The sequence below is a fragment of the Ceratotherium simum genome, chromosome 14, assembly GCF_057802395.1.
Source record: "Ceratotherium simum simum isolate JZ-2026a chromosome 14, ASM5780239v1, whole genome shotgun sequence".
Taxonomy (NCBI): domain Eukaryota; kingdom Metazoa; phylum Chordata; class Mammalia; order Perissodactyla; family Rhinocerotidae; genus Ceratotherium; species Ceratotherium simum.
This window is the reverse complement of record NC_141913.1, coordinates 4,652,329-4,724,417: the sequence shown is the minus strand read 5'-3', so window position 1 is coordinate 4,724,417 and position 72,089 is coordinate 4,652,329. Positions and strand designations below refer to the sequence as shown.

The window sequence follows — 72,089 nt, the reverse complement described above, 5'->3', positions numbered from 1 at the left end:
GATAATGTGGTGGATTAAAAATGGCAGGCAAGGGGCCAGCCTGGTGGTATAGTGGTTAAGTTCCCACACTCCACTTCAGCAGCCCAGGGTTCTCAGGTTTGTATCCCAGGTGCAGACCTACACACTGCTCATCAAGCCATGCTGTGGCAGCATCCCACGTACAACATAAAGGAAGGTTGGCAGAGGTATTAGCTTCCTCAAGCAAAAAGAGGAAGATTGGCGACAGATGTTAGCTCAGAGCCAATCTTCCTCATCAAAAAAAAAAAAAAAGCCAGTCAAATCTCAGACACCCCTCCCATTGAGGTGGAGTCTATGTTCCTCCCTTGAACCTAAGTGGGTTCTGTGACTGCTTTGACCAATAGAACGTGGAGCAAGTGATGTTCCAGGCCCAGCCTTAGGGCAAGGCAGCTCCCACTTCCTGTCACTCTTGGAGCCCTGAACAGTCTGACTCCCCTGAGGCCACTATGAAGGGAGGCAGCCTAAGCTTACCAGGAGAGGGTCTGTGTGTGGAGGGAGAGACGCCCAGGCAGCCCCCAGCCATGAGAGCCATCCCAGCCGAGGTCCCACACATCGTGAAGCAGAGATGAGCTCCCCTCACAGTGCCGCATCCAAATTCCTGTCCACACTATCACGAGATACAAGAATAACAAATTGTTGCTTTAAGCCACTGAGCTCTGGGAGTTTGTTAAGCAGCAATAGATAAGGACACTAAGTGCCTGTCTTGTGGAGCTGTCATCAATTTTAGCCCAGAACTGACACAGAGAGAACACTCAGTAAATAGCAGCCAGCATCATTATTGTCATATGTATTTTCTCTATATAGGACAGATTTTTAGAAATGTGGGCAGAGAATCCTCTCTGAGCTCACAGAGGACAGGAAATCCCTTGCAGCTAAATCTCATAGGAGTCCACGGGCTTTGGGATTGCAAATCCTCCCGGGCCTAAGCCAGTCAGGTGCAAGGGGAGCCACTAAGTCCAGCCATTGCTGGCACTTCCCTTAAGCACGTGCTCTCTCAGCAAGCAAGACGTGCTGGCCCTGCATTCCAGGGACATCACAGTGCCTACAGCGCAGCTCCATGCTTGTCTTTTATATTTCTCCTCTAAATCTCCCTGACTACCTAAACTCAGCTGGCAACTAAACACAACTGGGTATACAGAAGGCACCGCGGCCTAAGAGATCTGCAAATGCAGCTGTCGAAGCCCCAGCTCCACAGAGGAGTTGAGAGCTCGCCAGCCAGCCTGAGCGCCTCTCAAGATCTCACAGTGTCCTTACGTCCCATGTCCCCCAAGTGTCCTTATCTTTCGGTCACAGGTATTTAGGGGACACTTCCAATGATGATGCTAGACCTCCTGTGACCATTGAGTCACTGGTAATATTAGGAACTAAAATACTCTTAATGTAGTTAACTTGTGGAACTCGGAATCCCAGGTAACAGTGTGTGCTGATTCCTCAGTCTCTCCCCTAGGCCGGTTACTCACCACCCCTATAGCCATTGGCACCTTCTCTTGTCTGAACTACTGGTCGACCTGTTCTAACTCACTAGTCATCTGGCCACACTCTGCCCTCTGTAGAATCCATCATCCACTTTGCATCACAGCCTTTTTAAAGCACAAACATCACCATTGATCACACTGCTCCCTGTGTCAACAGCTTCAGTAGTTCCCACTGACAGAAGAAAATGTAGCAACTCCAGAGGGTTGGGTACCCAACCTTGCTGGCCCAGGCCCTGTGTCTGCCCCACCTGCTCTGACAGATGGCTCGGGGTGATGCTTTGCCCATCTCCAGAGAGCAGAGGAAGTTGGGAGGAGTGGGGGGGATGAAGGAGAGGATGACGCAGCCCAAAGGTGATGGAAGCACATGAACAGCTTGGAGGTGAGGTGAGGAACTTTTGCTGATGGCCTTCTTCCTATTTCTCACAATCCACCTGTGGATCCTAACCTGAGACTCTTAAGATCAATTACAGCCACCAGAACTGGGACAAATAACTTTGGATGATATGCTTTCCCCATTGGTTCTTTGGAACTGCTTGGAGAAAAGGAGGAATAGCTAAAAGCAAAAAGTAAAAAAGCAAAAACTGGAAGGGGAGACTTCCAGCCCAGACTCTCATTTTCAGCAGCAAAGCTGGGACCTGGCACTTCAGCTCTTGTGCCGATGCATCCAACCGCCACCGTTCCCCAGGAGCTCAGCTCTGTCCCGGGCTCGCGTGTAGCCGCCGACCTCCTGGATCCCCACTGAGAAACCAGGCTTCTATTTCCCTGCTCTGCTCCATGTCATTCTCTTGTTTTCCATGGTTCAGCTTTCCCCTGTCACTTGAGCTCCTGTTTTCAGTTCCTCCTTCAACTCACAGCACACATCTCCAGTATTCCCATGGGCCTGACCACGGCTTCTTCTGTTGAGCCGGCACACAGGCCCCAGCGCACTTCTGTCCTCGCTGCTGGCCTCATTACTTTCAAAGGACACTTCCCGTGCAGCTTCTTGTTGCCCCTGGTTGGCTTGCTGCCACCCACCAAGTATTGTTCTGGGGACAGAAAGACAAGAGACCTGGCAGTTCCCATCCAGTAGGCTATACATGTAACCCTGAGAGCCTACACAGGCAGGTGGGACGACTGTGAGGATGGAGTGTGCTTGTGGACGGTTCTAGGGGGAGTTTCTATGTTAGCAAGAATTTACTCTAACTCTCACCACTTCCAGGGATTAGTGCTGATCCTACAGAAGAACAGAGAAAAGTCCCACTCTCACGGCGCAGTGTAAAGATACAGCAGCACTCTACCTGAACAAATGCTCTCCTCGAAGCACACCTAAAGCTTCACTCTTTAGAGCTGTGGCATTTACCATTGTAGAACTTTAATTTTATGATTTTTGACTTTTAAGTCTAGTTGTTCCAGACTGCACCTACAATTTAGGTGAACATTGACCAGTGGGGGACTTCTAGTTTAAACTACAGAGTATGTCTTTGATATTCAAAATAGACTTTCAAATCAACCCTCTTACTGAGTTATAATCTTCTACATCTTATACTCATTAAAAATACAAATTTATAAAAATGAAAAAACTTAGCAACTTTCACCTTTCCTTTACCAATTTATCAAGACTGTTCAGTTGTGTTAGAAGCTCTGACTGTAAGTGTGGCCTCCACCATAGACGACTCCATGTCAGGTTTGGCTGAGTTGATGCTCTCGGCTCCCAGAGACCAGCTTGGGCTGCCCTGCTCTTCAGGGATTGAACAGAGAAGACATAGATCTTCGCAATTGTTGTGGGGACCATCTGTGTGTAATTTTCCCAGACAAGATTCTTTTCTCTGCCTCCTGAGTAAAGGATTCCGAATCTTTCTGTTTCTTTGGCAAGCATTGGATGTTTTTGCATAGAGGAGCACTTACAATTTGCTCCCGACAATAGTTTTAGATAGAGAATTAGATTAACATTCATCTTAGGAAACAAGTCTGTATGTTTCATACAGAACTAAATATTCTGAAGTGAATCAAAAGATAGTTTTTTGACGCTAGAGTTCTGCTGACTTTATTGCCAGAGCTATGATGAAATCTGTTTACTCTAGGTTCCAATTTTGTAATGTTCTGTAACTCTGAGTTCAGTCTGGGGCAGTTTTTAATGAAGCCACGCTTAACGATTGGTGGGCAAACCAGACAGCACATTCAGTGTTTACTTACCCAGAACATGTTTGCACAGTTCTGAGGTCCACGATGTGAACACAGCACGGGCAAGTCAGGCACTGTCCCTTCCCCCGAGTAGCTCACTCTGTAGCAACAGTGACAGATATTAAATAACATTCTTTAAAATTACAAATATGGAGATTGCTGTCAAGAGGATGAAACCTGCCAGGGGATAGGGTGTGGGGTGGCTTAGGGAGGGAGGGGCATGGCTGTAATCTCAAACAGCTCAGGAAAAAGTTCAGGGGATGAGATTCTAAGGAAGAGGACGTGCCGGTTGATAAGTGAGCTCCTGAGACTGGGACCCTGGTGCCCATGGGCTCCACCTACACTGTGGGTGTGGATGTGGACTGATGAGCCACCAGGCCCTCAATACTTACCCACTGAATAAATGAGGCTTCAATGGCATGTTACAGATTACATCTCAAATCCTGAAAAGTTGGCAGAAAAGGTGGAATAATAATAATAAAAAAATTAGGGAGAAAGAAATATTCAGGTAGCTCTGGTATTTTTCACATTTGAAGGTTGTTCTTTAGAATGATTGGCTTTTGAATGACCAGTGATTCGTATGTGGCTATTGTAATTATACAAAGATGAACTGAGGAAACAATTTCATTGAGAGAGGAGGATGAAGGAGGGGAGATGACTGGAAATAGAAAAACAGTCTAAATTTGTGTTGACTCTTGGATTGTAAGCAATTCCAGGGAAGGGTTGAATGCTTCTTAACACTACAGTAAAAAAAAAATAGCGATCATCTTGTAGTGGCATACTATTGTCTAGTGAAGAAATCTGCTCCAGCTCCTGCTGGATTCCTGCTGGAGCAGAAGGTGAAGAGGATGTGTAGGACTCTCTTTTGAACTCAATTAGGGGTCACTGCCTTCTCCTCCTGTTTGGAAGCCAAGACAATCCTGTGACCCAGCCGAGAAGGAACCTCCCATTAAAGCACAGGACACTAGTTTGTAAGACAAAGGAAAAGCTTTGTGATGCAAAACACAGACACACACACAGACACAAGACACACACACACACACCCCTCTCTTAGAGAAAGCAGGGATTTGCCAAAGAAGTTGGCCTGGATTGAGGACTTAAAAAAAACCCTCTGCAAGAAAATAAGGGAGAATTGAAGAAAAAGGGAAAAGTTAAGAGAGAGCATGCGTCTGAGGAACTCAGCTCTGGAAGGCCTGTCACTAACAGGGGAGTACAAGGGAATGATTTGTGACTGAGTGAAATAAAAATTCTATCATTAGTGTTTCTGATATTATGCCACAGCTCTGAGATCCAGCTGCCTCTTCATAAGGAAATACCATCGAGGTCTGACATGATTGATCAGGGGTAGACTGTCTAGGTGGGAGGGATCTTGGAAAAAAAAAATGATTCTTCACTGCCAACCATTTTGTGAGAGAGCTGGGCTGAAGGAGGGTGATGCTGACATGGATTAACTTCAATGGGAAGAGAAGGAGGTCCACGAGGCTGGCCACATCAAGATCCTCCAGTGGCGGGGACAGTGAGATGAACACTCTGATTGCCACCCCACTCCCACTCTCCTCCACAATAGTTTATCCAAGAACATCCTTGGATATATAAAAAAAGCATGGACCCTTCCACATAGAGGTTATACAGTAAATGGTTTTGCTACAAAGCAGCAGAGCAATCAAGGATTTTAGGTTTGGATAGGGTTAACAAAACCATCATGTCAAATATTTTGCAGAATGTACTCTGCATGCAGACTGCATGTTTGGGCATTTATTGACACCTGATAATAGGATACTATAATTATGGGAACACTCAGGGGACAGATAATTAAGACCCTTTGATGAGAATGCAACCTCTCTATGCCTCCTCATAAGGAAATACCATGTAACTAGGAGGACAATCTGCCTCTCATTAGCACATAATAACATCTCACTTTTATGGGAAGTTCCTTCAGTTGATTTTCTTAATTAGATTTAACTGAAGGATGAAAGTCAAATTTTGCTACACAAAGCCCTGGAAAGGAAGACCACTGTGTTTTACATGGTAATTGAACACGAAGGCCACATACATCAAAGGCACACACGAATAAGAGAATTATGTTTTCTAAACAAACATAATTATGTTTCTAAACATAAAATTATGTTTTCCCTGGACTAGTGAAGGCTAATTTCAGATGGACCCAGGGTTTTAAATTTAAGTGAAAACTTCCATACTGGGACTAAATGTGGGGCAGACCTGGGCGTTCTTACTGCTTCTTCTAAAAGATACACAAAACAGCATCCAGCCCAGTAGGTAGTGCGCAAAGATGATGTAGCTTCCACATTCCTGAATGGAAATGAGTGTGTTAGACTGAGAAATAAATAGGTGGATTCTTCTTCACTGAATAAGTTTCGCAAAGGAAAATCTCTCTGCTTTCAGAAATAGTTCTTCTTTTTCCTGAGCGATTAATTTGTTCAAGTCACATGAAATTTTAAGTCATGTTACTACTTTGGCTTCTAGAAAGCCTAACATTAAACATGTCTCCCCCTAGCGAGGAGCTAAGCCTTGCTGGCATCTCCTGAGAATCCCCAGGTCAGGTCTGGATTGTTCTTATTTTTGTAGCAGCTCTACATTCTGTTTGCTCAGATGCACTCAGCTATTTTTATATTCTGTTTGGTCTTGTTGAATTGTAGGTATTTCTGTTAGCTGCCTTGAATCATTTTTGGAATCAAGTGGGATAAAAATAAGTAAATAAAGAAAGATTGAGTACAAATTAAAGAACTCAAACAATTTAACCATACCAAATTAATGCAGTAAGATTTAAACTAATGCAGGAAGATTGAAGCCAAGATCACAGATCAACCATTCAAAAGCACAAACAATAAAGCACTAAGATAAGCAAAATACCAGTTTACAGCCATTCCTCTGCTCTAAGTACAACCACCTGCTATCAGACCAAGGTGATGGTCCCTATTTTATCTTCCCCTAAAAAGACATCAAAAGACATCTTAAAGTTTTTTGGTCTTCAAGGAAATGAAGCCCAGTGGCCCCGCCCAGTGATTCTCAAACACGCCCTAATGTCTTGCCCCGCAGGCTGATCTGCTTCTCCCATTGCAGTCAAGTGTCCTCAGCGAGCTTTGATAGGCACTGAACCCGTCAAAGGTAAACGATTTTAATAAGTGTCCTCATGCAGTATCTGTTATTTTCTGGGTTCTATATGATGCATGCCTTAGATGCCAGACGTGAGGGAGGCAAAGTTAATGCTGCATTGGATAGCTTCTAGATAGACACAACAAATACATACGTAAATTATTTCTTTATGAAAAACTTTTAATCTTCTCAAGTTCTTACAGCAATGGTTCGTTGAGTTGTTACGTGTCTATACCAGGAAACATAAAGGAGACAACGTTAGCTTGTAAAACTTTAAGGATAAGAATGCCAAAAATGAATGTAACTCTTATTTCTAAAACTAGACCAGAATTGGTCTAGAATAAGGGAAGTAGTGGTACTAATATTATCTTCATTGGTCCATCTATATCTATGCTATTTTATTCAGCATTTTAAGAGAAATGTTAATTTGTCAAACGGAAGCTGACTGAAAGAGAAGGACTGGAGCAGTGATTTGAAGCAGTGTTTCCAAGTCACGTTAGGAAAGTGTGAAGAGATTACCAAAGAACAGAACTGGGAAGAGTAGTTATTAGGAAGCCTATCAAGTAAAGGAAGAGTCTAATTTATTCTGACAGAACTAGGGACATGGTGGAAGCAGATCCATTTCAGCCCAATATTAGAAAGAATTGCAAGTGCGCAGAAATAGAATGACATGCCTTGGAGATTTGAGCAATGTCTCTGGAAGTGTTCAGGCTGACACTGGACGTCCCCGTCAGTTACAGCATTGAGGGGATCACTGCATTGGGAATGGGGTAGGACTAGATAGATTCAAAAGTTCGTTGAGTGTAAAATCATCTACTTGTTGCAACATATTTGCTATTCCTAAATGGTGGAAGGGCAGAGCCTAATAATCGGTTTACTTAATCTTGGTCATACAAAAATAGTGAATAATTATCAAAATAAAATTTGAACTTTAGAATAATCGATTTAAGTCACACCATCTAGGATTAGCTAACCTGCATGCACCACTGCGTCGGAGCATGACTATGTAATTAATATGAAGGAAGATGCTGGGACTACACAGACCTTACAAGAACAGATTGAATAACTGTTTTTATACTTATTTGTTAATTGATGTTTGTATGCGTGGCAGAATTTTGCATGAGAGCTACGTTCATTTTACCACAGTGCCTAGTAATAAGATTGTAGAATCACAGGTTGTGGGCAAGATTGTGGAGTAACAGGCCACTCAGATGTGCCAGAAATAATCTGGCAGCTATAAAGAGCCAAGTCCCCATTCCCCACAGTTATTCTTGAGTCTTTTCTGAGAAATAGAACTGTGACAAAACATTATTAGTCCCCAGCTTGTTGTTTGTAAACAACATCATTTTAAAGAACCAGATCCTAAAATTTACTAGAAGCAAGGAAGGCTTGAGTTTTTAAGGCATGGTTAATAAATGGATTGATTTCATTTTGAAGCAATCAAGGATTTTTAAAAAAATATATGGAGTGGACCCTACTTCAGCGCCTGTAAAGAAAATTTGATTCAGAAGTTTAGCAAGGTCTTGGGCCTTCAGCACAGTGATCTTTTCTGGGATCAGCATAAAGTGTGCTATTAAATACAAAACATGAATAAACAGTTCTAGAGAAGTTTAGGTTAAAACATTATTATATGACTGGAGATGGTAGAGAACTCCAAAACTACCTCCCTCCACTAAAGCATTGAGTAAGCTAGCAAAACCTGTCAGAATTAATGTTTTTGGATCTCTGGAATCTAATTTAAAAACCTATAGCAAGAATAAAGAAGCTGCTGAAATTCAGTAAGAGATGATGGTGGCATTTGACCTACCTGCCCGTGATCCCCCCACTCCTCAGCACAGCAGCAGCCCTGACTGTGGGGACCTGTGTCCAGGGTGCGGCTTGCTGGAGCCAGCAGGACCAGTGTGGACCCTGTTCTGGGAGAACTGTGTTTGTGGGCATTGACCTGTCTGATGGCTCCCTGAGGGATTGGCCCAGAGGGCTAATCTTTGTTTTCTCACCTTGGAGCTTTCTCAGGGCTGGATGGCCTTCTGGGCAGCATTTGTCAATTGTATTTAAAGGCAAATATACTAGCAGCAGCCACCAAGAGGTAAGCAGCAAACAGACCAAAAAGCCTGGGAAGGAAAAGGCTGGGGAAGGAGATACATGGGGGAGCGAGGGCTTTACAAAGCTCACGTGTGGGCCGGCCCCGTGGCTTAGCGGTTAAGTGCTCGTGCTCCGCTACTGGCGGCCCAGGTTTGGACCCCGGGCGCGCACCAATGCACCACTTCTCCGGCCATGCTGAGGCCATATCCCACATACAGCAACTAGAAGGATGTGCAACTATGACGTACAACTATCTACTGGGGGTCTTTGGGGGGGAAAAAAAAAAGGAGTAGGATTGGCAATGGATGTTAGCTCAGAGCTGGTCTTCCTCAGCAAAAAGTGGAGGATTAGCATGGATGTTAGCTCAGGGCTGATCTTCCTCACAAAAAAAAAAAAAAAAGCTCCCGTGTATACCAGGGAATCTAAAAGGCCATGCTCATGTCCAGGGCTAGATATATGTTCACAAGAGACCTGAGAAGACCAAGCTTTCACCTCTAGCTGACCTTTAGGCTCTGCACAGTCAGGAAGTGAAGGTTAAGACAGAATTGTACAGAGTCTGGTTAAACACAGAAAGAGTGTACCAACAAAAGCCAATTTGCAAACCCAGGAAAGAATTCTTTTCTTCAGCTCTAGGCATGTAAGGAAATCTCTGTCTAATGACAAAGCTAATGGAACAGAGACATTGGTGAGCATGTGTGACAAAGAATACAGTCTTTACAAAAATTAATTAGAAAAGTCACTAAGCAAGCAACTCCAACCTACAACTAGTAGTGGCAAAAAACCCTGGCAGGGGAATGAATCTGTTTTCCAGAGTTGTCACATTATAGAATTCAAAATACCCAATTTCGCACCAAAAATTATGAGGCTTGTAAATAAACAAGAAAATAGGGTCCATTCATAAGAAAAAAAAGAAATTAATAGAAAGTGTCGCTCAGAAAATCCAGACATTGGACTTACTAGACAAAGACTTTGAATCAACTGTCTTAAATATGCTCAAAGAACTAAAGGAGACAATGGACAAAGAACTGAAGGGGATCAGGAGAATTATGTCCCACCAAACAGAGACTATAAATAAAGAAGTAGAAATTATAGAAAGGAACAAAAAAAATCTTCTGGAGCTTAAAAATATAATAACTAAAACGAAAAATTCACTAGAGAGTTCAACAGCAGATGTGAAGAGGCAGAAGAAAGAATTAACAAATTTGAATATGTCAGTTGAAATTATCCAGTCTAAGGAGGAGACAGAAAAAGGAATGAATAAAAATGAACAGAGCTGAAGAGACATGTGAGACACCATAGGGCACACCAACATATGCACAATGGGAATCCTAGAAGGAGAGAAGAAAGACAAAGAGGCAGAAAGAATATTTGAAAAATAATGGCCCCCAATTCCCCAACTAGGATGAAAGACATCAATCTATACATCCAACAAGTTCAATGAACTCCAAGTAGAATAAACTCAGAGATCCAATACTGAGACACATTATAATCAAACTGTTGAAAGCCAGAGACAAAGAAACAATCTTGAAAGCAGCGAGAAAAGAGACTCATCACGTTCAAGGGATCCTCACTAAAATTAACAGCTTATTTCTCGGAAACCACGAAGGCCAAAACGCAGTTGGATGACATATTTAAAGTGCTGACAGAAAAAATTAGGGTTTTCCTGATAGGTAGTTCGAGCCAGAGTCCTTATGGATGAGTCTGGGGTGAGGGGTGTCTGGCACCTGGGGTATCCAGGTGTTTCTCATTCAGGACTCTCTGCCAGCCCCATACAACTCCCAAGATCCCGAGAGTTGAGGCTTCCTCTGGGAAGAGTGGTCGCAACTGCAGCTCCTTGGACCTGATTGGATCACTCTCTGAGCCGCCCCTGATGCTCAGTGAATCCCAGCCCATCCTCTCCCTGCCCCTCCATTAGGACCCACACTTAATCCCCTCACACACCCACAGTCACATAGCCCACACTCCAACTAGGCTCTGTTTGCCTTCCTGGAAAACCGCACACTCTACCCACCCACACCCCCCCAATTTTTAATTTGGCAAAATACTAAGATTTATTAATTCTGGATGTTATAGAACTGAGCATTTTTATTTTTATACTTTTCTGCATTTCAAATATTTCTACATATTTGAAATATTTCATGATTTAAAAAAGGCCAATAATTTAAAAAGAATAAGTGAGTAGACATATAGATGGTAGATAGATGGAAATGACAGACAGACAGACAGATAAATGGATAGTGACATGGGTATAGACTAAATCCTAGTCCTTCATTCAGCCTTTTACTAGTCCTAAGCACTAGGCACTCCTATAAATCTCATATAATAATAGTAATAACAATTCACAAGTGTACAAATGTTATAATTCATAAAGTGCTTTCTAAATCTAAATGTTATTAGACCTAGACAGCCATCCCCTAAGGTATGAAGAACAATGATTATCATGACTTACACGTTTTTTGGATGAGGAAAGTGTGGTTCAGTGAGTTTCAATGATTTGCAGAGGGTTCCACAGATAATATGTTGTGAAACCAGGGTTCAAATCTAACTGATCCCCTTGCCACGCCACTCTACAAGAAGGAGGACATGGGCCGGCTCCGTGGCTTAGTGGTTAAGTGCGCGAGCTCCGTTCCACTACTGGCGGCCTGGGTTCGGATCCCGGGCACGCACCAACGCACCACTTCTCCAGCCATGCTGAGGCCGCATCCCACACACAGCAACTAGAAGGATGTGCAGCTATGACATGCAACTATCTACTGGGGCTTTGGGGGGGAAGAAAAGGAGGAGGACTGGCAATAGATGTTAGCTCAGAGCTGGTCTTCCTCAGCAAAAAGAGGAGGAGTAGCATGGATGTTAGCTCAGGGCTGATCTTCCTCACAAAAAAAAAAAAAAGAAGGAGGACAAACGGTGCGGAAGACGTGACTGCCCCTCTTGCTGCCACCCAACAGATTAGGGAAGACCGGCGAGAAGAGAAGTGGGTGCACACACTTAATCTCAGAGGTATGGCTGCTTCATGCAACCACAAATTCTATATCTGGTAAAACTATCCTTCAAAATGAAGGAGAAATCAAGACATTCCCAGATAAACAAAGCTGAGGGAGTTCATCACCAGTATACTTCCCCACAAGAAATGCTAACACAAGTCCTTTGGGCTGAAACGAAAGGACACTGACAGTAACTGGAAGCCATATGAAGCAATAACGATGTTATAAACTAACCAGAACTAACAGAAATCTATAGAACGCTCCCCCCAACAACAGCAGAATACACATTCTTCTCAAGTGCACATGGAATATTCTCCAGGATAGACCATATATTAGGCCACAAACAACTGTCAATAAATTTTAAAATATTGAAATCATACAAAATATCTTTTCTGATCACAAAGGAATAAAACTAGGAATCAATAACAGAAGGAAAACTGTAAAATGCACAAATATATAAAAATTAAATAAAACACTCTTAAACAACCAATGGATCAAAGAAGAAACTGCAAGAGAAAATAAGAAAATACTTTGAAATGAATGAAAAAAAACATGGCATACCAACACTTATGGGATGCAGTAAAAGCAGTGCTCAGAGGGAAACTTATGACTGTGAATAGCTACATTAAAAAAGAAAGATCTCAAATTAATAACTTAACTGTACACCTCTAGGAACTAGAAAAAGAAGAGCAAACTAAATCAAAGGTTATCAGAAGGAAGGAAATAATAAAGATTAGTACAGAGATCAATAAAATAGAGAATAGAAAAGCAAATAGAGTGAAAGAGTTCTTTGAAAAGATCAACAAAATTGACAAACTGACAAAGAACAAAAGAGAGAAGACTCAAATTACTAAAATCAGAAATGAAAGTACCAACCTTACAGAAATAAAAAGGATTATAAGACAACATTATGAAAATTGTACATCACAAATTAGATAACCTGGATGAAATGAACAAATTCCTAGAAACAGCATACTACCAAAACTGTCTGAGGAAGAAACAGAAAATCTCCATGACCTGTAATAGGTAAAGAGAATGAATCAGTGATCAAATACCTGTGAACAAAGAAAAGCCCAGGACCAGATGCTTCCCTGGTGAATTCTACCACATATTTAAAGAAGAATTAAAACAAAGCCTTCTCCAACTCCTCAAAAAATGGAAGAGGAAGGAACACTTCTTGATTCATTCTATGAGGCCAGCATTATCTTGATACCAAAGCCAAAGCCATTACAAGAAAAGAAAACTACAGACCAACTTCCTTTATGAACATAGAAGCAAAAATCCTCAACATAATACTAGCAAACTGAACCCAGCAATGTATTAAACACATATCCACCATGACCAAGTGGAATTTATCCCAGAAATGCAAGGGTGGTTTAACATAAGAAAATCAACCAATGCAATATACTATGTTAATAGAACAAAGAAGGAAAAAAACCCCCATATGATCATCTCAAGTGGTGGAGAAAAAGCATTTGACAAAATCCAATACTCTTTCATCATAAAAACACTCAGCAAACTAGGAATAGAAGGGAACTTTCTCAAAATGATAAAGCCATTTATGAAAATCCATACTCAATGGTGAAAGACTGAAAGCTTTCCCCCTAATATCAGGAACATAACAAGGATGCCTACTTTTGCCACTTATACTCAAAATTTTACTGGGTGTTCTATCCAGAATAATTAAGCAAGAAAAATAAATTAAAAACATCTAAATTATAAAGAAAAAATGAAACTACCTTTATTTAAAGATGACATGATATTATATATGGAAAATCCTAAAGAATCCTCATAAAAACTATTAGAGTAACAAATGAATTCAGCAAATTGCAGGACGCAAGATCAACACACAAAAATTGATTGTATTTCTATACACTAGCAATGAAAAATCTGAAAAAAAGAAATTAATAAACAATTCCATTTACAACAGCATCAAAAAGAATAAAATAGTTCAGAACAAACTTAACCAAGAGAGTATATGACTTGTAAACTGAAAACTAAAAAACATTGTTGAAAGAAGTTAAGGAAGATCTAAATAAATGGAAAGACATCCTGTGTTCATGGATTGGAACACTTAATATTGTTAAGTTGGCAATACTCTCCCAAACAATTTACAGATTCAATGCAATTCCTATCAAAATTCCTATAGTCTTATTTGCAGAAATGGAAAAGCCAATCCTGAAGTTCATATGGAATTGCAGGGGACCCTAAATAACCCAAACAATATTAAAAAAAAAAAGGGCAAAGTTGCAGGACTTATACTTCCCAACTTCAAAACTTACTACAAAGCTACAGTAATCAAAGTAATGTGGTATTGGCATAAGGATATACCCTAACTAAAAGTATACATGAAATCATATACATACAGATCATGGAATATAATTGAGACTTCATAAATAAACTTATACATCTATTGTCACTTGATTTCAACAAGGGAGCCAAGACCATTCAATGGAGAAAGAATAGTCTCTTCAATAAATCCTACTGGGACAACTGGATATCCACACATAAAAGAAGGAAACTGGACCTTTATCGCATATCACATACGAAAATTAACTGAAAATGGTTCACAGACCTAAATGTAAGAGCTAAAGCTGTAAAACTCTTAGAAGAAAAGAGAGGAGTAAATTTTCATGACCTTGGATTTGGCCATGGTTTCTTACATATAATATGAAAAGTGCAAGCAAGAAAAGAAAAAACAGATAAACTGGACTTCATCAATTTATCAAAATTAAAACTTTTGTGCATCGAAGGACACAATCAGGAAAAGAAAAAGAAAACCCACAGAATCAGAGAAAACATTTGCAAATCATATATCTGATAAGGGTCTAGGATCCAGAATATATAAAGAACTCTTATAACTCAACAAGTAAGGGAAAACAACCCAATTCAAAATGGGCAAAGGAATTGAATAGACATTTCTTCAAAGAAGACATGCAAATGGCTACTAAGCGCATGAAAAGATACTCAACATTAATAGTCATTAGTGAAAAGCAAATCAAAACTACAATGAGATACCAATTCACAACCACTAGGATGGCTGTAATAAAAAAAAAATGGAAAATAAGTGTTGGCAAGGATGTAGAGAAACTGAAACCCTCATACACTGCTGGTGGGAATGTAAAATGGTGCAGCTGTTTCTCAATAAGTTAAACATAGAATTACCCTATGACCTAGCAACTCCACTAGTAGGTATATACCCAAAAGAATCGAAAACAGGTGTTCAAACAAAAACTTGTACGTGAATGTTCATAGCAGCACTACTTGCAATACACACAAGATGGAAACAACCCAAATATCCATCAACTGATGAATGAATAAACTGATGAATGAATAAACTGACGAATACTATTCAGCCATAAAAAGTAATGAAGTACTGATACATGCTACAACATGGGAGACCCTAGAAAACATGCTAAGTGAAGAAGCCAAACAGAAAAAACAACACATTATATGATTCCATTCTAATGAGATATCCAGTATAGGTAAATCAATAGAGATGACAAGCAGATTAGTGAGTGCCTGGGGTCGGGGGAAGGGGCAATGGGAATGACTGCTTAAAGGGTACCAGTCTGCTTTTGGGGTGATGCAAATGTTCTGGAACTAGAAGGTGCTGATGGTTGCATAACATTGTGAATGTACTAAATGCCACTGAACTATACAATTTAAAGTGGTTAAAATGGTGAATTTTATGTTATGTAACTTTAAACAAAATAAAAATCATTACTATTCAAATGGTTATTTATAGACATTGTCTTCACCCACACCTCACTGTGTGTCAAATTTTTCTGGAAGTGAATAGCTATCAAAATGCACAAATAACATTTTGCCTTAAATGATCATTATTTCTGTTACCTTATCAATATTCAATTGTAAACCCTTGGAAGCTGGAGTCAGTGTACTAATCTCTGTGTATTTCTCCCACTGCCACTTTCAATGTCCTACATGTAACAGTTCTTAAGTAAAATGCCTTATGGGGAGGAGAGAGGAGTCGAAGCCCCAGGATTCGCAGTGACATGCAGCATGACTACCTCTAATAACTTTCATTTCTTGAGCACCTACCCTGAGCCAGGCATACTTGTCATTTCTAATCTTCACAACAATTCTGCAACGTCGGTACACCAGCATGCTGAGGGAACGATAGCTGGTCAGCTAACACCGAGAGAGAGTTCAAGTGAGAATATCATAAACGATGATCCAAATGTACCTTGAATATTTCGTTTTAATCAAAAATATATAAACATCCATTTACTCATCAATCTTTTCATAAGGAACTGGGGACTTTCTTTGCCCATTGGTCCACCGATTTCTTGCATACATCTCTTATAACGCATGGCCCACAGTTTCCAGTTTTGGTTTCCTTAACAAGAAGGGAAAACTTAGAAACACTGAAATTACTAGAGCTCAGACTCCTTCTGTATTTTTATGTCACCACCCCAACCAGTAACTTACGGTTGTCTTACTTATACCTTACTCAGCAGCAACATTTTCGTCACTGTTCATATTGTCATTCTAACACGTTCAACCTGGATTTCAGGGAAACAATTCTCTTTTTAAATGTTTTAATAGTTATTTTAATAATTTTTCTCTTTTCTTTTTAAAAATCAGCTTTGAAGCTATTTATATAATTACAACAAAAAGAACAGCAAGCATAAATAAGTTTGGAATTAAAACAACTATTACTGGGCATACAACTGAGCTGGTGGCAGCAGAAATGCTGGGTGTACTAGAGAGTAAACTAAAGCCACGCCTCTCAAACTTTAATGAGTACCTGAGGCACCCAGAGAGAGGTCTTAGTGAAATGAAGATTCTGATTCAGCAGGTCTGGAATGGGGCCTGGGATTGTGCATTTCTAACAAACTCCCAAGTGATGCAATGCTGCTGGTCCGTGGTCCACATCTGAGGAGCCAGGCACTAAAGCAGGCCATGGGCCTCAGCCAGGATATTCTCTTGAGGGAATGGGACAATCCGTTAGTTCGGGCCATGGAAATGCAGGTCTATTATGAAAGCTTCTATTCTACCGGGTCATGAGTGTCATTATGTAAGTGAGGACACTGAGCACAGAGAAGCTAAATGACTTACCTAAAGGGGGCAGGTGGGCAGTGGGTGAGCAGGAATTCATACGCACGTCTGTTTGGATCCAAAGCCCATACTGTTTCCACTGCATGTCTAGGAAAGCTAGAGCAGAGAGCATAGAAAGGCGCCTGTGCCAGGGCTGTATAAAGTGATGGCAATTCTGCCCCACCTGCTCAGAGGAAACAGCAAAAGGAAAAAGCAGTTTCCAGGGCAAGATCTGTGACTTTCAAGCCTTCTTACAAATTAGAAGGGTCAGCTAGAGGTAAATTCCTTAAATTTATGTATTGTCATAAGAACTTTGGGCTTCCAGAGTTCCTATTAGTTTTTAATTGTTTTTATCACCACCATTTTCTCTAACATCCTGGTGCTCTTCAAGTAAATTGAAACTGAAGTTATTGGCTCTCTGTTGTCTGGAAAAATGATCAGAAACAAGGCACGAGTGAACAACTGGGCACAGGGCAGTGATGTTAATGTCCACATCGTTCTCTGGGAGAAAGGCTGCTTCAGAAATAGAAAGCATTGTTGTTTTTCAATCAGGCTGCTCATTTGAATTCATATTCACTGCTTCATTATGCTGAAAATTGCACATGACCTCTTTGGATCTTTGGTTCAATAATCACTTTAATGTTTTATTTATTGATGCAAAAAAGGACTTGCCTTTCAAGTTTGTTATCTCTCATTTCAACAGAATTTTTCAAAGTATTAAGAAACTAGCTCCACGATACTGTCTACCCAGTTTGAACTTGGCACAAGATTCTGAAGTGTTCTTGGTGCTCCTGGGTGTTTCCTGCCATTCAGTTTCAAGCTAATAAGGAAATGCAGAGGTTGACTAGAGTTAGCTATGAATACTGTAGATAGACATTTGTGCTGGAACACACTCAAAGAAGGTTCTTTAGAGAATGCATTTTATCCTACCAGGGACTTTATTTTCTCGGCTATTGAAATGATTTGTGTTTGGAAACCAGAGCTATTTCTCATCTTTGACCAAGTCTCTTGTGAAGCCTGAACTCCCATGTTTATGTAATCCATCTGTGACATCATTCAGTTGTTTCCATGGCAAAAAAGTAATAGTCAAGGAAGAGACAATATAAAGTGTAATTTTTTTTTTTTTTGAGAAATGTCTATTCAAGTTCTTTGCCCATTTTTAAAGTCAAGTCATTTGCTTTTTTTTGCTATTGAGTTGTAGGAGTTTCTCATATATTTTGGATATTAACCCTTTACCAGATACATGGTTTGCAATATTTTCTCCCATTCCATATGTTGCTTTTTCACTCTGTTGATGATTCCCTTTGCTGTGCAGAAGCTTTTTAGTTTGATGCAGTCCCACTTGTTTATTTTTGCTTTTGTTGCCTACGCTTTTAGAATCATATCCAAGAAACCACCGCCAGGACCAATGTCATGAAGTTTTCCCCTATGTTTTCTTCTTAGGAGTTTACAGTTTCACGTCTTATGTTTAAGCCTTTAATTCATTTTGACTTGACTTTTGCGTATGGTGTAAGGGTCCAGTTTCATTCTTTTGTATGTGGATATTCAGTTTTCCCAGCACCATTTGTTGATACCATCATTGTGTATTCCTGGCACCTTTATCAAAGATCAGTTGAATGTATAAGTGAGGGTTTATTTCTGGGCTATCTATTCTGTTCTATTGGTCTATGTGTCTGTCTTTATGCCAGTATCATACTGTTTTGATTACTGCAGCTTTGCAATATATTTTGAAATCAGGAAATGTGATGGCCCAACTTTGATCTTCTTTCTCAAGATTGCTTTGGCTATTCAGGGTCTTTTGTGGTTCCATATAAATTTTAGGATTGTTTTTTCTATTTCTGCAAGAAATGCCGTTGAGATTTTGATAGGAATTGCATTGAATCGGTAGATCTCTCTGAGTAGTATGGACATTTTAACAATATTAATTCTTCCAATCCATGAACACAGGATGTCTTTCCATTTATTTGTGTCTTCCTTAATTTCTTTCATCAATGTTTTGTAGTTTTCAGTGTACGAGTCTTTCACCTGCTTAGTTAAGTTTATTCCTAGTATGAAAGACAACCTATGGAATTGGAGAAAATATTAGCAAAGCATATAACTGATAAGGGGTTAATATTCAAAATATATAAGGAACTCCTACAACCCAACAGCAAAAACCCCACAGACAACCCAATTAAAAAAATGGGCAAAGATAAAAAGAATTATATATCACAATTAAGTGAGATTTATTCCAGGTATGCAAGTTTGGTTCAGCATTCAAAAATCAATTAATGTAATCCATCACATCAATAAGCTAAAAAAGAAAAATTATATGGTTATATTAATAGATGCCAAAAAAAATCTGACAAAATCCAACATCCATTCATTATAAAATATCTCAGTAAACTAGGAATAGAGGACTTGATAAAGTCCTTAACTTGATAAAGACTATCTACAAAAAACCTACAGCTAACGTCATACTTAAAGGTGAGAAACTTGAAGCTTTCCCCTAAAATCAAGCATAGGGCAAGGATATCCCCTCTCACCATTCCTTTTAAGCATCATACTGGAAGTTCTAGCTAGTGCAACAAGGCAAAAAAGGAAATAAAAGATATATGGATTGGGAAGGAAGAAATAAAACTAGCTTTGTTCACAGATAACATGATCATCAATGTAGAAAATCTGAAAGAATCAACAAAAAAACACCTGGAACTAATATGCAATTATAGCAAAGTTGCAGAATACAAGGTTAAGATACAAAAGTCAGTCGCTTTCCTATATACCAGCAATGAACAAGTGGAATTTGAAATTAAAAACACAATACCATTTACATTAGCACCCTAAAAAATTAAATACTTAGCTATAAATCTAACAAAATGTGTACAAGATCTATATGAGGAAAACTACAAATCTCTGATGAATGAAATAAAAAAATAACTAAATAAATGGAAAGACATTCCATATTCATGGATAGGAAGACTCAATATTGTCAAAATGTCAGTTCTTCCTAATTTGATCTATAGATTCAGTGCAATCCCAATCAAAACCCAAGCAGGTTATTTTGTAGATATTGACAAACTGATTCTAAAATTTATATGGAGAGGCAAAAGACCCAGAATAGCCAACATAATATCGAAGAAGAACAAAGTTGGAGGACTGACACTACCCAACTTCAAGATATACTTCAAAGCTACAGTAATGAAAACAGTTTGGTATTGGTGAAAGAATAGACAAATAGATCAATGGAACAGAATAGAGAGCCCAGAAGTAAACTCACATAAATATATTCAACTGATCTTTGACAAAGGACCAAAGGCAATACAATGGAGCAACAAATGGTGCTGGAACAACTGGACATCCACATGCAAAAAAAATGAATCTAGACAGACCTTTCATCCTTCACAAAAATTAACTCAAAATGGGTCCTAGAACTAAATGTAAAATGAAAAACTACAAAACTCCTTAAAGATAGCATAGGAAAAAACCTAGATGACCTTGGGTACGGTGATGACTTTTTAGACACAATACCAAATGCACAAAAGAAATAATTGATGCATGAAAGAAATAATTGATAAGCTGTACTTCTAAAATAAAAACTTCTGCTCTGTGAAAGAACATCAAGAGAAGACAAACCACAGACTGGGAGAAAATATTTGTAAGAGACAACTCTGATAAAGGACTGTTATCCAAAATATACAACGAACTCTTAAAACTCAACAATAATAAACAACCTGATTTAAAAAAATGCACCAAAGTCCTTACCTAACACCTCACCAAACAAGATATACAGATAGCAAACAAGCATATGAAAAGAGCTCCACATCATATGTCATCAGGGAAGTGCAAATTAAAACAGCAGTGAGATATGACGACACACTTATTAGAATGGCCAATATCTGGAACAAGGACAACACCAAATGCTGATGAGGATGTGGAGCAAAAGGAACTCTCATTGCTGATGAGAATGCACGATGGTACAGCCACTTTGCAAGACAGTTTGGCGGTTTCTCATAAAACTGAACATACTCTTACCATATGATCCAGCACTCAGTCCTTGGTATATACGCAAAGGAGTTGAAAAATATGTCTACACAAAAACTTGCATATGGATGTTTATAACAGTTTTATTCATAATCGCCAAAACTTGGAAGCAACCAAGATGTCTTTCAGTAGGTAAGTGGATAAATAAACCATGGTACATCCAGACAATGGAATATTATTAATCACTAAAAAGAAGTGCTCTATCAAGCCATGAAAAGATATGGATGACTCTTAAATGCATATTAGTAAGTGAAAGAAGCCAATCTCAAAAGGCTACAACTGTATAATTCCAACTATATGACATTCTGGAAAAGGCAAAGCTATGGAGACAGTAAAAAGATCAGTGGTTGCCAGGGGGTGGCGCAGGTGGGGAGAATGAATAGGAGGAGCACAGAGGATTTCTAGGGCAGTGAAAATACTCTGTATGAAGTCATAATGATGGATATATATCATTATATATTTGTTCAAACCCACAGAATGTACAAGACCAAGAGGGAACTGTAATGTAAATAAGGACTTTGGATGATAATGATGTGTCAATGTAGGTTCATTGATTGTAACAAATGTACCGCTCTGGTGGGGGATGTTGGTAATGGGGGAGGCAGTGCATGTATGGGTGCAGGAGGCATATGGGAAATTTCTGTATGGGAAATCCCTTAATTTTGCTGTGAACTGTAAACTACTCCAAAAAAATAAAGTCTTAATATAAAAGATAGGCAAAGGACTTAGACATTTCTCCAAAGAAGACATACAAATATCCAACAGGTATACCAAAATCCTTAGAGAAATGCAAATCAAGACCACAATGAGATATCATCTTACACCTGCTAGGATGGCCATTATCAACAAAACAAATGATAACAAGTGTTGGAGTGGATGTGGAGAAATTGGAACCCTTGTACACTGTTGGTGAGAATGTAAAATGGTGCAGCCAATATGGAAAATAATATGGTGGTTCCTCAAAAAATTAAAAGTAGAACTACCATCTGATCCAGCAATACCACTTCTGGGTATTTATCCAAAGGAAAATAAAATCACTATCTCGAAAAGATATCTGCATCCCCATGTTCATTGCAGCATTGTTCACAATAGCCAATATGTAGAAACAACATAAATGTCCACTGACAGATGAATGGATAAACAAAATGTGGTATAGCTATATAATGGAATACTATTCAACATTAAAAAAGAAGGAAATCCTATAAAATATGACAACATGGATAAATAAGGACAGTATCCTAAGTGAAATAAGCCAGTCATAGAAGGACAAATGCTGTATGATTTCACTTATATGAGGTATCTAAAATAGCCAAACACATAGAAGCAGAGAGCAGAATGGTGGTTGCCAGGGTCTGTGGGGGGAGGAAAATGGGGATTGCTATTCAATATGTGTATCGTTTTGGTTATGCAAGATGAATAAGTTCTAGAGAGCTTCTGTACAACATCCTGCCTATAGTTAACAATACTGTATTGTACACTTAATAATTTGTTAAAAGGGTAGATCTCATCTTAAATGTTACTACAATAAAAAAATGTTATACATGCTTATGTATACATATAATTCCATTGTATGTATACACCACATTTTGCTTTTCCATTCATCTATTGATGAACATTTGGGTGGCTTCAATGTTTTGGCTACTGTGAAAGATGCTGCTATGAACATGGATGTGCAAATATCTCTTCGAGACCCTGCTTTCAATTCTTTTGAGTACATACGTGGAAAAAAATGTAATACGTATATTTTAACACACTGCATGTCTTGGCATTGAACTTTTCATGTTGAAAATAAGAGTATCAATCAGTTCAAAGTCACAGTGACTACACAAGCCATCTATAGGAAGATTAACAGAGAATAGAGACAAATAGAAAATAGTTTGAAGTAAAAATCTAAAATTCGATTTGGGTTAAACGATCAGGTATATCTCTCCCCTGAATGGAAAGCGAAGTTTGTGTAATACAGAGAACATTTTTCATTTAACACATCCTCATGGAATCTGAGCAGTTCAGCTTCTTGTTCACGCCTCTCCTCTTCTCTTTTGTCTATTCCTCCTGTCCAGCAACTAACCTGCCTCCTTGGCAATGGAGTCTGTCATGTGTGAGGGGCAACCACGTGTGTGGGCATGTGCCAAAAGATCGGGTCCACTAAAGAAGGACTTTACTGCTTACAGAAGGAAGCACCGCCCCAGAAAGGCTGCCACCAAATTTGATCAGATGTCCTAGAAGCACTAAGGCATCATCTGAAAAAATGATTCAAACTCATACTTATGTGTTCCCTCTACTAAGATCAGATGTGCTACAAAGAGAGAAAAACAAACTCAAAAGCTGATCATCAAAAGGGGAAAAAGAAGATTATTTACAAAAGTACGTATCAAAAATTTGGGAAAAGCAAGAAGGGCTAGTGCAGTACTGCAGGGCTAAGAACAGTGGGGAGTCATTATACATACCCCTAGGCCCGAAGGGGCATGGGAGGTAGTGGTCACTGTACCCCCGAGAGGGCAGCTGTTTGGAGAGGGCTGTCTGGTAGGCGCTGTGGCTCTGGCAGCCAACCTACAGTGACTCAGCAGGTAGAGAGCCAGGGGAATAAAGACCCCTACCCCTCTCCTCCCGCTTCGGCCAGGATCGCCCGCCTGTACTCCCGTTAGGTGAATTCAGTCAGAGGGCAGAAGGCAGGGGAGTCCGTTGCTGCAGTCTGTTGGGGAAGCAGGCGAGGACAGTGAGTGGACCTGGAGAGACCAATGGGAGGCATCCCGCACACTTACCATGGAGTGCTTCTCCTGCATTTTCCTCTTAGCCTCTTCTGCTGAGTGTAGCCTCATCTTCTGAGCACTTCATCCTGAAGATGTAGACAAGCCTGTAGATCCGAAATGACCAAGCTGTCGCCTAGCTGATACCACCACCCTACAGATGGGTGCAATGATGAACATTTGACTTGGGTGCAAAAACTGGGAGAAATTATGGAGAGTTGAAGTTAGTGATTAACTGGGCAGTGGGTTATTTAATACACAGGCAGGTGTGATAAGCCAGGGCCAAGACAAAAGTGGCATACTAGAATGACAATTCACTGAAGTACACTGGTAGCCCGAAGAGCACAGACACCAATGCACACACTTCCACCCAGAGGAGTCCTCACACTGCACAACATTCTTCTAAGGAGTTTCACTGAGTGCAGCAAATCTCTCTCCAGCTTGACCCGACATGCTCACATATCTGCCACTTGAACTGGAATATTGAGTGTGTGCTCGCATGTGTGCAGGAGCCCAGGATGAAGGCACCTTCACTCATTGGTCTGGAGACCTTGGACCAGGAAAGACCTGGAAGGAATCAATCTTAGGCTGGCTGAGGGACTGAGGGTCACTCAAGCCCAAAGATGTCTGGAAGTTGAAATTGCCCACTCACTGCAAAGAAGGCACCCATAATTCTGCCCAGATGATTCCCGAAGCCTTCTGGGAGGAAAGAAGCTCCCTCAGCGCTCCTAAGCCTGATGGAGGGAGCAGGGATGGGGGAGTCCCATTCTCAAAGTTAAAAGCAGAGACTGATGCCTCACTAGTTTCTACTTTATCTTTCCTTAAGTCAGGGACTAGACATATGCTTTGTAAGCTTGGCTGTGTCTCCACATATTCTGGAAGGGTGAATGATAAAGGCCTTAAAGAAAAAGACGTTTGTTTGTAGAGATCTAGGACAAGCACATGGCAAACTATAACTAGGTTTTTCAGTAAGAATTCAAAACTGTAAAGTACCATGCTAGCTTGTTATGAAAATTAAACAAGATAATGTATGTAAACAACCAATTACGATGCTACATATTTAGTGTGCCTTCAAGAAGTGGCTGCCGTGGCTGCTGTGGTTGAGAAAGTCAGGTAGAAATTCTGGGGCATAAAAAGGAGAACAGATCAATAAAAGCTCTTTGGTTCCCTAATCCTTAACCTCAGGGAGCGTCACTCTTATCATCCGTAACATGGTATTAATAACACCTCTTGGTTTTCACTACAGTTGGTTGACGTTTCCAGAGATTTAATGCTGTATTCACTAGCCTTATTTTAATAAACATTTAACAACTGGTCAAATTTCTTGGGCAATGTAATCTGGAAAATGTGGCGGGGAAGAAGTGATTTGTACATTGACAAAATATACATGTAATTGAAAAACAAAAAGATCTTCACCTTGATAAAGTGCTGAAAAAGCATTGAAAATTGATAAGGGTCTACACTGGAATTAGATACTGATTGCTTCTCCTTCCATGTCAATGGCAGAGAATTCTATAAAGAGTGTTACTCCTTTTTAACAGACCGCAAGGACTTGTATTGCTGTGCCCTCCATTTGACATGAGGAAGAGAATTCAGTTAGATAAAGCTTAATATGTGCAAAAGACTTGGAAGGCAAAGCAGCTCTGAGTGCTGCTCAGATGCCTTTTCTTTCCCAGGTAGAGCAAGGCAGCAGTAGTGGAGGAGAGTCTCCTCTCGTCACACTTCTCTTGCACAGAACTGTTGCCTGCCTCAGTTGACCCTCCGAGCTGCCTGCTTCTGATATAGTGCAATATAACCTCTTCTGCTTTGAGACCCACTGGAGACTGTAGGCTCTTTTCAGGGACTTTTCTTCAGTGCTGCGCTTGGGAGCTATGCGTTAAGGATGCTATGAAGCTAATTAACTATTTTCTTTCACATAAGCGGTGTTGGCACCTAGATGTAATACAGCTTCACTTCTCAAATAAGTTGGAGGATAAAACCACAACATGCACCACATATCAATTTTTAAATCTATCTAATCAAACTGATCCCAGGGCAGGTGTATTACCCTTGGCCCAGCCTGTGAGAACCTGGACTACCTTATGTAGGGGACAGGAAGACATTCTGTAAATGGGCCCTCTTAATAACCGGTGGCCCTTGCTTGTTTACTATAACCTTGATTTCCTGAAGGGCACAGCCTCTCAATTGTTTTATGTTATGTTGCCTCATCAGCTGCAAAAAGGACTGGGCCTCAAATACCTAAACTTTTTGAAAAATACAATTCCCAACCTTCTTTGAGGATCCTCCGCAGCCTTTAATATCAATTGAGAGGAAGTGACTTCATGAGAAATAAAAAGTGCTAGTTGCTCCTCCAGATCAGGAGGACGAAGATGGAGCCAGTGTGGTAGTCGGCGGAGCTCGGGAGCCCGAGGCTGCAAAGTGCAGCTCTCTGCGCTCACAAACTCTCACGCCTCTGAATTCTAATGTAATGGCTATATGAGATTGATTAAATGAAGGGGGGATGGAATTGCTCCGATGGTGTCCCAGAGGGCATAGGGGCCTCGGAGGTGGTTGTACAACAGATGTCAGAAACTAAGAGACCAAAATGAATCCATGAAAACCACAGCCTTGTTCTTAGAACGGGAGGCCACCGGTCAGATCCTGAGACCTGCTTTCCAGTGCGACGGTGCATGTAAAGGAGACGTGTGTTTGCCAGTCTCACCCCCTTGGTGGCATACGTCGTGGTGTCAGTTAGGTTTTCCCTGCCAACTTCATACCATCTTGCCCGGTGGAGAAGTTGGAAGGCATAACTTCCCCAATATTTTTTCTCATGATACTGTTACTTCTGCCTCTTGAAACACCCGGGACACACGGTGTTGTGATAAATAGGGACTCCACGTACTTTCAGAAGTTGTTTACCCTGCCAGCCAGAAACCCTCTTGGGTCATCACAGGGACTTGAAAAATTCAATTAGTATTTCAGGACACATGATTCTCTTACTGGTAAGAAAAGAATGCTTACGCATTTTCCCATGAATCCAGAAATCTACGGGAAACCTTTATCCGAGCTACCTGTTTGTTCTTGATGCAGATGCATCCTTGAGAAAGATGCTGGACTCATGAAAGCTCAGAGGTCTCAAAAAGGCCAGAGAAGTCTATGTGGGTTAGAGAAGTTCTCTGCATCCAGATGGGCCCACTCTCCCTCTATCCCTACCCACCATCCTTTCTCCTAAATAACCCACCTCAGGATGGTCAGCATTTTCCTTTGAGGACAGTGTTCTGAAATGCTTACTTAGATGCCATCTGTTGTTTCTATGTTCCACTGCCAGGTACCTAGTATGTCTTATAGGGATGGGGTGTACCATTTTAGAATAAAACATTGCAATGTTTGTGTGGACTATGAACATCACCTTTGTTTCCAAGATATATTTAAAGAGTTGATGGAATAGAGAATAGCTCTTCAATACATTATTGTTAAAGCTTTCCTTTCAAACAGGAATTACAAGTCCTACATTCTCGTTGTTTCCATAAGGTATGTGAGGCCCTATCAAGGACGTCCTGGACTGCCAGCCTCTCTAACGGGGTATTTCCTGTAGGGCACTGCTGAGAATGACACTAGTGGGCTGCCACAACACTGAACACCGCGATGGGCTGTTTAGGATGGACATGAGCCAGAAGTCACAGATGCTCCACGAGACAGGACCAGATTGTCATGTCTGAACAAAGTCCCTTTGCTCTGCACCAGGTAGACTTGGGACTCCAGGAAGCTCCTTTTTGAGTCCAGGGTCAACTTGGATTTTATAAAGTTTGAAGCCGAGATCACACTCAAATTTTATCATTGCCCCAAAGAATAACTTTCTGACCCTGCCCATTATCAGCCTGCTACCCAGGAAGAGAAGTCTAGATCCAGCAGGCCAATGAAGTCTGGAAGAGCCATACTTTCTTTACTCGCCCCTTTCCCCAAACCTAGTATTTACAAGTGGAACTACCTGATACTAGCTTAGGGGTAGACTTGCCAGCACCCACTTAAAGATATTCTAGACTCTCTTATTTCTGACTCTCAAAATCATTCAGATTCAATTTTCTTCTTAAAGATAGATCACTATGTTTCTTCAAGGGGATGGGAAATCACTTAGAATGAAGATCTTCAGGAGACACACGGAGGGGCTTAGAGACCCTTATTTGTGTTAATTTGACATAAACAAGATAAAATGTGATATAAGTGGGTGATATAGCAAGAAACAGGCATAAATACAGTTGTCAATAATTTGTGAATAAATTATAATGATCATTCTCTGTAATGATTTATAGAGTATCAGAAAGTAATACGACCACATGCATTTCAGGTCATCCCTAAGAAATATACACATATAATACATTGTATACATGCTAATACCTATATATTTGGGTATATGTATATGTGTGTACATATATACTTATGTAGTGTACTTTTTAAAAGCATGAATAGCTAAGTCTAGGTGAGTCGTTATGAATTAAGTGGCTATAAATCTACCACTTTTATAGTAAATCACTGAGGTATTCTTAGCAGTGAACATAGTTTTTCACATAATTTTATTATATCCTTTAAAGATAGAATTAGTATTAATTAAATAGATCCACAGGTAAAATGTATTTTGTGGGAATATTTTTGACATCTTTGTTTATTAAACTTGGCAGACATCAAGTTAGTATTTTCATGTGAATAAACCCCCTCAGTATGCACCACAACTTAAAATATAGTCTCAAGATAACACACTTGCGTACTTCAGGCCATCCTCACCACTCACCACCACATCAAAAGCCACGGCATTTCATGAAGTTAATTCTTAAACACAAGGATGACTCTCAACCTTGATCATGGTTTCTGTGCTCATTATTAGTCACACCCAAGCTTCCAGTTACTCACCATCTCCCTCCAGCAGTCTCTACTGGCAATAACACTGGGTGTTCAGATAGCATCATTCGGAATAACCCAAAGTAACGGGAAGCCATGACTCATGTACCCTCCTGATGTCTGTATGAAAGAAGCCCAAAGACTCTGTAAGGTGACCCTGAGGCTCTCTGCAGTGACAGAGCCAAGAAAACAGCAGGACAGAGATGGAGTGAAGGCGGCATGTCCAATGATAAGGGGACTTTACACATGTGTTTGGGTCTAATGGGGCCCCCAGCTTGCATATCCCCCTTGCTCTCTCTTTGAATAGCTAGGCCCTTAAATATCAAGCATGGTCTCTAAATATCCATCTTTGAAGGAGCAGAGATGCCAGAGTGAAGTTCTGCCTGCTCAGCCCTAACCTGATACAGCGTGAGTCCCATGAAGAGGACACTGGAATGAACCGGCACCTTGTCATTCATGTGGCATTTAAGGCCCTGTCACCATCCTGGGCACCGCTGCTCCTGTCTGTCTGCTAACAGGACTGCCTTTGGTATTTGCTCGGCTGCCCTTGTCTACTGAGCAGGTAAGAAAGCAGCATGCATTCCGCAGCCACCCAGGAACCAGCATATAACCAACATCTCTTTCCCAACAAGTTAGAACAACGGTAGTTTAAATTACTTTGAAACTTTAATTACAGATACTTTTCTACTCAGTATTTGAAAGTTTGGAGTCTCTCCTTTTTTGCATAAAGGCTGTCAAGGTGGTTAAGCTAGAGCTTGTGTCTTTTCCTATGTACATATCTACAAGCAAGTCTCTTCTTTATTAATAAAAGGTGTCTTGATCGCAGTCCCAAAGCAACGCTGCACTGGACTCCGGGTTGTAAAACTTGGAGAGTAAAGCAGTTTCACAGGAGGACAGGAAGCAACCCCAGGAAAGCGGCAGGAAAAGCTGGAGCTTGGTATTTCTTTCTTCTAAGTTCAACTCTGAAATACAATAATAAAGAGGAAGAAAAGAAAAGGACCTAGCTGTCACCCTGCTCCCTCCACCAAGCACACTAGCCCGAAACTTTCTGCCATCTTAAAGCGCAATTACTACTGTGAAGACACTCAGGCCAGGGATCCGACGCGATGGAGTTCAAAGCAGAAACTTCAAACAGCCCTGCTCAGGACTCGGGCTGGGAGGCCTGGGCGAGGCAGAGGAGAAAAGGAAGACAGCTCTCAGGCACTCAGGTGCATCAGAAGAAGTGTCCTTTCTTTTGGTAAAGATAATCTGTAAACTGTAAAGAATCCTGGTTTGGAAAAATATAACTTTTTAAAAATTTCTATCTGAGGACATTCCAGTGCGGCAGAGTCAAAAGGCAGGCGAGGGCAGCAAGGAGCAGGGGACAAGTGCTCCTCCCTGGCGCCTGGCTCCCATAGGGGTGAACCCTGTGGTCTTCAGAGAAGTCCTCGGGCCTGGGCGCAGAGGAGGCACACTGGACTAAGGGCATCTGGTAGGATGTGGCTCTCTTCTCAGGCCTGTCGGGACTGGACCCGTCACTGGGCCTCTGGCCGTTGAAGAGCAGGTAGCGGCCGCGGGCGTCCTGCTCCATTTTGAAGATCTCGTATTCCGTGTGAGGTAGTTTGATCCCCAGCGCCACGCAGCCATTGGTGTGCGTCACATCCTGCTGCACGCCCACCTGCCAGGAGCCCTCAGCCCCACACTCATTCCCGTTGAAGACGTTGAGGAGCGAGGCCGTGGCCGCATCCATGGGAGTGACCTTCATGTGATTCACTGCGGAGAGAGAGGACAGTTCTGTGACCCCCGGGGAGTGAGCGTGCAGAGCAGAAAGCCTGGGAGCAAGTGTGGCAGCACGCCACCCCACAGGCTTCCTTCTGTTCTGCAGCCCACCATGCAGATCTGCCCGTCTGACAGCAGCACACAACAGCAGTCACAGGTGGAAGAGGGCAACATGTTGATCTGAAAGGCGGTCACGCCAAATGTCCTGCAGGTGTGACCAGAAACAACTGCCTTTGGCCTATAAATGTTGAACACAGATGGCAGCTGATCGTCCTGTTACAGTGAGATCAAACTGTCACACCAAGTATCTCAGGGAGTTGTCTTTGGTGACACTGACTCTTTGGGATTGACAAAATAGTCAACAAAAACTGGAATTTTGTTTTTGAAAAGTTTTTGAGGTTTTTTAATAGTTTTGGTGCCAAACACCTCTACTAGTTAGCATTGTTGCAAATTAACACTGGCCCATAAATCAGGCATCTAAAATAAATTAGGCTGCAAGTAAGAAAAACATGACTAAATATATTAAATACAAACCCAGCACTTATAGAGTTCCGCTTTTAAAGGCCCTCCCAGGGCACTACATTCTGGGTATACCACAAGAGTTCTGGCGTGGAATCAGACAAAGACAGTTGTTCTCTCGGACCTTCTATCTGAGGTCCATGCTTCCTGGAGCAAATCTTCCTTTCTAAAAGGAGGGCTAAGGTGTCCTAGGACTCATCTGGGTAAGCAGAGATATTTTATATTAAATAGACTGAACCATGGAATCCTGTCCTGAAAGGGGTCACACCAGTATCTAGGCATCCCTCTTGGCCATGACAGCTGACATCATCTTACAAAGATGTCCAAGCTTAAAAAAAAATCTAGAAATAGAGACCACAGGATCACCCTTGCTGAAAACAGCCTGGTGAGTCTCACCCCTTACCTTCCTCACTCAGGGGACCATTATACAGCCCAAACCTCCCACCTTCGAGCACATGCTAACGTCTCAAGTGCACGACCAACTTAGGGTCAGAAAGGACAGCTCTGCGCACCCGAGGTGTAAGTGACCCCTGCTCTTTACTGCCCACTCAAGAAAGCACCCTGCATGCAGCAGGTAAGTGTGCTGTTATCACAGGCCTGCCCAGCACCTGCCCTGAGCTGCGCATAAAAAACGAAACAGGGGAACTTGAGATTTCATTCCTAGTGTCGTACTCCTTGGCCACCCCTGACGCGTTGACAGCAGTGTGGGCTCCTGGCACCGCTCCGTCCACCCTGGCTGGCTCCATTCTGAGCTCAGTGGCTGTTGTGAATGACGACTTAAGTACCCCCTTATCTCCTTCCCAACGTCTCTAGCAGAAAAGAAGCCCTTTTCCCTCAGATTCTGCTTCAAGAAAAACGTCACAAAACTGCTCACTGTCCCTCATCTGTTGGGCGGTTACATTGGGATTGGAGGCAGGAAGCCTACCTTTGAACACGAACTCTGTGCCTCCCATGACCCTGGAGGAGTGCACGCCTCGGCTGTAGCGGCCCTTGGCGTAGATGGTGAAGGTGGGGTGCTTGCAGACGGGGTCGGAGTAGTGGTAGTAATGCCCTTCCCAGGTGTTGTTGTTGTCGTGGAAGATGAAGTGGCGCGTGAGGAAGAGGACCTCGGGCCGCACCTCGCAGCGCTGGCTCACCCACTCGCCATGCAGGCCAACAGTCAGGTCTGCCTTGGGGGGCAGGAGGGGCGGGCGGTGCTCATCCGACCGGTGGATGATGCGACAGGCTATGCAGGCGAGGTCGTGGTTCTGAAGCCAAGAAACAAACACAAGGAGAGACCTTTGTCTTCATGAGAGAGCAGTGTACATGTGCTTCCTTCAAACAGGGCTCGCCACAGCGGACTGGGCAAGGCACCCAGGGCACAGTCTCCTGTCACCTGGGTCCCCGAGAAGCACCTGGAGCCCTGCTCTCGTGCACAGACGGGGGGTGTGCATGTGTCTGTGTGCTCACACATGCACACGTGTTCAGCTGACGTTAGAGACTTGCCTAGATGTTTCAGCTGTGATATGGACTCTCTTTAGAATTCTATTACGTTTTCAGACCACATGTGCTGGACACTTGATTTCAAAAAGAAAGGCTGGCATCACTTCACACCCATTAGGATGGCTACTATCAAAACAACAGACAGTAACAGTGTTGGGGAGGATGTGGAGAAACGGGAACTCTTGTGCACTATTGGCGGGAATGTAAAATGGTGCAGCTGCTGTGGAAAAGAATTATCATATGATCCAGCAATTCCATTTCTGGTTTATACCCCAAAGAATTGTAAACAGGGTCTTGAATAGATATTTGTTTACTCACAGCCACAGCAGCATTATTCACCATAGCCAAAAGGTGGAAACAAACAACCCGACATCCATCGATAGATGAATGGATAAAGAAAATGTGGTCTATCTATACAATGGAATACTACTCAGCCTTAAAAAGGAAGGAAATTCTGATACATGCTACAACATGGATGAAGCTTGAAGACATTATACTAAGTGAAATAAGCCAGACAAAAAAGGACAAATACTGTATGATCCCACTTACATGAGGTACCTGGAATAGTCAAACTCATAGAGACAGAAAGTGGAATTGTGGTTGTCAGGGGCTGGGGGAGGGGAATGGGGAGTTAGTGTTTAATTGGTACAGATCTCAGTTTGGGAAGATGAAAAAGTTGTGGAGATGGATAGAGGTGATGGTTGCACAACAAAGTGAATGCATTCAATGCCACTGAATCTGTACACCTAAAAATGGTTAAGATGGTAAATTTTATGCTATGTATATTTTACCACAGTTAGATTTTTTTCATTAAAAAAATTATGAGACACACAAAAGAAAAAAAGGACAGCATCCACTTGCTGTGGATGACAAAGGGAGCTGTCCAGCGAAGGCAGGGGTCCTTTCAAAGCAGAGAACGAAGGAGGAGGCCCGACAGAAGGCAAGAGCCAGAGGCCTCTGAGAAGTCGGCACACACACCCTGTCATCCATTTCTTCCAGGTCTGGAAGGCTTATGGGCTCTTAATTTGCTTCCTGCTCTATAGCTTTAAGCCATTTAATTAGCCTAAGATAGCCGCAGCTCTGTCTTTCAGGAGCCTCTCTTGCTGAGTCTGTTTTATAACACTCACACGGACCTGGGACAAGGGCTGTCTAGGTTTGTGGCTTAGAGAAGGGGTGGCCAGAAACTGTCAGCCACGTAAATGCTGTTTGCCCAGAGTGCAGAGGGCTCACAAAAAAAGCCGAAGTCTGGAAGGCAGGAGAGCTGGGTTCTGGACCATACATGCCATTGCTTGGCTGTCTGATCTAAGTCACAGGACACCTGTGAGCCAAGGGCTACCTCTCCCTGGAGGTGGGGACCATTTCTCTGCTGATCTCCCTCCCGAACAGGGTGCTGTAAAGCCACCTGGCTAACAGACACTGGCCACGCCAGAAGCACGACACAAATCTGACCAGCGCTATGGCAGGAGGGCGACTTGTAGCTCAGTGTTCAGGAGGACAGCTCGCAGACACCCAGCCCCGTGCGCACCCCACCTAAAGGGTCCATGGGGTGCAGCGGCTCACTGGTGTGGCCTCAGGCCTGTGGACAGGGACCAAGAGGCAGCCACTCGGGGCAGGCCTGCACTTTCTAAAGCTGGAAATTCAAATCTCCAAGGCCCTTTCGTTTCCAGCGCTCACTCAATGTGGTGTTGCTGTGGTAGTTGTCTGGTTAGGTGCTCAGCTGTCTCAGAGGGCGTGGGAGAGCAGTGGCAGAAGAGGGCTTCCCAGCTGCCATTCCCCTGCCTTCTCCTCCAAGGAGAACTCAACACTAACTTGTTGCTGCACTCCGTAGAGGAGCCCGGAGCTGTAACTTACAGGAGAGAAGGCTTCCTCTGCAAACGTCATCTGGCTTGTAGACAATGAGACCAAATGGGCAGCTGCAGAGTGAGAGGAAGACAGGGTGCCCGCTGTTCCGGGGTCCCAGTGCATTGTTGGCCTGTGGCTTCCTAGAAAGGGCTCTGAGGGCACACAGGAGAAACTGCCCTGCAGCCTGTGGTCGGCAGCGAGCTGCTGTCGGCAAGCCTCGGCAAGGAAATGGGGAGGGGAGAACCCCTGCACACAGCCCATTAGGGCCGTGCCTAGCTGCACAGAAGGAGATGGTGCTGGCCAGGTCCAGGGCCAGCCCCACGCTTTTAGCAGCGACTGCCGCTTAGCAGCTGGTGACCCTGGGCAAGTTATTAATCGCTCTCTGTTTCAATGTCCTCGTGTATGAAACAGGATCATTCTACTTACTTGCATAACTGCTGCAAGAAATGAGCAGTAGGGTAACGTGGTTCCCACCCAGCGCACCTAGCACCGCTGTGGGGGAAGTTCCTCAGAGTGACAGAGCAAGGGCCGGGAACGCACCTGTGCACCACACTGGGGGGAAGATGAAATAAACAGCATGACTCCCCTATACAGTCTTCCCAGTGCATGTTAGGGTGAATAAGATACAAATTTAGTTAAGAAAGCATCACTGAATTCAGTAATTTTGCCGTTATGTGTTTCCTTAACTAACTACTAGGAGGTGAAGCTTCCACATTTTTTACCCTAAAATGGAGTTCTGATACTCAGTCTGGGATGGAAAGTTAATACGATGCTGTACCGTGCCCAGCCCAAGGCTCCTGCACGCAGGAAGCACCCATGACGGCCAGTGAGCACCGTCATGATCAGCACCTTTATCAAACAGTACCCTTGTCCCTGCCCCGGCCCCACACTCTGAGCGAAACCAGCCCAGCACTTGCATTCAGATCTCTGAGACCTCTCAGACAAGACAGTGGTGTTCTGGTGCCAGTGTCTCTGAGCAAGGACACTGAACTGTGCAGGAGACGCCCTGGAAAGAGAGAGGACCCTCTGGAGCACACGTCAGCTCAACGTAAAGAGCGTGGAGCCAGAAGGCTGCCATGTTACCATGGGGAGCTCCGTGCCACTCTTGTTGCTCAGCGGCTGGCAGAGAGGCCTGCTAATGACTCCACCCGCTCGCGGAGCAGGTCCCAAATGGCGCACATGGGCTACCATTTACTCATGCACCTACCCAGCCTCCACTTCCCTTTCCTCTCATTCCCCACAACTTCATTTGCTATCCGCAATTTGGGAATTTAAAAACATCAATTGTGACCACTTCATTCTGGCCATTCTAAGAAGGCTTCTCAATCCTTGAAAAGATTTGTCTCCTCAAATGCTAATATCAATTCAGGAACTGCCCAGAAAGTGTCTTAGATGGTGGTGGTGGCGGGGGTGGGAATAAGAGGTCTTAGTTCTTACCAGAGCTGCTGCTGGAATAGTATCAGGGATCGACTACTCTCTGGTCAGACCAGGAACAGGCTCGCGGAGGGCAGGCGGGCACACTGTCAGGCCCAGGCTGTTTCAGAAAGGCACCACACCCAGTGTGGTAGCATCTGGTGCTCACCCAGTGCTTTCCTCTAAGAACAATGGGACAGGGGTCCTGAGCTCCAATATGAGGACCTGGCTGAACTATGGTTGCTTTAGGCGAATGGTGGTCTCGGGCTGAAATGTTTCTGTTTGGCAGCAGAGAAAAGCAGGCCAGGTAGTTCCCGGGAAACTTGATGTCCATCAGCTGGGTCTGTGAGAATTTAGGGAGGGAGTGGGAGGAACCTGGCCCTTAGGTATAGGTCTTGCCAAATTCCTCAACTAGTTACGTTTTTTCTCTTGTGGCAAAATATATATAACGTAAAACTTACCATCTAAACCATTTTAAGCGTACAGTACAGTGGCATTAAGTACATTCACACTGTTGTGCAACCACCACTACCACCCATCCCAGAATTCTTTCATCTTCCCTGTACCCATTAAACACTAATCCCCCATTCCAGCCCCTGACAACCACTCTTCTACTTTCTGTCTCTCTGAATTTGACTACTCTAGGTCCCTCATAGAAGTGGAATTATATAGTATTTGTTCTTTTGTGACTGGCTGATTTCACTTAGCATAATGTCCTTCAGATTCATTCATGTAGTGGCATGTGTCAAAATTTCCTTCCTTTTTAATGCTGAGTAATATTCCACTGTGTGCACAGACCATATTTTGTTTATCCATTTATCCCTCAGTGGGTGCTGGGCTTGCTTCCACCTTTCAGCTATTGTGAATAATGCTGCTATGAACATGGATGTACAATCTATTTGAGACCCTGCTTTCAGTTCTTTTGGGTATATATCCAGAAGTGGAATTGTTGGGTCATATGGTAATTATATGTTTTACTTTTTGGGGAACTGCCATACTGTTTTCCATAGTAATTGTACCATTTTACATGCCCACCAATAGTGCATAAGGGTTCCAATTTCTCTACATCCTCGCCAACAACTGTTATTTTCTCTTTTTTGATAGTAGCCATCCTAATAGGTGTGATGTGGTATCCCACTGCAGTTTTGATGTGCATTTCCCTGATGATTAGTGATGTTGAGCATCTTTTTATATGCTTATAAGCCATCTGTAAGTCTTCTTGACTTGAAATGTCTATTTAAGTCCTTTGCCCATTTTTTAATTTGGTTGTTTTGTTGTTCTAGTTGAGTTGACTAACTATGTTTTAAAATAACTCTTTAGCTGGCATCAAGAAACAAAGATGTCACAAACAAGGGTGGGATTGTTTCGTCTCTCTGTGCATACTGTCAACAAGGGGACAGTTTTAGCCACAGCTGAATAAGAGGAATACCTCTCTGTTTTGTGGACAGATTTTTAAAAAATATAATTTGTGCTCTTAATTCCCACCATCCTAGGTTTAATAGAAACCAAAAGACCTATAGGAACAACTATGGTGAGGCAGAAATTAAGGTCTATATATTGTATTAGCTCTAAAGTTTCTCTTTTCCAAGATGTTTTTCTTCAACAGTAGCTTTTCAAAATTAATAAATGGGAGGCGTTTCCAACATGAAGAGTGATGTGTACTGAAATATCATTTGCTTTATGAAGCTTCTCTTTTTATGGTCCACGCTCTGACATGATTCTCATTGAGGAGCCGTCCTTTCCCAGGCTCTCGGACTGGGCTCCTACACCACTCCCCAACCCTGCATCTCAGAAAGGGCTGTTTTAAAATCAGGGTTTCTGCATACAAAAGATCTGAAGGTTAAAGCAGAGGGACCACAACACGTTTCTGTGTTGCTAATCTATGAAAAGCTTCAATTCCAAAGGGGGAGGGGAAAAAAAATCCCTATATAATTAACCTCTTGAAAAAAATCAAGCTTATTCTAAAAATGAAAAATCAACCTTAAACTTTATAAGTGAGCAATGTTCTAGGCAAGAGTGGGGTTCTGCCCACTCTGCTTTTCGGTTCCCACCCAGCGCCCTGGTCACAAGTTAAATAACCACAGCTCACACAACACAGAGCATTTGATTCTGAGGAAGCTCAAGTACTCAACTCCTTAAGCTTTATGACCTCTCAGAGAGCACGGGAACACTTTACCAAAGCAGAGAGGGAGAGAATAACATGGCTCAGATGACTTCACAAGCCAAAAGTAGAATCTGGAACATAATTTGGTCCTGGGACTTGCTGAGTGCTACCTCCTGACACTAGGCTGCCTCTTAGGTTGATGTCCTACAAAGAATATGTGTCCCTATCAAGGACTCTCTGGTCATTGAAAAAGGTCTTCTCTGGCCGATGACTGATAGAGGTTCTCCAGGCTTTCTCCCGCTCCCCGCCAGTATTTATTTCTGGAGAGTTGGATGGCCAAAGATATTTGCTGACAGTGTCTTCCTAGAATGGGAGAAATTTACTTGATATGATCTTGCTGTGAACGGATCAACTAGAGGAGCAGGCTGAATAAAACATTTCTTGCACTTAAAGTTTTATTCAAGGAGAAGGCGAAATGGGAACAGATGATGGAAACTTCCTTTCACAGAGTTTTGTTCCATGGGGTAAGAAACACATTGAGCTTCTCAGAAAGAAACCTGCCACGGCCAACGGCCGATGGTGAAAGCTTTCCCGCACATGCAATTCACCACGTGCTTGATGACATTTCTACTGCAGGTATCCCTCCACGTCCACCCTTCTCGGGTCTTCTCCACGTCACTGTAAGTTCTCTGAGGCTAAAACCACAGTGCTCTCCCTTTTTCTTATTTCCCACCATACCTAGGAGAGTGCAGTGGGTACAAGAAAGGTTCATGACTGACAGACTGATGGACTGACAGAAAGCTGTCACTGGATATTTTACAATATCAATAGAGTAGGCCAGCATCCACTACAAATGACTAGAGCTGCCCCGCCTTGTGGGAGGGGCCTCTTGGAGGGCTTTTCAGTTCTGGGATCCTCGGAGTTTATAAACTCGGGGCTCATTCTGACCAATTACAGGGATCATGATGATCCCACTTTCAGAAGGAAGTAGGGTGAATAAGCTGTGTCCATATATGTTAAGTCTCTGTAACCGTAGCTTTGGGGCCACCATCAGGAGCGGGCAGTCTGTCTGCCCTGCAGTCCAGCATCTGCTCCCACAGGCAGGGGCAACCAATGCCACACCCACGACAGTGCCCTGACCCCGCTCAGCCTGGACACTGCCTGCCAGGAGGTGGGCACGCACTCCGAGGGCAGAAGATTTAGCCTCAGAGAGACACCGCCCAGCAACCCATAGCCTAATACAATGATCCACAAAGGGGCCTGAGCCAGAAGGACGATTGGAGAAGGCAAGAAAGGTGGACCGCTGATTCCTCGGGTTTTGCATTCAACTGCCAAATGCTTAGGGGGATCAAAAGTCAACAGAACACTCTTCTGCATCCTGGAGTCAAGAAGGGGGACTTGGTGGGTCCTCAGGAGCAACACTACTTCGAGAAATGGGTTGTCTGAAAGTTTAGAAACTAACAAGTTAGCTCACAAGGGCCTTTCCTGTTTTACAAAATACCAGTAAATCACACAAAAGATAATTCTGCCTCCACCTTGCCTATATATACACACTAGGTACAGACCCCACAGCTAGATAAAAAGAATCATAATAAGCTGGCTCTTTAATAGAAACAACTTTAAGGATGGTTTCAGGAGAAAATTTTTATTTTTACTTTGATGGTTTCTTCTACTGTTAATTTAAATTCCTTTAAATAGTTAAAGTAGACCCACCCTAATAAATTTGCTCTAAGTGCAGGGGACGCCGTGGGCTGGCCCCTTTCTCCTCCTGTCTCCCCGCAGTGCTGAGCCTGTCCCACACAGTAGGGACTTGCACAGCCCTTCTGGGGGGTTGATTTCCTGCACGCCCAGGCTTCCACTCCGTCTTCTCAGCTTCCTTGCCTTTTAAGGGATGAAATGTTTACCACTTGCATTGTCTCTGACAACAAGTATTTCCTGGTCTGCTAACTCCTTAAATAAAGCAGCCTCGCATGGCTGTTTATCTGCTGGAATACTCTGGAATCAAGAAACAGAATGGACTGTTTCTGCAATAAAAGCGTATGCCAGCAGCTGTGTAGTGTGGCAAGTGTGACACTTCACACACTGGCCCAGATGAAGTGTCCACACAAGCAAGCCTTTCAGAGTCGAGCCCCCATCATCTCACCCCTGTTGCCAGCTCCATTTTTTCATATAACATGCAGCCTCTGCTGCCTCATGGTAAGCCCCTAGTCCCAGTGAGCAGGGTCACAATTTTCTTCAGGAGTCATTCTTAATGTAAGATGGGCTTCTGAAACTGTTTTAAGTCCTGACTCCTTGAAACTCCTGGAGGACCATCTACCACCTCTTCCATCTCCCATCACCTCTGCAAACCCCTCTCCTTTCCCTCCACTGGCAGAAAGAGAAGGGATGCGAATTCTTCCACAAGCACTTGGTTCCTTCTACTGTAACTCCTGTGACACCCGCTCAGCCAGGAACCACGCCACGCACCTGCCTAAGGAGAGACCGACCCCTCTTCTGCAGAGCCGTCTCCTGGGGCTGGGCTGAAAAGTCCGCTGCCCGTGGCCACCTGGTCCAAAGTCCCTCTGATGTCACAGATATCAGAATGCCTCACAGTTAATAAGTATTTTCACATACTCTGAAAAGGCTTGGAAAGGCAAGTTCCCTCAAAAACAAATGCTTGTACACAGCCTAGAAGTTTCTACAGAATTCAGGAGAGAAAGCACATGAGGATTGCCTTCTTCATTCGTAGTGTTCAGGCCCACCTTTGGTGCTTTTCTTCCTCTGATGTGCAGCCTGCTGCTATGAGTGTGCTGGGCAGAATATTTAAGATGCACGGCTTGGGGGAAGTTGTCTGCTGTTCAGACAACCCCTCTGATTTACGACCCTGTGGCTAAATCAGTTCAGGATTTTGGAGAAAGACCAATTCCATTTGCTTACAAGTCTGGTCCTGAGGCTCTGGCATTTCCAGCGACCCCGCAATCATTTATTTGCTTTTAATTACTATTTGATTCTACCACTAAAAGAACGCACCTCGCTAACCCTTCCACTGCACAAGAATCTAGGCAGAGAGTAACGGCTGCCCTGATATTAGACTCGAGGCAGGCAAAGCATCCTCTTTCAGGGTTACTGTAGGCGGTATTGGTGATTTTTAATGAAGGATAGCCAATTCCATCCTGAAAGAATCCTCCCAGCACACCTGATTCTCTTCAAACATACTTATTTGCCAAAGGACTCAGAACCTCACAGCAAAGCTGTATAAAGCTTAGCAAAACAAGTTGATTTAAAGTTTCTATTTTTACATGGTGTCCCGTTTCCAAAGAGGCTGAGACTAGCGGTTTCAAACTCAATTTAGCATTTAAACTAATTTTTAGCCAGGTCTCTATAGACCGGCAATTAGGGAAGGCGAAGAGTTCAAAGAGGTAGGGGCGGGGCGTGCAGTCTCTCCGGATGCTCCCGGGCCTCCCTCTCGCCTTCCGCCAGGCCGCTGTGGCAGGGAGCACCTGCGGCTTTGCATTTGCTGTGTCTGGAAAGGCACCAACGGCCAAGTCCATTTCTTCCTTCTCCTAGCCCTCCCAGGGAAGGATCTCAACACTTCCTGACGACCGTGCTGCACACTGCAGGCCAGGACGCGCGAGGCCAGGGACAACATGCGCAGAAGCGGCCCTCTCAGCTCCCGGAGCCGCGCGGACCTTGGGGCCCTGCCTTGGAAGGACCCCCCAGCCAGGCCGGCTGGCAGTCCAGGCGGTGGAGAGCACACGCCGGGCCCTGGACACCCGCCTGCGTCCTCCTCCCGGCTCTGCCGCCATCTTCATGTGTGGCCACAACAGTCCTCTGAGCCTCCGAGTCCTAGCATTTTAAAATTTAACATGGTGTGGTGACTGTGTTTAGGTCATACAAGATCATGATACAAGCTGCAAAAGGTACAAAAAGCTATACAGCGACAAGTCCCTGTCCCACTGGCCCCAGCTACACAGTCCCCTTCCTCAGAGGCAATCTCCGTTACGCTTCCTATGCACCCTTCCAGAAATACTGATTCCTCGGTGAACTTCTCTTATCCCTCTTTTATTCTTTACACAATAGTATCATTTCCATTTCCATGGTATTCTGTACCTTTCTTTTTTTTTTTGTTTTTCACTTAACAGTATGTCCTGAATAATATCTAAGATCCAAGGCTCTTTCCACTCTTAATATTCTTGAACGAGGGAATCAGGCCTAGGGTTTAAAGAGTTTACTTCTTAAGAATCTGGGCGAAGGTTCCCACAACCGCCTTAGCAGAGGAGGGTGAACACGGGAGGACATGTTTTACAGCGAGGCTTCGAAACAGCTGGATGCCCCTGGCCCACTGCCATCCTGGCTCCTCCGGGAGCCATCTGCCCAGAACGGCTGCTCACTCCAGCCAGGGGACAAGGAGCTGTGGCGAGGGGCCGTTTTCAATGCTGACAGCATTCTGTACATGAACCCAGTCAATTCGTATATTTTTATATTTTACAGAAAAGAAAAACTAAAGCTCCAAAAGGTCACACAACACGATCAAAGCCCCACAGCTGAGGAACCCAGAACTGAGTTCCAGGATTGGCTACCAACTCGGAAGTCCATTTTCTCCCCAATTTATCCAGACTGTGTTAAAAACAAAAACCAACAAAAAACTCAACTTTTTTGTTTATAAAAATTCTAAGAAAGTCATCCTCACAGCTGTCATCCCTAATCCCCCACGCCAACATTTAATAACTCACTTTCAAGGCATTCTTCCTCCAGGAGCCACAGGTGTGTGCCTTTGCTCTCCCAACAGACAGGCTCTGTCTTGTGAGGGACGCTGACCAGAATGGGGATTCCCTCCTCCGGGACTAGGGGTGTGGGTGAGGCGTCTGGAGCTGTGACTCTAGGAATACTGACTTTACCCTTTAGACCACCTTCTGAAGAGCCACGCCACTACAAGTACACAGTGAGTTGAGGGGGCAGAGGCAGAGGTAAGAAAAGAAAGGTGGTTATGCATGATCCTTTTTTTCCAGTCCTAAGAAGAGCTCAAGAGATCAAAGAGCCCACATAGGCGTCCGCAGGTAAAGAAATGGAATCTGAACCTGAGTCTGTGCAAACGACCAGCCCAAGGTCAGGTACAGAGCAGGAGAGCCAGGTCCTGACTCCAGCCTGGGCCAGCTCCGGGGCACCCCCTGCCTCCTCCTGGAGCGATCCAGCCCCCTTCCTACTTCCTCAGTCCCTTGCCTCACTGCTCCTGCGCTGTGGCTGTTTTGCTGCTCCTTAGCATCCCCGCTGGAGGGTGAACAGGGATGAAAGGACTCTGCTGAGCAGACCTTCACAAAGGTTCAGGGAGGACAGGGGTTGGTGCTGTTGCCTCACATGAGGTTTCTGGATTATCTGTGGACCATGTGTATTCATGACATTTGTACCTCCCATTACCAGAGATAATTTAAAAGTTGGCTAGACTGCACACAGAGGAAGCCAAATGTGCCTGTGAATCTCCCCTTCCCTCTGCTGCTGTCTCACAACAGAGTTCAGGAGACGTTGAGCTGCTATTGGGCTGCAGCACTCAACGCTGACTTCAGATGAAGTTACCAACGTCATGGATGGAACTGGAAGCCGGTTATTCCCAGCAGGTTCCCAGGAGATCCACTAAAGCCGGCCGAGAAACCACGCTCACACCCAGGTGCCACCCTGTGGCAGATTCTCCTCCTGATGCCTTTGCATTGAGGTGAGGAATGGCAGAGCTTGGCTCCCCGGTCACTCATCCTGAGAGAACGTCTAAGATGCCCGCAGCTGCCGTGATGAAGGCTGCCCTCTCCCTTGCCGCCCTAACTCACCTTTTCCTCCTCAGCGGGTTGGAACTTACAGAACACAGTGGACCTGGCTCCTGTTCTGCGCTGCGCTCCCCGGTGGCATTCTGAGTGGTGCTGGCAGGCCGCCTGAGCACGGGGAGCCCAGGGGGTGCTGGGTCTGGGGCCCTCAGTCGGTCTCACCTCACACAGGGATGTCCCTGATGGGGCGCATCCCGAGGAGCAGCCTGCGCCAAGCGGGTTTCCTCAGCAGATTTCCCACAGTTATAACAGTGGCTTTCATTGCATGAGTTCACAATTAACACAGATAAGAAGAAGATAACACTGCGTGGTCTCGGGCAGGGAAAGTGCTCTGTGATATCTCCACCAGTCACGAATGACCTTAAAGGACTGGGAAGAGAAAGGTTTTTAAAAACGAATAAACTGCCAAACAAAAGTCAAACGGGGCCCTGCAATTAGAGAGAGGATTCCAGAGAAGCCAACCTGATGGTGGGGAGACACTCTAGAGAAAACTGCCTGCCCCCGTGACCAGAGCCCTGCCCACGCAGAGCCGCACCTCCACGCAGCCTCCAGCTCCCCCAACTTATGCGGTGGAAACAACCGAGTTCCATGGAGACACAGATTCTGAGCCCGTGGGAAGGAAACGCCTTGTGAACTCCAAATGTAATTACTGGACCATCGTTCAAGAAAAGAACACTACACGGTTTTAATTGTTTCCCGCCCCCTCCGTCCTCCCTTCTGATCACAGTGACTTGACATTTCACTGAGTCATACCGAAAGAGCATGGGGTCTGCAGAAAGAGGTTTGGGTTCAAGTTCCCCCACTGAAACTCACTAACTGGTGACCTTGGGCAGGAGAGCCACCTCTCTGCTGCCTCTTCTGCCCAAGAGGGCAGGAATAGCTGCCTCACAGGGTGGTTGTGAGGACTGAGAGCAGTAACGTGGTGGGAGGGCACTACAGGGCCTACAGCCCTGTGCCAACGGCACTGTTGCTTTCCCTTCCAGGCCTCCCCACCTCCTCCAGGCTGGGGTCACCGCTGCTGCTGTGTCTTCCCCAAGTGTGGGTAGAACATCCCCCTATTTCCTCCACGCTTTCCTCTGAGAATCACACAGGTGGTTCCTGGAGTGTCAGAGCTGAAAGGAGCCTCAAGAACTTTCTAGGACCACTGCCTGAGCCCCTTCCACACCACCAACCCCACTCCCACCACCAGCGTCTAAGAGGAAAACCCAGGCCCCCATCGCTGGGCAAGCTGGTGCAACCCAGGTCTCCTGACTCTGCTATGTGCACCCCCTCCCCACGCTCTGTCCCTTCCACCTCCCAGCAGCCCCTCCCAGAGGCAGGGCTCCCCCTCACTGGCCCCTTGACCCCACGGACACGCCTTCATGCACAGTCACTCATCTTGCTTAATACAGAGGAGACCGCAGTCCTGTGGGAGGTACCTTGGCATTCTGCAGCGGGGGTTGGTAGCTGGACGGCCGGTAGAACACCCTCTGGGAGGCGTCAGTGTGGATGTCACCAAGGAAGAGCTCCTCCACCAGGTGGTCCAGGTTGTGCTGCAGGTGCTGCTTCTCCACCCGGATGAGCTGCAGCTCATGCATGGCGAAGTTCACAGCCCGCGTGCACTCGCAGCCATTCTCCTCCCGCCACAGGTCGTAAGGCACATCCCGCACCCAGGCGCCCCCCGTGGGGACAAAGCCGGGGCACGTGTGGTTCACCAGCTGGCTGAGCCGCTCGGCCTCCGCCTCCGTGTGGCAGATGACCTGGACGTGGTGCAGCTGGTAGTCGGCCTCGGTGCCCCCGCGGATGATCCAGGAGGCCTGGCGCAGGCGGATCTTGCCCCGGATGACGAGCGTGTAGGTGGGGCTTGTGCAGCGGTTGCCGCCGTAATAGAACTGGTAGGCCTTGAAGGTGTTGTTGTGGTAGAATCGGTACGACCTTGTGATGAACTCCGGGCCCGATCTCACTTCACAGCTGAAGGAGAAAAGGCAAAGAAAAGGCTATTTTAAGCCCAAAGCCATGAGGAAGCGATTCATTACAGTGGTAAGAAATTACAGTAATAATAACAAAATGTTTACTCTGGGCCAGACACTGTTCTAAGCTCTTTATAGATACCAATTCATTGAATCCTCACAACAACCCAAGAGTTAGGTAGGTATTATTATTGGCCATATTTAACAGATGGGGAAACTGAGGCATAAGAGATTAGGGAACATGCCCAAGGTCACGTAACCAGCCAGCATCAGAACCAGACCATGAATCCCACAGTCTGGCTCCAGAGCCTGGGCTCCTAATCACTCCACACCAGAAAGTCTTGCATTCACTTGATGAACAAGCCAGCAGAGCAGACACCTGCCGTCCTCAGTTCCACCTGCGGGCTTAACCTATAGAGATTTCTTTCCTGGTAGGAAAAAGGAAGAAGAGTATAGTGCTGGCCTATAAAAGAAGTTCCCTTATGCTAGTTCAAAACCGGTTGATTTCCTGAACACTTCCGTTTTATGGACCTCTTCTAGAGCAGGCAGGTGCCCGATGCCCCTTGTCCTGAAATGGAATCTAGTCCTGGGAAGCGTCACCTATTGGCAATTGGAAATTCACCCTCCCGGCCAGAGGGAAATTAATATTCCCTCTAGCAGAAAAATAAAGAGGCAATTAGTGAACACACAGCTAACATAACAACAGAAGTAAGGGTTCCCTTGGTTTGTGCTGTTGACAGTGACAAAGTGTTCCTGCTGTGGCAGTAGACAATGGACTCCAGGCCAGAAATACGTGGACAGGTCCACAGGGCACAAACAGCTCGCAGGTGTCAGCTCAGGCCCAATCCTCACACCACTCTAACCGGAATCAATCCACACACATGCAGCACAACCCACACCAGGGAGACGGGGACGGGGGGATGGTTTCTTCAACGCACTGGCCAAAGAACTTAGGCGTCCATAACCTTTAGCTAGATCCTAGTCTCAGGTACATCATGACTTTCCCCTCATCAATTCTGGCCTTATTTCTGGCAGAAACCCCAAAGGCCAGTGGTTCTCAAAATTGCTAATATTTCCATTTTTTAGTTAACAAACTAGTGAAAGATAAATATTATTTAGAAGTGGGCACCTTTCGCTAGGTAAAGATTGTCAATTGATGTCAAATAACCCTGCATGGACGTAGAGCTCTCAGCAGAACTTCGAGCATCCATCATCTGTGAAAAAGGAGTGAGAAGAGACCCTAGATTTCCCCCCCAGGGAGAGAGAAGTTCAGGGTGAGCAGAGATTACTGTCTGTTGAGGTTTAGATAAGAAGACCACTTAATTTTAGTATGTTATCTAAGCACTGACGATCTGTTGATTTGGCCTCCGGAGCTCAGTATATCTCAAGGCCATTCACTTCTCCATCGGCCCCACCCCTGCCCTTACCTGAGCTTCTGTCATCTCTAGCTGGAACTGTTGCAACAGCTTAATTTGTTGTCCCTAAATCACTTTTTCTACCATCCATTTGCCACACAGCAGCCAAAGTGCCTTTTACAGACGTTGAATCATGTCTTAAGCATGGGCCCTGCTGAAATCTCTTCGATGACTTTCCCGTTCTCTTAGATTAAAAGCCAAACTCGGAGAGGAGACCTGGCCTACAGGTGCCTGGGTGCAGGCCCCGCCCCCTCGCAGCCTCACTGGGGCTGCTCTCCCTGGTTTACCACCCCTCGGCCACGAGAGCACTGGGTCAGTAGTTTCTCCAGCCCAGACTCTGCTAGTTCTTCCAGATGGACAGCTCTTCCCTAGGTCTTTGCACAGCCGGGGACCTCTCAGCTCCAATGTCCCCTTCTTTGGTAGCCTTTCCTGACCCCACCCCTGTCCTAAAATAGGGCCCTTGGTATTCTCCTTCAGCACCTGTTGTTTCTTCCCTCTTCATAGTACTTCTTTGTGGGTTTATTTGTAAAATTCCTGAAGACAGGGACCATGTCTATTCTGTTCACTGCTATATACACAAAATCTAGAATAGTGCTTGGCATACAGTAAATATTTGTGCATACAATAAATATTTGTTGAATAAAATGATAAATTATTTAAAAGTACATCACATTGAGATTGTGCAAACAATTATTATGCAGTTATTTTGAGAAACGCTATTTTTAGGGAAAAGAAAAATCTGGGTCTTCATCATCTTATAAAATTCCTTTTTTCTCTTCTTTATATTCATCTGATCCCTCCCCAAAGGACTGGAGGCTGCGGGAGAAGCTATCAGATCCCAGAGTTAGCCTTGTTAATTCTCAGAAACTTAATGGGTAGGGGAAAAATTGCAGGTCTGCCTCTAGGCTATTTTTAAAAGCTCTAATAGAAGATAAACCCGAGCTCAAACTGGGATAAATCTCAGCTCCGAAGCCTGGAAAAGAATCCAAGAACTACGCCCTGGCTAGTGGAGGTAGTCTGATTACCTTTTAACTTACTTTTAGAACCCTGAAGCCATATATTAAATTACCAGAATATGGCTAGAATATTCAGACCATCAGAAGCTTGCAAGTCATGTTTCAGGGTTGGTGAAACACAGTCTCCTAATTTCACTTGCTAATGATTTCTTTTCATACACAACTGGTCCCACAGAGTTCGGTAAACAAGGACCAATTCACTCACAGCGGGTGGTTAACAGTGGTACCATATCACCTCTGCTTTACCTAAGATTTCTAGGGTACTTAGCTCTGTTTCTCTACCAACCAGAGTTTCAAAGAGTTGCTTGGCTCTTAGTTAGAATTTAGCACTTAAAATCACTGTAGATTATCTAAAGTCTCTATGCGCCTGAGAAACCTCAAGAAGAGCCTTCCATAGAAGTGCTCTCCAGTCCCTCCCTGCCCTGACCGTCTTACCCAGTGGACACCCAGTGGCCCTCGATGGCAGGCGGCATCTGCACGGTGATCCTTGCGCCATTGTGGAGATGTTTGAGCATGTGATGGCACTGTGACTCCTTGAATGCCCTCCAGGCACTTTTCTCTAAGGACCTAGGATGGGATCTGCTGTCTGGATGAAGGAGGGCAGAACCCTCTCCCAGCCCTGTAACAGAAGAGTGGAAGTTAGTGGGAAGGAGAGCCAGCAGCAGACACACATCAGGCTGAAGAACCACCTCTGTGGCAGGGAAATCGCACTCCTGCTCCACCAGGTTTTATCGCTCTCTCTGCTCTCATAAGATGCACATCCCAAAGTAGGAAGTGCCCTGGACATCATTCCCCAGGGGAGAAAACCGAGGTCCACAGGGATAACGGACACGACTTGCATGAGGTCACTTGGCTAGTTCCTGGCAAAGCCTGAGCTCAAGGCCAAGCATTTATGAAACAGCAAATAAGGTCGTGTATCTAAACGAGCAGTTGTGCTGTGCAGACAAATGTAACAGGGGTTGCAGAACAGAAATGGACATGCTCTAGAGTCACCAAAGAGTCAGAGGTGGGACTGAAGGGAGAGGTAAGAAGGGTCATCAGGAGGAGCGGACAAGTACAGTTACACATTTGGGTGAGGAAGGGAAAGAGCGGGGAGATCAGCCTCAGTGTAAAGGGCCAAGATGGAAGGAGGAAGGCCCAGGGAACAGCTGGGAGTCTCCCAACTGTGGTCTGCTCTCTGGCCAGGCTCCCCTCTGCTCACACCAAGTCACACCTCTTCTGCTTCTCAGCCTCCAAATAGATACCCTCTGAGGGCTGCCCATGAGTGGGGTCCTCCCTACAAACAGGGGAGGCTCTGACATTTTCCCCAGTTATCTTCCAAGTCCAGCCCTTCGCCATCACAAAGTTGGTGACAAACTCAACATACATTATAGAGTTTAAAATTAAGAGTAATTACAAGAAGACTGCACATTTTTATTTTCTATAGGTGAAGGAATCCGAGGACCAAGTTTATCCTCAGTATAAATAGTTCAGGGTGGCCAAAATTTACGTTTGCAGAACAGCTACTGGCCTCGTGTTCAGAGTAAAGCAATGAAAACAAAAGGGGTTATAATCTGAAAGCCCACTGGTTCCTCTGAGGTTCACTCCTGAGTTGTTAACAAATCCATAGGTCTTTACTGTGGACCTTCTATACATACTCAGTACTGCGTTAGGAAAAAAGACACTAGTTAGACAAACATACAACAATAAAATGTGGATGTTAACTAAACCTGTCGTGGTAATCATTTCACAAAATATGTAAGTCAAGTCATCACACTGCACACCTTACACTTACACAGTGTTGTATGTCAATTATATCTCAACAAAACAAAAAATTTCTTTTGAAAAATAATAAAATTATTAACTATCTGGGAAAAATATATAAATATACACAAAAGAACTAAAATGCACCTGTTAGAATGCTACCTATGAGGAGGCAATTATATATTTTTTAATCAATACCTTATAACTTCATAGAGAAACCATGGTTTATTTGAGATCATTTGAAAATGATAAGTTAAACCCAGATATAGCGACTTACAGCAACATGAGGACAATCTACTGGAGAAACTCAGACCCGCAGGTTGATAACATTCAGATATCTGTAAAATATTCAGATTTTTGCCATGATTCAGAGGGCTGGACTAATCTTTTATTGAAAGTCTTTGGCATTGAGAGGGGGGGACATGCCTCCACATGAGCCAAGGACGCCTATGGGGATGATTCAACTAGATGAAAAATGGGACAAGAGACTCTAAAACAAGATGAAGGTGGCATGCCGGGCTCAAATTAAACTCATCTCCACCATCAACTGCGTTTAGCCAAGTCAGCTGATTCAGATCCAAGCTAGAATGAGGGAAACACTAAAACTCAGAAATCTATGTCTGCTGACGTCTATGTTGTTGCTCGTGGCCATGAAGCGAGGAGCTCCTTCCCTGTGGCCTCACGCTTCCATGGAGGGCAGCACTCCCACTAGAGTGGCACTCGGGTGTTCTCTCCCACCCCTCGCCCAACCCCCTTGGAGTGAAGGGCGTGCACGACAGAGAAGGAACCAAGCCTGCTTGACTCACCATTTTTCTCTTTCCCTTTGCAAAACCAGCCTGTTTTCAATATGTGCATTTTGACCAGCTCCCCCTACCCTGCCCCATGTAGTGAGGACCCTGCCCTTTCAGTTGTTTGCTGTGGCACTGCGCAGGGGGGAAGGTCTGACAAATCCAGGGATGGACTATCAGCAGTCCTACCATGGACATCCATCTACACAGTGTTTCCTGATTGAATCTTGATCACGATTCTCATGTTTTAATCCCCATTTGTCTGACACCTGTGCTGATATCTCAGTTCGCTTTGAACTAGAGGAGGGAAAAGAGTACTATTCACCATACCTCTGCCAACCCCAATAGTTGTAATCATCTGGATAATAGGAAGCATTTCCTCTATTCCCTGTTAGGCAGTCAGGGAATAAAACGGTACAACTTGCTGTCTGCTGAGTCAATTGTGTGATCAATTATAGTGTGGCCAACTTAAAACAGATTTTAATTCACGTCACGAGGCATTGTGTTGGGGAAGATTCTGCTTTAAATAAGACACTAATCACTCAGTAAGGATGCCGTCATCTCACTATCAACCAAGATATCTCCTAAAAACTGACTTGTAAACCCCTTTACACCATGCAAATGTTTTCCTGTAAAGAGAACAAAGCCGGGAGGGTAGTGGATGTGGGTGAAATCTTCTCTGGAGCTAGGCTGCTTGAGTTTGAAACTGGATCTGCCACTTAAAGGATTTCATCAAATCCAAGACTTCAATGATTGCTAAGATGCATCATTATTTTATTACCAGTGACAAAAACACTTGCATTTACACGATGACACAATGCTTTGGCAAGAGTCCTCGGAGACCCAGGAAGCATGCACAGCAGCCTCCACTGCTCTGACATTTCTCTTATCTCTTTAGAGATCTGGCAGTGTTTCCTGCCTTCAGTGGCACTGCTTCACACAAGACAGGTAATCCCGTCTCTTTGCTAGTATCTCAATCACAAAACACAAGCACACCCTCGTCTTTCTGCGGGTATCCTCTTTTCCCGGTAACTGACTGTTGCTGTGTGAGAAAATACACAACTGCAGTTACTCCTCCAGGGATAAGTATTTGCCTCACTACTGTCAAATCAGCACCCCACTGGTCTGTTACCAGACCTGTCTGATTTTCAGTGATTTCTCTTTTTAGTCAGAGTGTAATTTATAAGTGAGTTATGGAGGAAAAAACCAAGCACGTTTGGCTCAAATGTTTACTCTGTTTTCAAAACCAGCCTATTTGCAGTTGTGTCCAGGTTCACACAGGCAAAGACAGTGTCCCTCCTCATGACTGCTGCCTGCAGGCTAACAGGGACTACTAGAACCCCCATCGACCAGAAGATGCACATCCATTGCAAAGATCTCAAAATATGAGAAAAATGTGTATCTTAACAATTGATGAAACACACTAACAGCATTGTGACCTTAACCTCTCCAAACTTCAATCTACTCATCTGTAGAGAGGGGATAACATTACCCACCTCTTAGGGCTGGTCTCGGGATTAAACGAGACTGTTCTTTAACACAGTGCCTGGCACATGGTTCTCATTACATGTTAGCTGTTATTATTTTAAATAACGATTAGGCTCTTAGACTGCCCTCAAAAAGTCCTTCCTAACTAAAAGAACAGTTAAAATAATGGTAAAAGTCACAGAGCCAGGCTCACTCAGCTCTGAGAAGGAGAGTGCTCCGAATCAAGAGGTGGGCTAGCAGGCAAGGCTGACGGTGGCCCTGATGTAGAAGAGTGCGGGTGCCAAAGTGCAGGGCCCTGTGGTTGTGGACAAGTTCCATCCAGTTTAACAAATACCTATTCACTAATACTTTGTATATTTTAGGGGCTGGAAACATAAAGAAGAATAAAGATACGGTTTTCTGACCTTGAGGCTCTTAAGGTCTCACTGGCCTGGATGTCAGAGAACAAGGGTAGAGGTGATGAAGGAGGGCTCTGGGAAGGAAGCTGGCGAGTTCAAAGGCAGAGGGAGAGGGGGCGGTGACCAGGAGTTGCATGGGTCTTGCATAAGGATAGAGTCACACCAGGAGGGAGCCTACAGTTATGCTTTTCAACCAGAAGTGGAAGAAATAAAATCCAACAGCCACCAATATGCAAATCATTAGGAAGCAGGAAAAGACTAAACTACTCAGAGTTTCTAGAGTCAAATCTCCTTTTCACTATTGCTCTTATTGGACAAGGAGCCAAGCTCAGGAACCCAGCAAGGCTGGGGGTGCAGAAGAGTGTCAGAGTACGCAGCCAGATGAAGAACTCCACAGCTGGCAACGTTCCCTCAGGACATGGTGACTTAGGGTTCACACTCTAGAGTGATATTGTATTTTTAGGGTGGAAAAAAATGAGGTTGGGGGCCCGGCCTGGTGGCGCAGGCGGCTAAGTGTGCACGCTGCGCTGCGGCGGCCCGGGGTTCGCCGGTTCGGATCCCGGGTGTGCACCGACGCACCACCTGTTAAGCCATGCTGTGGCTGCGTCCCATATAAAGTAGAGGAAGATGGGCATGGATGTTAGCCCAGGGCCAGTCTTCCTCAGCAAAAAGGAGGAGGATTGGCAGTGGATGTTAGCTCAGGGCTGGTATTCCTCACAAAAAAAAAAAATTGAGGTTGGTATTTATTCTCTTTTTTATCTTTTCCCTTCTAAGTACCCACCACCTTGATTACTGTTAGGGAGCAAAATTATATGGATCAAGTGAAAGCAGGAGTTGCTAAGAATCAGCCTCTTAGGTCTGCAGTCAACTACTGACAGTGGTCTCCAATATTTACTTGGCTCATCTGGTGTGGAAATTGTGGCCAGCCTTCTTGTGAGTGCTACTTCTATTAAATGGCTGGGAATTAACAGGTCATTTGAAGCACCAAGTTCAGCTGCAGGATAGGCCAAGCGTAAAGCCAAGACTTCCTTCCCATGGTGTGCCCTCGGAGGAGACCAGCTTCAGACTCCTGGTCAACCCAGGGACCCTGTGTTCACTGCATTGCCCGGAGTATGTCAACTCCAAATTTGGGACTCAATCTAGCAACTCATTTACTCCAACAATCAGAAAGGCTCCGAAGAGCAGGCAATGTTTAGGCACAGAAGCTACAATCATTGTGCCCCAAGGGAGTCTCAGTTGGGTGAGAAACCCAGCCCCAAATGGGCTTGCGAAGGGACTCCTGAGGACAGAGGGAGAAGGGTCTGGATTCATGGAGGGGCAGCTATGCCCTGAAGACTGAAGGGAAGTGGTCCAGGTAGAGTACACAGCACATTCAAACATAAAGAGGCAGCCAGAGAGATTCGTGTAGGAGGATTCAGAGATGGCTCAGGGAGGGGAGATCACAGGGCGGCCCAGGACAGAGGAGCAGCAAAAGAGAGGCAGGGTCCTGATCAGAAGGCTGCATGTGTCACACTGAGTGTGGATCTGACTGGAAAGGTGGAGAGGAACCACCAAAAAAATTTAAGCAATGTGATGGCATAGTCAGAAGTCCATTTTGCAAAGATTACTTTTCCCTTTTTTGGAGGGATGGAAAGCAGATTGGAAGCAGGGAGATCAATTATGAAGCTTCTGCAATGGTTCAGTGTATCATTTTTGCCTGAATAAATGATAAGATGAGAAAGATTAGAAAAGGGAGCTGCTTTCAACAAATGTCAGTAGACCTTTCTTGTCGTCTTGGAGAGGTACTGACCATCTTTTGTATGTTGAGGGGGAGGTATTACCAATAAGTTATACTAAAAGAAAGGAAAGAAGGGAGAGATGAAGGTAGGAATCTATACTAATTTAGCACTACATCTGAAAAGAAACTTTTGCAAAATACTTATGTCCTACTTTCATATATCTTAAATTATATAAATCAATCATCCTGGTACTTAGCAATGCAGTACTCAAGGATGGCAACTATGATAATAGTTCCTGTCTGAGTACATCTATTATTTATAATAATAAATGTGCTTATTACATATAATAACTTCTAAAAACCTCCACTTAATTGGATTATTTGTGTAATTGGAAGTGTTGACTAATCACAATATTTGGCTGTTGAAAATTCTGCCATTATATGTTGAATGCAGTTGACACTATAGCTTTCTCTGATGATTCAGGTTCTTAAAGTGGCTCAAGGTCATTGTTAGGTCATCGGTCCTGTAGGGTGGTACTTTGGCTATGGAGGTACTGGAGTGAACAGGTAACAACCCTGTTCAGGCCATGAAAGGGTTTTTCCCCTTATTTTTCTTATAAGACAAGAGTAAGAAACTACATGTATGTGAGCGCACACAACTGACAACAACATTTTGGTTAATTGAGGATTCTAGATGTTTTAGTTAATTGAGAAGACTGGTTAATTGGGTTCCAGTCATTAAGATTTTGCTGTAAATGAATCTAAAGAAAAGAGTATCTGAAAGGATTAAACAACAACAGTACAGGAAGAAAGTGGCTATGAGTTTTCATAATTCAAAGTGGCTTTGGGTAAGTCACCTAATACGTGCCTTTTTATCCCTGTATAAAGTAAAAATTATAGTAATGGTGATAATAACTAAAGTTTGTATAATTGACACCTGACAACTGACTTTGTGCATATATTATCTCCTTTATCAAATGCTAGTTACTGTACAGGTAGAGAAAGCTTAAGTGTAGAATCCCTCTTTAATGTGAAGTGCTCTGTAAACAGCCAGCCTACCATACAACCTGGCCAACAACTAACAGCACTGTCCCCATCCAGCAGAACTCTGAATATGGAGGTTATCAAAATGACTTCGCTATAAAATGGTCTCCAACATCGGGTCCCATGGCCTGGGCCCAGATAAAATTATTATGACAAAGGCATCATTTCTTTCAAGTGAGCGTGGAAGAAAAAGGTAGACTCTGGAAGGAAATTTTTCACTTGTTGAAAACAAATGAATTCCTGAGGGCTTTAGGGTACCATTTTATAGATTAGAACTTCCAGAGAACTAAATGAGGTCCTGGAGCTCTGGAGGGCTATTCACGTGTGTGTGTGTGTGTGTGTGTGTGAGAGTGATTTACTCCCATGGGATAAATCACCCACAACAGTCATCCTAAATGATTGTAGAATGACCTATACTATCATAACTGCAATAGTCTACTCTTCAGAGAGTGAAAACGCCCAATGATATCAAATAAAAGAACATATTTCCCCAAATGAAAGGAAGCATAGGGTTGAACATTTACACACAGATTTACACCCTAAATACAAGGCCCATGTGACCAGGTACTGCTCACAAGACTGAATTCACCAGATCATGCACACAGAAAGCAGTCCTTAGCATAGTGTTCAAGGGGACAAATAAAGGACTTCTGCTACAATCATCCACAGCAGAGCTTACTCCAGACCCCGGGGCCCTCAGAAAGCCAGCCAGTCCATCGACAGGGACCAACAGAACCTTTGAAGGGAGTGGGAGAGGGAGAGGGAGGGGTACGGTGACTGCTGCCTTTGAAAGTCAATATTCATTCGTTCAACAAATAGTTGAGTGCCTACTCCGTGTGAGGTCACCTCTTAGGCATGGACCATGTTGACATAAGAAAAGAAAAGTGAAATAGAAGGATGGCACACTCCATGTCCAAATCCCCAATCTTTCAATAACACTTAAAAATGTGAATTATCTAGATATATTCTGCAGTTTCCACCTGCCATCTAGATTGAGAACCAAAAGTTCCAAATCATTTTACAATTCATAAAATGTAAAATTAGTGGGGAAGGAAACAATTTTCAAGCACACTTGGGACTGAACTAATCTTTGATCAGGTTAGTCTCTATATATGTACTTTAATGCAAAAAAAAAAACAATAAAAAAAGGCTAAAGAAGTATAATGTCAAAATATTAACACAAGTTGTCTCTGAGTAGAGGGTTTTGAATGATTCTTTTCTTGTTCATTTTCCATGTTTCTGTACTTTGTATAACGTGACATGTATTACTTTGATAATCAGAGTGAGGAAGTATTCTCAAGTTAGAACTGGTGTGATGCCTAAAAACTCCAAGCAGATAAAATATGACTGATTAGATTAAATGCAGGTATTACTTGGTCATGAAATTGCCATGCTCAATTAAATAAGCAGTTATTACTGTAAATGTGAGCTTTGAAGTGGATACTGCTAGATAAACTCTAGTACAGCTTTCCATTTTTTGGAATAAAAGCATGTATATATCACAGACATACTGAATTTTACTGCCATACAGGTACCTTTGCTTACCAAGCTCTTGTTTTTATTTCCAATGTTTTTTGAGATAAAAGCAAAGAGAGTTGCTTTTGCTAATCTTTAAACCTTCATGTCTAAAAGTATTTTCCCTTCATGAGAAATATAATAAAGTCAAGATTTCAAATTCCTGCCTCCATTTAACTTTAGTTGAACATGAGGTAATTTTCTGTCCTTTTCTTCTAAAGCCATGGTCCCCAGGCTTAAATTAAGTTGAACCACAGATTGCTAAATTTGCATGTTGGGTCTGTAGCTGACTGTTGTTGCCACACCCATGCTCTTCAGCACAGTTGTGTGTGTGGTGTGTTTGTGTGTCTGTGTGCAGGACTGTGTGCATGGAGTGTGTGTTTCTGTATGTGTGTGGTGTATGTGGTGTGTGTGCAGTGTGTGTGTTTGGGAATGTGTGTGTGGTGTACGTGGTGTGTGTGTCCATGCATCTGTGGTTTATGTGGTGTGTGTGCACAGTGTGTGTGTGTTTGGGCATGTGTGTATAGTGTATGTGGTGTGTGTGTGTGCATGTGGTATGTGTGTGCATGGCAGGTGTATTTGGGCATGTGTCTGTAGTGTATGTGGTTTGTGTGCGTGTGTGTGGTGTGTGTGTGCATGGTGTATGTATGCATGGTGTGTGTGCATGGTGTGTGTGTTTGGGCATGTGTCTGTAGTATATGTGGTTTGTGTGTGGTGTGTGTGTGCATGGTATATGTGGGCATGTGGTGTATGTGCATGGTGTGTGTGCACGGTGTGTGTGTTTGGGCATGTGTCTGTAGTGTATGTGGTGTGTGTGTGCACAGTGTGTATGCGTGTGGTGTGTGTGCACAGTGTGTGTGTGTGCATGTGGTATGTGTGCACGGTGTGTGTGTGCATGTGGTGTGTGCATTTTGGCATGTGTGTATAGTGTATGTAGTGTGTGTGTGGTGTGTGTGCACGGTGTATGTGTGTGTGTGTGGTGTGCTGGGATTCCCAGCAGGGAGAATACCGCAGTCGACCACAGCGTGCCATCCTCCCAGCTCTGGGGCTCCACAATAAGCGTTTCTTCCTCACCTCTAGATATTCTTCAGGAAAGGGGGACTGCTCCTGCTCACAACCCGTCCCTAGCAAGCAGTGGCACGTGGCATGCGGCAGGCCTTCATAAACGAACTTGTTGAATGAATGGTGAGCTGAAGGAATAAAACTGGAAAACCTTTATTGAATGGAATACCCTTAATAATCTGGGGGTGACACCATATCCTTTCTCTAACCTAGATACCTATCATGTGACTTTCCAGCATAATTTTATTCCCAAATTGGAGAGAACAAAACAACCTGTACACATAGAATCCTGACACAGTGAGAAGTCATGCATGAACGATGCTGGCAGGTTTTTAATGGAAGTTTTCTCTGTAATCACTTTGACTCTGTATGCCGAGTGGGTTGAAGACACGTCCTGCTGTGTAAGCTTTCAGCAGATGAATACAATCACCAACATGTCCTTTTATATTCTAGTCTTAAAGGTTTTATGCTTCACTTTGATTATATCAAGTTGTCATCAGTTTGTCCCTAAACAGCATGTAATTACACAGTTATATCATCCACTTATGGGTAGTTCTTTTCTCACTTAGGGAGAGAAAAGGATGAACATGGCTGTTATAGATCTGCTTAGCCACGTGTTTGAAGCAAGTCAATTTATTTCACAAGAGAGTATTTAACATCTGTCTAAGACCATTGCTCCCTGTTATGTACAGACGAGTCATATTTCTTTTCAAGATTTCATTTTATAACAAAGGGGGAAAAGGTGCAGGAAAAACAATGTTTTCTTGGTTACAAAACTGTCTTTAGTAAAATGGTATTTCAAAGATTCCTATTTTACCTTATTTAAACCCTTCCTCACATTTGGTTGGTTAAGCCATCATTCGGTGATCTACACAGTTTTTTAAAGTTTGGATAGAATATGCTTGAATGAAAGGGAATAGCTCCAAAGTGTCTTCCCCTTTCAGAAAAGTCAATGAATTCTACAAGAGTACACAGTATTGGGGAACAGAACATCTTTCCCAACGTCAGCTCCAGAACTGAAAATCAAACATTTCCATTATCAGAGGGAATTAGCTGTGCATTAAAGCACCACTTATTCTGGAATACCTCATGCTAATCAGGGTTTCTGGAGCTGAATGATTTGTGTGGTTTTTCTTCTAAGTAAAGAAAACAGTGATAATGGACATCTTCCAGCTGCATATCCTCATGACATTCAATAGGTTTTATTTGGATTAAGAAATGCAATTGTTTTCAGAAGTTGAAGGAGAAGAAAGGAAAACTGACACGTATACTTTTTTACCATCAAATTTTGAACTTGAGTCTTGCAATACATTTAAAGTTTTAAAAAACAGCAAAATTAAACAACAGGCTCAAGTCCTGCCAGAGCCTAATTTACTCACCAACAGGGCCCAGAGGTGATTTATGACTTCAATGAGTTGAAACAGAAATCGCCAAAAAACTGAACAAAGACTGATGCCAGACATATTAGTCTCAGTTGCCCCCTCACAGAATCTTCATGAAGGCCCGTGCACTTCTTAATCTTATAAATGGGACTTCTTAGTGTAACAATCTATAAATGATGTCTGTAACTAAATTTATTGAAGTTTGTCACAAGTACATTCATAATCACAGGAAATATGTTTTTACCTGCTAATTGCTACCCTAGATAGACAAATGGTGTCCTACGGTCATCAAATTAAAATGCCTATTTATCAGGAAAAAATCATTAAGCTGTTCTGAGAAGATTTCAGGTAATTTCCTTCAGACTTAGAACTTCTATTAAAACACATGATCAAGCTCCACCTGTTACTTCAGAATTTTAAATGCTTGCAAAACTCCGCTCTATCGAGCAGGACACACTCAGCAAGCCCTTCTCCTGGGTTAGGTTGGTTAGTACCCATTTTCTGTTAAAAACAACTTCAATCAAGTAAAAGTCAGGCAGAAAGAGGAGAAAGGGCGAATACCTGTTTCTCTCCTGGTGTTCTACATGATCCTAACCAATTACGACAGCCGCTCTTAGATCCTGAGATTTCTACATTCAACCACTCTGCCCTCTGTTTATCTTCTTCGCTGGAGTCCAACACTCCCTGTTGGATCTGAGTAGATCTTTAGGGGGCTTCAGTGTTAATAACTTTGCCATTGCAGACTCACTTTGAAATTGGATAACTTTTTGTAGGGTTATCCATGTCATCCAATTAATCTTGGCAAACCTCCTTTTGTGTCTTTTATCCTCTTTGCCATACACACATGCACATAGTGCACACACCCACCGTCTTCCCATTTACAACGCAGACTGCCCCCTCCTTACTCCCTCCCTCCAGACTGTTCCCCTCCTGGCACCACTAGATCTGGGTAAATCCCAGATCCCAAGGAGTTCAGCCCAACACAAACTCGAATTTGGAGATCTGGGGCTATCCTTGAACCTCACAAGGTTACCTGCCAGCTATTACTATCCCAGCTTGGACTGGTGGGTAGGAAGTATACTTACCACCCCACCTCTCAAAGGAGGGAGAAGAATCTCAGTGTGAGCTGGCCTGGGCTGCATCTCTGAGGGTCCCTTCTGTAGTCAAGAAGCAATGGTTTTATGCAAAAAATTCCGTTTTTGCAACATTTTCCTTTTTAAAGTCTCTTGACCATACTATCTTCGTTCTTCCCAGATATTACAACAGATTTTTTTAAGGGGACAATTTTCTCTGTTTCATCTCTCGCGCCCTCTTTTTTCTGGTGTGTGTGGCAGCTGCTGTTTGATCTGTTCATTGGCTCTGATTTGTTTCATGTTTCAGCCAAAGATTAAAACTGCTCTGTAATTCTAAGCAGATGGGCCTAGGAGTGCAACCCTATAATTATACCTTCTCTCTTTGGCCTTCCAACTGCGAGCCTTCCATCCTGACTTTTAAAGTGTGGATCACTGGGGCTCAGAGCACACCTTTGCAATCAAGCCCAGCTGGGACAGGGTCGTACAGCCGGAGTTGTGGAGCTGCCCAGCTGCCTGCCCGGAAGAAAGACCACAAGAAAACAGCTGCCTATAGCTTGCGGGTTAGCTTTCCCCGATCTTTTGGGAGGTGACAGCCTGATCTTCATGGCTGGCTACAATGCATTCTGAAGCTCATTCCAGCTGCATGTCCTGCTCAGAAACTTAGAGCCTCCTCCTTGAGGGTGCTGATCTGATCTGCAGAGGTTTTGGGTGGCCGTGCAAGGTGTTGAGGAAGGAGAGCTGTGCTCCTGGTGGAGACGCTCCACTGAAATGTCAGGTGCCCATCAGGGAAAGCTCGCTCAGGACATCTGATTCAGCACAATGAGTTCTGCCACTGCCTGTCCTGATGATCAACAACAACCCACCACAGAATCTCCCTTGGCGACCCCGCACAATTCTTATTTTTCTCAGTGCAATTCCTGGAACTCCTTTAAAGCACTGATGTTCTCTGGCTATGGGTTTACTAGAGCTCCTGAGAAAACGTGGCACATGAATCACAGAAACAAGACGTTCACGCTAGAGCATGAGGGAAATAAGGCGTCAAGACCCGAGAGCTTGGGAGACGAGTTTTAATGACCACACCTCGGCTATTAGAAGTCCCCTGCTCCTTGAAAGTGCGTCCAGTGTACTTAGGAGAAACCCCATCACCACCCTTTCAACAAACACTAGTCCTCGGAAGGGCACACAGAAACACCCGCGAGCTGTTTTTCCCCTTAAATGATCACAGTTTCTCTTTACAGTCCCATAAAAGCTTGGACCCCATCAGGAGCCCCTCCAGCACTCTGACACTTTGGAAACAGGATCGCAAAGCCTGCGATTTCATGACAGGCTACAGTTTGCAAATCGAACAGAGTGGATCAAAGTTTTCCCTAGGACGATGCAATCGACTGAAGACATTAAAGGTGTCTGTGTATGAGCGCTCTGCACCCCTCCAGAAAGACAACTCCAGCCGCCAGACAGCTGTGGGCGCCGCTGGGGGAAGGGGCGCCTAGAAAGCGCCGAGCAGGAGGAGGCAGGAGGAAGCAGGGCTCTGCTCGGGCGTGCGCTGGGACCGGGAGCCTGCTGCGATGGGGACCTGGTTCCGCGGGGGTTTCTGCGGCTCCCAGGGCTCCCACCCTCCGGCCCCGGCGGCGGCCGTCACCCGCTCTCCCGGAACTCACCGTGAAGCAGGAGGGCCGGGAACAGGTATGTGAGCAGGAAGCGGCACAGGCAGGACATCTCCACTCCTCCGGGATCACCCGCGCGCACAGAACCGCCCGAGCCGCTCGCCGTCCTGGGGCCCTGCTCCCGGGGGACCGCCGTCAGCCCGGGAGGACGCGACGAGGCGAGCGCTCGGGCGCGGGCACAGCGGGGCGGCCCCGCTCCTCGGCCACAGCCCGCGTGCGGCCGGGCCAGGCCCGCGCTTCAGGCGGCCGCCGAGCGCCCCATGCCCGGGGGGCGCGGCGCGGGGGCTGCGGGGCGCGCGCTCCCTCGGCGCCGTCGGGCCCCGCGCGCCCGGCCCGGCCCGGCCCTCCCCGCGCGCCCGGCCCTCGGCGCCCGGCCGTCCGCGTCCCGCCCCGGCCGCCGCCGCCGCCGCCGCCGCGCACGCCGCTCCCACTGCCGTGGCCGCCACCACCGCCGCAGCTGCAGCGTCTCTTCATAGTTCCAGGGCGCCGCGGCGGGCGGCCGGGCCGCGGGCCGGGGCGGGGCCGAGGGCGGGGCGCGGGAGGGCCCGGCGTCGCCGCCTCCCGGGCCGCCGCCGGGGTGGGGCGCCGGGACTTGAAAGGGCGTGTGGGCGCCGCCTCTGCCTCCTCTCTGCTCTCTCCTCCCCTCCCCTCTCGCCTCTTCTCCCCCTGTCGCCTCCCACTCCTTTCCGTCCACTGCTCCGCTCCCTCCGCCCCTGCCCCTCCTCATCCCTAACCTCCCCTCCTCGCCCCGGGTCCGCGCGCCCCTTTCTCTCCCCCGCCTGGGCTGCCCTCTCCAAGAGGGCGGCCTCCTGCGAGGGGCTTACAGCCCTTGGCACCGCGCCACGCCGGCAAGGAAAGAAAATGTGCCTTTCGCCCGCCCTGCCTGCACCCCGGGCGGCTCTGGACCCTTCCTCTTCCCTCGACAGGGGTGGATCCACCCCTTGTGAAAGGTGTTCTAAAAAGACGAGCGAGGGGCGCTGCGAGCCTGGGGGTCTCAAGTGGGATCTGAGAAACACCGACTTGCAAAGATTGTGGTGGCGTGGGGGGGGGGGGGGCGGGTGCGCGCGTTCGACAGGCGCATCGGAGACAGAAAGGAGAGAAGAGAGAAGAGATGAGAGACAAGGGAAGAGTTGAGTTCTGGAAAATCGCTCAGGGTGGGGATGCAGCAGTGCCGGGCTCCCTCAGGAGACATGCAGGACGTGTCTTAACCGAAAATCCCTACCACAGGTGAGGGCCGGGCTCTCTGGTGGGCCCAGCAGCCCTGTCACAGGCCTCAACCTGTGAAAGGAAGGTGTAGGCAGCCGGAGCCCTTTCTCTTTCTCCTCCCTGCTCCAGGAGGCAAATGACTTGTTGAAACACGGGAGAAATCTCAGAGAAACACTCTGGGTCAGTCCCCAAGAAAGTGCGCTGAGGCCCCTTCTCTGATTCCTCCTCTCTCCCAGCCCACATCTTGATAGTGTTAATGTTCCGCGGGTCTTTTGGGGAGTATGTTGAATTTTACATTGGCCTTTAAGATCCAACGGCAGGAACAGCTCCGCTCTCTTAATCCCCAGGGCGCTGGTACAGGCTGCCCTCCGTGTATGGCTGCTCCCCTGCTGGGCTGGTGTGCCCAGGGCTCTCCGGTCTCTCTAGAAGTTTCTCCTCTGCAAAGCTCCTCCATGGGCCTTTCACGGGCTCCCAGGAGGAGGTTAAAACGGTGTCCTAGGCTCAGTGTCACTTCCTCCTCACACGGGGATAAGGAGCAACCACGGGACCAGATTGAATCCAGAGAACATTTCTTGACTCTGTGGGTGTTTTTCATAAATAAAACAGTTAAAAAAGAATGCCTGACTTCCCTAGAGAGTTTTCTGCCCCTCTGAACAATGTAGTAATTCAACTCCTTATGCTTTAGACTTTCAAAACTAGTCGGACCTTTGCAGTGATGTAAAACTTAGTAAAATAGATGAGAATACATTTGACAGTTTCCACTTTTCCATTTTTTTCCTCTGAGAAAGCCATGGGTCTTTTGATGTGATGGTGCTGATACTGTTTGATGTGCTTTAAATTTTATCACCATCATTATCATCTTTCCATCTTTAATATGAGGGATCATAACATGTACCACCTGCCTAGCTAACAAGGATGTTATGAGGATTACCTGCCAATGTTTGCAAATCTCAAAGATGAAAGACTCCCCGTGTGTGAAAGAAGGGCAGATTGCTGTCACAATGCCTGTGAGCAGGAGATTTATTCTGAGTTGGGCTAGCTCTGCAGCATCTTTCTGGGCTGACTTTGTTCTCACTGGATCGCTTGTCCCTGTTACTAGGTTTGGGTGGCAGATTATGACTTTCGGGATTTGGATGTTGCCCAAGGGTCAGTGGGGTTTAAAGTAGGAACTTGATTTCCTCATGAACATTGGGCCGTTGGAAATGATGTAAACAGCATACTTGGCTGCTTAAGCAGGACATGAGCCTTGTCACCAAGAACACACACTAGGGGTGTTTAGCTTTTCTATGCCTTTTAGTCATTGGATGCCTTTTTAGTCTATCGGGGAATATTTGAAACAAGCAGACAACATAACAGAGTGTTAGGGGTGGTGTGTTTAGTATAAGCAACTGGACTGATATTAATTGAAAAATGTTAAGATCATTCATCACAAGTTAGCAGAACAATTAGGTAATACATTTATTTAAATAATTATTTGATTCGGTTATTTTTTTTTTTTAAAAAAGAAGAAACCAACAAACCAGCTATAACTTGGTTTCATCTTGACAGTAAAGTTGATTCGATTTTTGTTTTTCCAACTGGTTTTACTGGTGTGATATAAACATAGCCAGAATGATGTCATCAGTTTGAAATTTGTTTTGCCAGTTTATTTTCCACATGTAGTGTCATAGATTTAAATCCTCGACCCTCTACATGACATCCGGCCAGGGTCGCTACTCCCGGCAATTCCCTCATGGCCTTCTGCCTGTCGGGAAGGACTAGGCTTGTCCTAGCCACAGGGTTCACTTTCTGCATGAAGTTTTACTTTTGCTGTTAGTGTGCTCACTTCTGGAAGAGAATAAAGAAAAAAAAAAAAACGGTATGAATTTGTCTTAGAGTGATCGTATGTGGATATATGCTTAGAGTGATGGAATTGGGAGGAGGGCAATTCCAGGGAGGCAATAAGGTGGTTGTGCACTCCAACTCAGAATCTGCCCCCTGAGACGGACACGAGGAGTTTCCCCAGACTGCTTAAGGACCAAGCATTGAGCAGGAGCTGTGTAGCCAGGTCCTGGTGACAATGGGAGAGTCCCTGGCTGGGGCAGCTGGCCAAGATGCCCTTAGCAGTGTCAATAAGTATGTTAGAATATTCAGAGCTACTCATAACTAACCTTTGTCATGTTGATGGGGAAGAAGCAGCTCAAAGGGGCTGAGTTCTCAGCCACACAGCAGATCAGAGGCACACTTGGGACTCCCATGATTGTTCAGTCACCAGCTCATGAGGCCTCTCACATGTCTACCAAGTGGTCTTTTCCCACGAACGCTGCTGATCCTGACGCAGAGCCTCTATAATTGGCTCAGTCTTTGAGTCAGAACCAGCCCTTTGCTCTTCCCCAGTAACTGAATCATGAGCAAACTTTCTCAGATGTACTATGCTGGGCACAGAGCTTGAGAGATCATGGTGGCTTGGTTTTCTTAGGCGGGTATCTCGATTTTTGGTGAGCAGAGAGTAGTAGAGAGCTCAACTGCATCATTATCCTGGGAGGCACAAGGACCTGTGTCCTTTACAACCTATGCTACAGTTTGGTTTCCTAATGCAGTCCTTGTGAAAATTGATCCAAAGGTGTGCAATGCTGCAAGTCACTTGGAAGTTAGAGATTCTAGGTCTTTCAGTTCTTGAAGGAAATGATCGTTTTAAGAAGCATCAGAGGAATTAAAACATTAATTCGGAAATGTGTTCAACTATGAATATGGTTGAAAGCATTTCCCTACCTCTGCGTCCTCAAAGGAGGAGAAATGTCATTGGGAACAGACTTTTCCTGAAACTTGCTGGCTGTCAGTGCCAAGCCTGTGCCAGGGTGGTAATTCCTCCAGACTGTAAGAGCCTGGAGGACAGCGATGCTGCTGAGTCATCTCACTGCCCCTTTCAGCACTTAAGCCAGTGTTTTCAGTATTTTACCCACAGCAAGACTTCCATAAATAATAAAGACATTCAATTTTAAAAACCCTATATGGCTTCCTCAGAGGCAGAGCTAATAAAATTATCCCAAGAAGTCCTTAGAAAGGGACATACTTATGAATTATATTTTAAAACACGTTAATTAGAACAAACTCTATTTTTAAAATAAAATGTAGTTTAGATGTATCTCTGAGAAGCATGGTCTTCTGAGCTTAAGAAATTAAAGGTTACATTCCATTTTATACTCATGGCGCTTATCAGAGAAAACCACTAAAATGTTTGTGAGCTTAGCGTTCATTCATTCAGTCATTTGTCCATCCAATACGTACTGACCAACTGCTGAGTATCAGATGTATATGTACAACAATGAAAATAGGGATAGAGATGTATGAGGATGATTCAGCTAACCATCCATTCTCTCTCTGTCACAGGCTTATTTGGGGGCTGATGAGAAGACTGAGGACCCTCACCGCTAAAGAAGAAGATGAGCTCACCCAGGGGCAGGGGCAATAAAGGACCTCAGTAGCATTTTTGTCTGTACTTTCCTGTGCCTCTTATAATATTCTTTGTTGTAGTGCTAGCTGCCTTGTATGTCTAACTGCTTTATCTGTTTAACTAGCTTATTTGGCTCTTTGAGAGCAGGAAGAAAATTGGGTATTATGTTGGCTTCTCCTCCCCCAGCCCCTTCGAAAGCCCTTCCATAATGGGCATTTGTTGGGCTGGTAGATGAGGCAGGATAAGATCAGACCATCAAGAAAGAGTCTTTATGAAGCCAACACCACCCTAAGCCATGGCAACTCACAACTACAGAAACAGGAAGACACAGAAACACTGGCGTTCCATCCCAGCACACCCTGGGTTGTCAGGGCACACTTAGCAATGCACGGACCTGTTTGACAAATGAGAGATGGTGTGGCATGCTTGTTAAGGAGCCAGATTCACTAGGCTCAACTCTCCCAGCTGTAGGACCTTGGGCAATGGCCGTAAAATGAGGATAATAGTAGCATATGCTTGCACATAGTCAGGCACTATATAAGTGTACCCTAAAAATAACTCACTGACAATGACTTTAGATTCATCCTCAACGATGGCAAAATTGCCCCCAAGTGGGTGAAAACTGATTCTTGCGGGGGGGAGTTTTTGCAGAAATACGTAGTTATTACAATGGTTTCTGGCCCTCCAAAGGGACACAGTGCTTAAACAGGTGTAATGTATATCCATGTTAACTACAATGTAATGGGGGGGCAGTTAGGAATAAAATGTCTAAAAAGGCTCCTCGGGGGGCAATAGGAAAAACACGTTGAGGAACACTGTACTAGAGCAATAAAGTATAGGAGTAGCCCTATTGTAATTAATCATATATCAAACATTTATTGTAACTTCATTTCTTTAATTCACTGGATATGTTTTGATTATATGAAACCAAGTATGTTTTCCTTCAGCTGACCATCTGGTGTGGCATTCTACCATCTGATTACATCATCATAACAGCACATTCAATATTGTTTTTCTTGGTTTAGATACTTCAGCCATTACTAGTCTGTCTTTACAGATAGGAAAACGAAGGCCAAAAAGATGGAGGGGTTTGTCTAAAAATCATACAACTTTGTAAGGGTATAAGTAGATTTTCTGACTCCCAGTAAAGTGCTATTTTTCAGCTCTAAGACTATACAATAAAAAATGCTCTTTACCTCTCAGAAGTAGAAATCTGACTTTGATGTGTTTTGAGACAGTCAAGCTAAAAAATGCTATTTGGCTGTTTGGATATTTATTGCAGTTGATATCGAGATGCTTGGTGTTATGTTTCACTGTTTTATGTGCAAAATATCCAAACAGTTTAGTTTTTAGACTAGATTATTGCAGTCTGTACAGTAGGTGGGTAGACCAGAGAGTCACTAAAATGCTGCCGGCTGCCGTGTGTCTGGACTCTGTGAGTATTAGGACTCGACCAGCCTCTCAGAAGGTACACGTCTGTGGTATCGTGTTTGGGTCGTGCACATTCACAGCAATGAGTGGTGGAGGTATGGCCATATGCAATCACATTGCATCTACCTGAAGCTTAGAACTCTAAAGCAGAGCTGAGCTTAAACAAGAGTCCTCTGGGCCACCAAATTCAATGTCACAAAGTCCACAGCTATGCTTCATCTCCATGTTTTCGTAACACTTTGTAATTCTCAAAAGACTTCCAAATACATGGTCTCTTTTGCTCTTCATGAAATTTTGTGAAGGCCAGGGGATAGCCAGGGCTGTTCTGATGTAGAGATGCAAAGTTGAACTTTGAAGAGGTTTACTGTATCTCCACTAAGATCTCCTCAAGACACACAGCACTTCACCATTCTGCATCTCCAGGCATTGACTGTATGTACTTTATTCACATGGGAGCATATGAGGTCCTTACTTAGAATCTGTTTTATTTTCTTATACAGAATTTGGTGTCCTTGCTGCCTCTATCCTTCGTCAGACAGCAGGGGGGAAACTTTTATAATCAGACACAGCACTCAAGAAGCACCAAGTTCAGTGGAAAATGAATTAACCCTATAAATCTAGGAAAATTTTACACGTGTATATGGTTTATTTTCTCACATTTTGTCTCTAGATTTTTCATATGCTTTATCCCAGTGCCTAAATTAGTAGCTATTCACCGACTCTCAGTCAATTAAATGAAACTGAATGTTTTACTGCAATGGACCCATTGAGCCAAATGAAAAGCAGTAAATAGGCTGACAAATTGTGCTGGAAAATAGACAAGGAGGTAAGAAACTGGGTCAAGTACACCGACCAAGCTCGTAGAACAAGAGGTCAACATGACAGTAAGCTCATCCAGAACAAAAGGGCCAGCTTGTCTAGGAAGGATTCTCTGGGCATAAGAGTCTAACTCTGATCAGATGGCTGACCCAGAGTCAGTGGGGATGGCCACGTGGCTGGAGGCAGAACAGCACCTGTGAGCACGGCTGCACAGTTGCCATCATACATGGGGTCTGCAGATGCTCCAGAGATGGAGCAGGCGGTCGAGCGGGACTGTCTGGCGGTCGGCATTTAGGCCAGAGCTCGCTTCTTTCATCTTGGAACTCAAGAAGGACTGAGCAACTCCACAACAGTCAGAAGTGAAACAACTCACCATGAAGTTGATAGGAGACAGGCCAACAGACACTCCTAAATTCCGGGAGGCGGGCACCACCTGTGATGGGGGGCAAAGAGCTTGGGGTCATAGCCAGAGGGTTCAGAGCGAAGAGGAGACTGAGGCCCCTCGAAGTTAGACTTTCCCAAAGTCACACAACTGGGGACGGGAACTGAAGCTGGGATCAGACACCAGGTTCCCCATCTCATCTCAGAGCTTCCCCCCCACCACAGATCCATATTTTCTCTCATAATGATTAAAAACTTGGAAAGCAGGACCTTATGAGGCATTATGTTTATTAAATTAATTGTATTTTGGATTTCCTCATGTATATATCTGTATAACTAATTCTTTCCTTCATCACATCAATTCTGCCTTAGCTGCTTCTGGAGATATGTTAGGTTCTTCTGTCCTAGTATCCAAGTATTGCCACTTCACAACAAGCTCCTAGTTTATAATCACTAGGTAGGTTTTTCACATTGTGACCTCAATGAGTCAACCTCGTCTATGGTACCCTTAGTTTTTTGTCTCCATCATAGGAGCTGTTTCCTTCATGCCCCTCTGTGCAGGGTGGCCATTGTGATTCCATGACAGTGGGCCATGGGGAGAAGTACTTCTGAAGAATTCATTCCTGCTGCAGAGGAGGCCTGGGGAGAGATGACAAAGGACAAAAATTAGAGGCTGCATTCTGATATATATTCTGCCATACTTCCCAGATCTTCTGACCCATCTTTCCAGTATTTTAATGCAGAATGCAATATGGAGACATTTTCTCTGCCATTGCATAACTGGATAGTCTGTGTATGCCAAGACTTAGTGGCTCCCCAAGAACATGGCAGATGGGGAGAGGGGCAGTGGTTGGTTCCATGCTCCATGGAAGGGAGACTAAGGCATTTCCAGCTTACACTGAGTTTAACATGGTGCTGCATTGTCCCCAATTCCATGCGTCAGACCTCTTGAGACCTGACACTTGTAGAGGTGGGACAGCTGGCTAGAAGGCCATTTGAAGAGGGCTGACCCCGCATAGTATACTGAATTCAGTAACTCAGGTTTAAAATCTTGACCCAACCTCCTGCACAAAACTTTGCATAGATGTTCCTCCCCTCTCCCCTCCCACACACCACCTACTGCTCCGCCATAGAGAAGCATCCTTGCCGTGGAGCCCAAGCGTTTGTGCAGAGCTGAGCCTGAGTGTGGATAGTGGGTGCCAGGGGAGAAGAGCCGTAAAGCTCTGTACAGTCAGAAGTAGCTATTACAATGACCACCAAGGACAAGTCCAAATGTGCATTTGTCCAGCTCCAACACTTGTAAAATCCTCACTTAGGATAATAAGTGATGTTGAGGTAGATGCTCGGTTGCTGGCCAAGTTAACTCAGAGAGAAGTTGAGCATGTCTATGACCAGAGACTTCTGCATCAGCAATCACCGAAATCATATTCTACCAAAATAATTTGAAAACAAATAGTAGCTCTTTCCAATAAGCCAAAGAACAGGAAAAATCCAAGAATAAGGAAAAGAAACATTACAGAGGAATCTTAGAATAAAGCTGACACATAGAGAGAGCCAAACAGCAAAGAAAGAAAAACATATAAAACCTTTCTTCTTTATTCAACTAAGATTTACTGAGAACCAAGTCTTATTTTTTCTCTTACACATCCCTCAGATCTTAGTTTAGATGTCACTTCCTCCTGGAAGCCTTCCTGGATCTCAGGCCACACATCCCTCCATTGCCCCCAGAGCAACCCCAATGGCATTTCACTTGACTGGATGACTGTGAGAAGGCAGGGCCTCAAGCTAGCCTCCAGGACAGGGCATGGCACAATTATGCATTAAATAAATGTTTGCTGAATGACTGAAAGAATGAATATTATGTTCCAGGCATCTATCTAGGTGCTAGAAATATAAATGTAAATCAAATTGAATCCCTGCCCCTGGTAGCTCACAGCCAGCGTGAAGAGTGTGTTGAGAGTCACACCTTCTGGACACATTCGGTTGGTAACCTAAGACGGGGCACAATGTGACCACAGGGAAAGCTGGGAGACAATGAGGAGGCTGGTGGGGATTTTTATTTTCGCCTCTACTCCTAATAGGTAATGGCCTCAGTTTCCCCATTTGTGAGATGAGGGGTTCCTTGGGCCCCCCCTGGCACTGAGTCCTGCCCTGAAGGAGGAGCAGGAGAATTTCTATGTCGACTTGGCTGTGCCGGGAGGAGAAAATGGAGCCAGGAGTAATTCTAAAATCATCTGCTGATTTCCCGGCACTGTGCTATGTACTCTTTGGAATCCATTGAAGGTGTAACTCTTGATCTTAAGAAATATGTTCTCCAAAGGACATTACTTTAGCCTTGAGGGAATGACATTTTTATTCAATCTCTGTAAGTTCAGATACATGGCTACGGCATGTATGTGGGATATGGAAAATATATAACCCGATGTGACAGTGGCTGGTTGTCTGTTGATACTGTCCTAGCCTTTTGATTCGGTATTAACTTCCTTTTATTTGGGTGGAAATGTGACTGGCTGAAATACCGCCTTTCCCAGTGTCCCCGGCAGAGAGGAGTGGCAGTGAGACTTAAGTATTCATCAGGGTAAGGTCTGGAAAACCCCTTTGCTGCTTGTCCTTCGAGTTCCTCTGATACTGAGCTCCAGCTACACCTGAGTGAACTCATCCAATTCATATACCTGGTGAGTGAGGAGCTGTTATTGTCCTCATCTTACCCACAAAGAGACTCGGTACCACAGGTGTTAATTGCCCAGTGTTCAAAGGGTAGAAAAAAGGGCTGAACCAGGATTCAGATCCAGGCATTTCTGATTCCAGATCCTGTGCTCCTAACTACAGCACTGTCCTGGGCTCAGCTGGGCGAGGGGTCAAAGCTGATGCAGAGAATAAGGGGTCCAGGTGGTCGGGGAGAGCCTCCTCAAAGAAGTGTGAGTGGAGCTGGGCCCTGGAGGAAGAGGTGCGTTTGAACAGGCGTGTGCTTTTCCCTGGGAGACAGGGTAAGTACACTTCTGTCTGCAGGGCAGTGAGGAGCAGCAGCGTATACACGAGAAGTGTGCCTAGAAACAAGTGGCTGCTGAGGAACAGGACAGAGAGGAGCCAAAGATTGCCCTAGGAAGACATCCATGCACAATCCTGAT

The 72,089-nt window shown here is 44.5% G+C and overlaps 1 protein-coding gene across 1 annotated transcript; it reads right to left on the bottom strand.

Annotated features, from left to right (window-relative positions):
- Positions 1-27,888: 27,888 nt before the first annotated feature.
- APCDD1 (APC down-regulated 1) lies at positions 27,889-62,122 on the bottom strand. Its single transcript, XM_004421076.3, has 5 exons — positions 61,686-62,122; positions 48,253-48,436; positions 44,856-45,387; positions 31,733-32,054; positions 27,889-30,282 (listed from the first exon to the last, which is right to left on the bottom strand). The coding sequence occupies exons 1-5, from the start codon at positions 61,741-61,743 to the stop codon at positions 29,831-29,833; spliced, it is 1,548 nt and encodes a 515-aa protein (XP_004421133.2). The 5' UTR covers positions 61,744-62,122; the 3' UTR covers positions 27,889-29,830.
- Between the last annotated feature and the right edge of the window lie 9,967 nt (positions 62,123-72,089).

Coding starts and splice junctions, on each gene's coding strand:
- APCDD1 (XM_004421076.3), bottom strand. CDS start 61,743: ATGTCCTGCCTGTGCCGCTTCCTGCTCACATACCTGTTCCCGGCCCTC. Junction 32,055..44,855: donor CCCCGCTGCAGAATGCCAAG/GTACCTCCCACA, acceptor TCTTGGCTTCAG/AACCACGACCTCGCCTGCAT. Junction 30,283..31,732: donor CACAGAGTTCGTGTTCAAAG/GTAGGCTTCCTG, acceptor CTCTCTCCGCAG/TGAATCACATGAAGGTCACT.